The following is a 51,670-nucleotide window of genomic DNA, read 5'->3' on the forward strand; positions in this document are numbered from 1 at the left end:
AACAACATCTTAAAATATATAAACTACATTTGTAAAATACAACTTTAATTCAAATTAGAAACCAAAGATCCAACTCTATTTCAAAATAGAAACATTTGATCATGTTTTCTAACACTTATTTGTAAAAATTATTTTTAAGTTAAAGAAAAAAATAGGTATTTTAGTAGTTTTTAAAAATAAAAGTATTTAGCAAGTTTTTTTAAAAAAGACACTTCTCAAAAAAAAATTATTTGGATAAGTTGCTTTTAAAAATAAACTTTATTTAATTTTTAAAAAAAATTAGATTCAATTTATATTAATTAAATTTAATTAAAATCTTATTAAAAATAATATATATATATATATACTAATGTAAACCAATTCTGCAAAAATCTTAGTGAATTTTAATATACAAATATAGATATAGATGGTGAAAAACAAGCCTTTTGGGAAATGATTGTTTTCAAGAATAACAAAGCAAATTTCGCATAACAAGAAAATAAAGAAATACATTCATGCACTTGTTTCAACCGCTTCATGTACTTTGTGTAACTTTAGTTTTATATTATAATAATATCATATATTATATTTTTTATTAAAAAATATACTATTTTAGTATATGTTATAAAAGTATATATATTAACATTTCCATAAAAGTATAGTTAATTTAAATAATAATAATAATAATATCTGAAAAATAGTAATTGTTAATAATATTTTATTTAAAATGAATTTTAGGTAGTTTAACTTTTTAAATCTATAAATGAGTAAAATTTTCATTATATATATATATATTTAATACTCAACCGCAGATAAAGTATTCTAAATAGTTTTGATTTAATCATTAATTAATTGGATCGATTTTTAAAATTCTAAATTAAAAATGAGAAGATTTATTCAAGAATTTAAAGTATTAATTATATTTCACTTAATTTATTTATTTGCTTAATGAGAAAATCAAAAAAAATAAAAAATAAAAAGACTACTGTAAAATTATAAAGTGAAAGGAGAAGAAAACAAGAAAGATAAATTAGAATGTAGGAAGAGAATAGAATGCATGGCAAAAAACTCTCTATTATTTCATTAAGGGTTTCTCCCTTTTATAGGGAGTTACAAAGATATTTATGGATGATCATCCACAAGTTACCATAGTGGTACAGAATCTTATATTTTATAACACTCCCCTTGGATGATCATAAGAATATGCCTCATTAAAACCTTACTAGGAAAAACCCTATGGGAAAAACCCTAGTGAAGGAAAAAGAGTACAATATTCTTTTGAATTACTATAACTATCTCGTTAAAAACCTTGCCAGTAAAACCCAATGGGACAAAACCTGGACGAAGGAAAAAAGAATGCAGTATATCCATATTATCATTCTCCCCCTCATGTAAACATGATTATGATTTCTTCAACATTTCAAATGGTAGATCTCTCAATCTTCACATTCCAAAGTCATACCTTAACTTTTTCAATGTGGTCGAAGGTAACACCTTTATGAATAGATCTGCTAGATTATTACATGACCAAATATGTTGAACATCGATCTCACCTTTCTTTCGGAGCTCATGAGTATAGAAGAATTTTGGGAGATATGCTTAGTTCTATCACCTTTTATGAATCCTCCTTCAATTTGTGCAATACAAGCAGCATTATCTTCATGTAACTTGGTTGCATTACCTCTGATAGAAGATAGTCCACATGTTTCTTGAATATGTTGGATCATTGACCTTAGCCATATACATTCATGACTTGCTTCATGAGTTGCTAGTATTTCTATATGATTTGATGATATGACCATCATTGTTTGTTTGACAGATCTCCATGAAATAACAGTACCATTGTAATTAAACACATACCCTATTTGTGACCTACCTTTATGTGGGTCTCAAAGATATTTTGCATATGCATATCCAAGTAATTGTTGCTTTGATTCTCTTGAGTAAAATAGACCCATATTAGTAGTTCTGCGAAGATAATGCAATATATGTTTGATACTATTCCAATGTCTTCGAGTTGGATCAGAATTGTATCTTGCTAATAAATTGACAGAAAGAGCAATGTTTGAATATGTACAATTGGCAAGATATATAAGTGCACCAATAGCACTAAGATATGGTACTTCAGGACATAGTAATTCTTTATCTTTTTTGCAAGGACGAAATGGGTCATTTTTCACATCAAGTGATCCGACAACCATTGGAGAACTTAAAGAATGCCCTTTATCCATATAAAAACGCTTCAAAACTTTCTTAATGTATGTTGATTGATGTACTAAAACTCCATTTTGAAAATGCTCTATCTATAGGCCGAGATAAAATTTTGTTTTTCCAAGATCTTTCATTTCAAATTCCTTTTTCAAGTAATTTGTTGTTCTTGTGAGCTCTTCAGGAGTTCTAATAAGATTTAAGTCATCAACATATACTATAATAATTGTAAATCCGATTTCTAATTTCTTAATGAAGATGCATGGGCATATATGGTTATTCACATACCCTTCTTTTAGAAAGTATTCGCTAAGGCAATTGTACCACATGAGTCCAGATTGCTTTAATCCATACAAGGATCATTGTAACTTGATTGAGTACATGCTATGAGGCTTTTTACAATTTGCTTCAGGCAATTTAAAGCCTTCAGGGATTTTCATGTATATATCATTATCCATTGATTCATATAAATATGTTGTAATAACATTCATGAGATGCATATCTAGTCCTTCTAGGACTACCAAATTAATTAAGAAACGAAATGTGATTGCGTCCATGACAGGAGAGAATGTTTCCTCGTAGTCAATACTAGGTTTATGCCAAAAACCTTGTGCTACTAATCGCACTTTATATCTTATGATCTCATTATTCTCATTGCGTTTTTCGTACAAATACCCATTTGTACCCAACAGGCTTTACATCTTTAGGTGTTTGGACTACAAGTCCAAAAACTTCTCATTTTGTTAATGAGTTTAACTTTGCCTGTATATCTTCTTTCCATTTTGGTCAATCATTTTTATGTCGGCATTCTTCCACATTTCGTGGTTCAGGATCTTCATCATTTCTTATGATATCGAAGGCCACTTGGAAAGTGAAAATATTGTTAATAATAATATTATTTTGATCTCATTTTTCTCCCGTGTATACATAACTTATTGATATCTCACAATTTTCAGGTACCTGTGCCTCTTTAAGGGCTTTTTGTTCAATATGTGCCTCTTCAGGGGCTTCTTGTTCGATATGTGCCTCTTCAGGGGCTTCTTGTTTAATATGTGCCTCTTTAGGGGCTTTCTACATTATTTGTGCCTCTTCTAAGGCTATAGATTTATCAATTTTAAACTGATCAATTATTTTTCATGGCCTCTTTTAGAGTGCCAAGTTTTTCTTGGGTACTCTTTTTTCGGGGAGTGACATCATTTGAGTCGACAGGTCTACCACACTTCAGGCGTATCTTAGATTAATTTTTTAACTGTCCTACAGGGACATCAATCAATGCTAGAGTAGTTGCAGCCGGAATATATGACTTTGTCATTTTCTTTGTATCAATGAATGCATTTTGTAATTGATTTGCAAGATTTTGCAAATGAATGACCCTTTGAACTTCTAGTTCATATTGATTTGTATGAGAATCAAGATGAGTCAAAGTCAATGCATTCCAAATAATTTCACATCATTCTTCTGGAATTGACTCTTCTCCCCCTAACGGCGAGAAAATTGTCTCATTATGATAATATGCACAACATGTCATTCTACCTTTTAAGTGATAGGTAGACTAGTCATTAAATATAAACTTCTGGTTTTATAATGTACATCCATACGATATTTTACCCCGGGGGACCAAGTTGGTCTTACAAGATTCTTCTGGATCTAGTATCGTATAAAGTGTCATTCACATGGAATCAAATACTACTAGTGATATAGTATAAGCTCTTATGGAGCCTTTAATTAGGTTTCTATCACCTGATATAGTATTAACATTGTTTGTCATCAATGTTGTGCAATTAATGAGACAAGAGTTTCATCAAAGTAACAAGTCATAAAACATTGTCATAAAGACTTCGTCTTTATAGAGTTGAATAAATATTATCATAGAGAAAAAGTTAAAATCAATGGAAAAATATTAGTCATCGATGATAACTTAACTTAATAAGTTGTGTAAAAACAATGATAGCATATATAACACAATAAAACAAATATGAAAAGACAATTTAAAGTTATATATTTCGTAAGTATCTCACACATTTGATTTTGTAAGTGTGGAGCAATTTATACATGAAATAACTAGGAAGTATTTCAATAATCAAATTAATTGTAGTGATGGATCAAGGTATGAGAGATATCCACGTATCTTCAAGTATAAATAAAGAAAATAATTTAAATGATAAATAATAAAATGTGAAATAAACTATAAAAGATGAACAATAAACAATGTGTTTAAAGATGATAACAAAATAAACCTATTTGCAAAGAACTAAATAAAAACATAACATTTAATCATAACAAACATTTCCATCACCAATTAGATGGTCAATTTTCCCATTAGGATTCTCAAAAAAATCTAAAACATCTAAATGGGTTAGATCCACTTGGTCATCACTATCAATGAAGTTCATTTCAACTTTCTTTCCTTTTATTGATGCTTGGTAAAGGTCGACCAAATGTTTGGGCATACGATAGGTACGCGACCAATGCCCCTTCATAGCACATCTATAACAATTATTCTCATGAGCATGTTTACTTTGTGGTTCTATCCCCTTTTCAGGTTGTACCTCTGAATTATTCCACTTCTGGTGGTTTGAGTTGTTCTTTTTACTTTGAGAACCACTACAATGAGAAGAATTGTGTTTACCACGATCTCGACCGCGACCATGTCCTCAACCTCGTCCACATTCATGTCCTTGTCCATGTCCAAGGGTTTGAACAGATGTGGCATTGGCTTCAGGCAATGACATAGACCCAGTAGGACGAGATTGATGGTTTTTCAATAATAGCTCATTATTTTGTTCAACCACCAGAAGACATGATCAATTCTAAATATTTAGTGAAACGACGCTCTCGATATTGCTTCTGTAGGAGCACATTCGAGGCATGAAAAGTCGTGAATGTTTTTTCAAGCATATCTTCTTTAGTGACCTTTTCTCCACACAATTTTAATTGTGAGCTAATTTTGAATAGGGCCGAGTTGTAGTCACTAACAGACTTGAAATCTTGTAATCTCAAGTGCATCCAATCATAGCGTGCTTTTGGAAGGATTACGGTCTTTTGGTGGTCATATCGTTCCCTTAGATTATTCCAAATGATGAAAGGATCTTTAACCGTAAGGTATTCACCTTTTAATCCTTCATCAATGTGATGGCGAAGGAATATCAAAGCTTTGGTGCAATCCTGCAAGGATGCGTCATTTCCTTCTTTAATGGTATTTCCAAGATTCATCGCATCTAGATGAATTTCAACATCTAGAACCCAAGATAAGTAGTTCTTGCCCGAAATATTGAGGGCAACAAATTCAAGCTTTGCAAGGTTTGACATTATCTAAAAGCTATATATAATATTAATCAAATAAATATTTCAATTATTATAATAAACTATTAATAAAATGCTTTAACAATATTTCAAGTAAACAATATCTAAAAATATAATGACCTAAAATTTATCAATTATAAATATGGTAAAAATGTATAAATATGAAATAAGAATTAAAATTTAATATATATATATATATATATATATATATATATATATATATATATATATGTGTGTGTGTGTGTGTGTGTGTGTGTGTGTGTGTGTGTGTGTGTGTGTATTTTTCTATTTCATAGCTTCGGGCTATGATTATTTTATGTAAATTTGTATATCGCTTCAGACTATGAACATTTATTTATTTTATAGCTTCTAGCGATATGATATTGTTTGGTATAACATCCTATTATACCGTATAATTAAAAATAAATAATTAGGGATCATATACATAACTTTTGGTCATGTATCTGTAATTCTATAATTTTTCCCCATAAATTGTAGTTATAGGAATTGCACATATTTGTCATAACTTCTGGTTATGAATTTACCCCATAATTTGTAATTTATCTCATAACTTCTGGTTATAGAGATTGTACATATTTTTCATAACTTCTGGTTATGAATTTACCATATTTATAATTTATCACATAACTTCTTATTATAGGGATTGTAATATTTATGTATTCGAATAAAATAAATGAAAAAAAAAATCAAAGAGTAATAAAATAGAAAATCATGATATAAGTTTATCACATACCTTTTTGTGAGAGAGAAGAAAGAAGAGTATTTCTATTTCTTTTAAAAATGATAACGTCTTTCTATTTCTCTAAAGAGAAGAACATTTTTCTTATTTCTTTGAATAAAGAAAAATCTTTATATTTCTCTTGTAGGGACTATTCGTGCTGATAACGTATTGTAAAATTATAAAGTGAAAGGAGAAGAAAACAAGAAAGAGAAATTAGAATGTAGGAAGAGAACAGAATGCATGGCAAAAAAACTTTTTATTATTCATTAGGAGTCTCTCCCTTTTATAATGAGTTACAAAAGATATTTATAGATGATCATCCACAAGTTACCATAGTGGTATAGAATCTTATATTTTATAACAAAGACAATTATATTGGAGGGATAGATTAATGTAATAATATACATGCCTTACATAATTTTTGCCAAGTCTATGAAAATTTATGGATAAAATTCTCCTTTACCAAGCTTGATTGTGAAGATTGGCCCATACTCATCCGCTAGGGCCCCTAAGGTTACATGGGGCAGCTTAGAGCCTTGTAGAAGATGAAGGTGACCAATGACAGGCCATGCCCCGACTGCTTCTGGGGCTGTTCTTTTTAGCTCGGAACTCTTTGAAATCTTTAACAAATAGTAGAGAAAGAGTAGGAAGGTAAACATGGCGGCCATGGCAATTGTTGAAAATGGGAATTGGAACTCCATTCCTGTCAATTCAAGTCCCAGATCGGTATGGATTTTTTAGATTTTTGACTATATGATACAAGGATATACTCAACACACTGAAATGTTTTTGCTTTCTTACACGTTTTAATATTTCATTTTCACAAATATCGCCTTACCAATAGGCTCTTTTTGCCTTGGTCGAAAAGGAAAACATACAACAAGTGAAATATTTAAAGTAATTATGACTCCTCGAACTTAAAGGCCAAGAGTACCACTGTCATTTCACATGTTGAACCTTATAGCCCAATGTGTAAATGACACCAGAATAGAGGAAATTGTTGCTAGTCATTTAACTGTGATTCAGCTTTCGATCCAAAATCAACATGAAAATCATAAGGTGATCAAGGTCAATCTCTAAAAGATGATGTGAGCCAAAACATGACTTATCACAGTTTTTTAAGAAAATGTGACAAGATTTGGTTTGAAAATTGCATTAAATGTGTACATCGAAGCGTGAGGCATTAGGTCTTTGATAGTGCTACATAACATAGGTCCATATGGGGAAAGAAATATCTAATCTAAAAAAATGCATGATTGACTCAAACACAAGATGATGGTCGATCGATAAAGAGATGGCAACGATATTGATCCATGCTACTAAAGCTTAGATGTTGATATTGTACTTAAGTTTTTGTTGTTGTGATCATGTACACAAATTCACGTCCATGTGGGTAGGTATCCTAATTCATGGATATAGTCTTCATCCTAATAGGGTAAAGGAGGCTTTAACTAGCAACTTAAAAGGTACCCTAATAAAAAAAAATTATACCCACCTGCAGTATGCATCCTTTGTATGCCTCTGAAGAGACGAAATGTTTCACAGGAGCATGAACCATCACCTCTATAGCAAGTATTAATCATTGCCTAGGGGTTTCAAAATGGTTAAGACTTCATGTTGGTTTACACATTTTATGACTCTCACATTTATCATTAGTGATCTATGGGAGCAAAATGTGTGGTGTAGGTACATTCAACTATCTTACCAAGCCATAAAGCCAGGAAAAGAAACACTTAACACATGCATATCCTTGTCGAGATTTGAGCTCTAAGTCTTCAATGATTGGGCTTCATATGGTGCTATGAACTAGGTATATCTCTATGTACTTGGTCGTCTTCCAAGAACAATGCAATGATTTGATCAATCAAACTTTCCAAGATGATAAAGAATGAGAGTGGTGGTACATATCCCGTGAAGTGATATGATGATCACTAGAAAATGATGTTCCTCTCAAACTATAGTTGTATTGCCCAAATCACAACTCCTTTCCAAATTAGTTAGCTTGATCGCAAAGGCAAACGATGTACAAACAAAGTCCCTAGCCCAACTAAATAATAATATACAACCCATGAATGAAGTAATGCAATAAATCTCGACTAAAATGAAATTAGGGCTAACTAGAATTTCACATTTTGTAAATCATTTAAGATTAGTTCAAAAACTATTTTCAAGGTTGGAATATATAGAAATAGGTCTTAAAAGATAGGGTTGAGGCTAATCAGAACATAGATGACATACATTAGCGTAGTTTAAGACCTAATCCTAAGGTGTCAAATTTTGATATTGGAGGAGCTCAAATGATGCCATGGAGCGGAGTATTGAGTTCTCCACTAGCATAATTTGATACCTCACCATGGTATTGAACCATGGGTCTTTTGCATCATTTCCATTTTGTTATTGAAACTGAGGTTGCAATACTAAACGCTCCTAAATAGGTGTAAGTAAAATTGTGGTTCCCTAACTATAAGGATGCAGTTGTAGTTTTGAAAACTCGGTGAGTTGGGTGTCAAATACTAGAGAGGTGATGTTGTAATGTAGGTGTAGTGGATACATCCAAAGAATGAAAGTTATATTCTAGTCGAAAACTCTTTCTTTTCCACTAGTGGTACTATGTCCATATTTCTTTTTCAATCCACAAAACTTGGTCTTGTCAATTTATAAGTAGTGAGAATCAAATTAATCGAATTATAAGACATGATATCTATAATATGAATAAAAACTATACATTATTAAAATGAGCATACACGACAAGGATAAATTTAGCAAAAATGTAGAGCTCTCAAGAGTACATATCCATTTGCAAGGTATCCTATTATTATAAGAATCAAGCCTACGATGGGCAAGTCATGATCTTATTACTAGTTGAGACGCTCTCAAATTGACCTTCCTACCTTAACTATAAAGGTACTTGGCTTATGGACTATGCAAGTGGGACCTGGTGCATGATTTGACCACTTCATATCCAATGTTAAGTGTATAACCATTGTCCTTGAACTATTAATATCACCAAGTAAGGAACCCCACCATTGGGATGGTTATTCCTACTACAAACATGTCTAATCTTGTCCATAAGGAGAGTCCATGTCTCTTTATTCTTAGGGCCCAACCCATTGGTGGGGTGGTGTGACAACGGATATTCTTAAGATAGGCATCATGATATTTCATAGGTTTGAGATAGTGTGTCTCTTTGGGTGATCTTAAGAACATGTGATCATGAAATCTTTGTTCGTAATAATTCCTTAAGTAAAACTTGACATATGCTCTTAGAGTGCTAGGTATGTCAATTGATCACATAAGAGGAGGATCTAAGACCTAAGGATGATAGAGGTAATCTTAAGAGATTAATAATATCTACCTCATTATATTACCTACACTAATTTATAGGGAGCTTGCATGTAGTCGTTATTAAGTAACGGACTCGAGTTTTACATCTTACTTTAATATCATAGAATATTATAGTGCAGTTAATTCTCTGTAGTGGGATGTTGAATTAATTTTAGAATTGGGTTCTGATTGAGCTAATATTTTTACTCAAGCTCTTATTCCTCAATAGCATATTATTTGAGAAATATTTGAATTCCTTATTCATATATGTGCATAAGTGCATTTTTGTAAATATACAATGTTACATAAGAGCTTATGAATGGTCATTGTTGATTAGGTTAATTAATTAATTGGAGCTTAATAAAGTTAATTAATTATTTAGGACCCAATGGACTAAATTAAGTGACCCAAGTTCAAGTTGGGCTCAAGTCACTTAAACCTACAAGTAAGTCTATATAAACTCCTTGGGGATTTAGAGTTAAACACTTCATTTATTCTGCCTTCTTGAGAGAGAGATCCTTAGCTTTCATCCCAAAGTGAGAATTCCACCATTCTTAAGTGTCATTATCCAAGAAAGAACCATCAGGTAGAAAATTGTGAGGTTTCTAAGGTCCACACCATCTTTTTTATCGACTAAGGCTTATTTAGGAACATTTAGACCATAGGTAAAGTTTTTTTAGCACCTAGATCTAGAGTTTTATTTTATTATTGCTTCCATTGTCTATATTTAGCATCCCTAGGAAGATAGTTGTGCACCCCAACAATCCAAGGCTTAGAATGGGCTTTTCCAAGAATTCCAATGGTAATATTATACCTAATATTGTTTTTGTGATCTTGAAACCCAAAGCTCATTCTTCAATCTTCAAATAGGAAAAATCTCCCTCATCTTACAGCAAACCACCCCCCCCTCCCCACCCCCCACTCCCCACTCTAAACGAGTAATTTTCTCGAGGAAAATAATAGAACACATGATTGCTTAAGAGGTATCAAATTGCATGAGAGATTGGAAATGTTATCAAACCATAGGATTTCCCAAAGGCATCAAAATTGCAAAATGTTATCAAACCATAGGATTTCCCAAAGGCATAAAAATTGCAATACAGTCATTAAGGTGTTGAATTTGGTATCAAAAATGGTATCAAAATTTTGATACCAGGTATTCTCAATATCGAAATTTTGATACCTCCCTATAAATACTACTAACTACTTCCCTCTGTACTATCTTTCCTCTGTAATTCCTCATAATATGCATATAGGCTCCAAAGCTTACCAAGATAAGGAAAAATAACCTGCAAAACATGGTCAAAGACTTAAAGATCTAATGCAAGATAGAAACATATATGAGTGCATGTGCATTGTGCTACCAAGGACAAAATACAGGTTTATAGGCAGCGAAGCATGAAAATGGAATTTTACTATTTAAACATGGGGTCTTTTTTAAAACATATATTTATCAGGCACAAAAGCTAAGCATGACTAGCTACTTTCTTTTCTCTCTTAAATCTACACAACTACACAACATCTTGCCAAATCTTTGGCTTTGAAGATCTAATTGACTAACATTTTAGTAAATCCTACATGCCCCAATTTATAAAAATTTTATATATACTTCAAATAAACAACTTTTACTAAGAACTAAAATATTCATTAACATAAAACAAATTATGATCGAGTTAAACAAAAAAAACAATGAAATGCAGAATGAGAACTAACATGAAAATGATCACAATTTCAATGGTAATCAAGCAAACATGCTAAACGAAAAGCATAAATGATATAAAAGTTAATGATTATTTATGAGTAAGAAAAAACATATATAAACTCTAAATAAAACAAAAACTTATCAAAAGTCATAGCCTATTTTTAGTTGGCGAGACAGGATAAGATATGTATATTCTCAAATATCATATTTCATTAGATATCTTAGGATATGATTTCTAATGGGATATAATATCCTTGAATATTAAATTCAATGAACATAAGGTAGCATATCAAATGAGATACATAATGTTATGTTTATATTTAATTTGTAAAATGAATAAAAAAAAATACAATGAAATATATATTATTTTCAATGTTTAAAATAAAGTATATATTTCATTCCAATATGTTCTATTTAAAAAAATATGAAAATTTTCTTATCATTTAACAATATTCATGATTAAAATATTTAAATTTTATAAATAATTTTATATTATATTATTTAATATATAAAAATAATATATAGGTATATTAAATAATAATATATTAACATTATTTTATAATATATATATTTTATAAATTTTTTTTTTAGTTCTTTTTTAACCACAAATTTAATTTTATAATAAAAAAACTTAATTATTCTATCAAATAAGTAATATAAAAAAAGTAAAATTTTGATTAAAAAAATAAATTTATAATACACGAGATATATACATCTGATCTCTTATCTTACGATTAACATATCCTATCGATAAATGATAAAAAATAAAAATAAAAAGTAAAAAAATGGATAATATATCTCTCTGTTTATCTTATATATAAAACAACTAATGGAATCACTTATCATGCCTTATTACCAACCAATCATGAGATAAGATATGTTATCATATTTCCTATCTCATCCTATATTATATCCCGCTAACCAAACATAGTGGTAATGAAACCAACACCTTATCAAAAAACTCAACAAATTTGTGTTAATGAAACCAACACCATATAAAAAACCCAACACATTTGATAAGTAACATAAACACGCAATAACCTTAAGAGGTGAAAGTACTACCAAATTGGAAGACTAGTGGTTATGACAACGATTGGTGATGGTTGTTGCGACTCTCAGCAGAGTCTTTAATGTTTGGTGACTGAGTTTCTCGTAGCTAATGGCCAACAATAGAGTTTCCAATGGTTAAATGGTCGGCAGTGGAACTTTCGATGGATTTTCTACAGAGGAATCTGAGTGCAATTTCATAGAGGAATTCAGTACACTGGAAATTGAAGTGTTGAATGGACTTTCATGGTGGAAGATTGGTGTGAATCTTAAACTGTTTCCAATGAAGAAATCTACAAGGGAGATTGAAAAATTCAAATCCTGATATGGTAGGGAGAAATTCAAACCTTAAACATTGGAAAGTGCAAAGTGTTGGATCAACTATGCAATCTTTATTGGCAAGAGAACTATAGGAGATTTATGCTAGGGCTAGATAAGACAACCTTGGAAACCTAAAAAATGGCAGCTGTCGAAAATCATTTGGCTTTTGAATAATGGTTGATGTTGTAGAACAGTTTTAAAGATTACCAAATATTTTATCAACCCAAAACCAAAAATCTCATGTTAAATCATAAAGAAAACATGCCGATTAGATTAGAGAATGTAGACAAACCTGAATCCGTTGTTGATCTTGAAAAAATATGGTTCTTCTAAGGCAATAGATGGGGAGACCACCTTTCTGTTTTCTCTCTTGTGATGGAGGCAAGAGAAGGAACGTTTTTTGTATTTTCAGAAAAGAAAACTAAAAAATGCCAAACTTCAATTTCCTTTTCCCTTTTATTAACTTTCTCTATGCCTTAGGGATCATACCCATTGGGCTGTTGGGCCACATGTGTCTTAGGCCCATCATGTAAGACACATGTGACTTGGGCTCTACACACAATGTGACCCATACTTAATAAATATAAATTGAATATATATATAGATAGCTTAATCATAAATAATTATTAATATATGTGAGTCCATAATTATTTTAACAGTTGAGTCATTAGAGGACTTGTTGATGGGAGTTGAATGTGGGCATTAGGTATAACTGTCGTGGTGTTGTGTGTATTAATCATTATAGGCTGTTTTTTAGTGATTTGAGGAAGTATTTTTAACCTTTTAATATTGGAAAATTTTTATCACTCAAATGTTAAAAGGACTAAAAATAATTATTAAAATTATTGTCAAACACATTGAGAAAAGAAATGATGCAAAACATGATGCTTCTAACCATCACCACTATTTAAAATGATTTAAATCACGAGGGAACATAAGTGCAAATAATAAAAAAAATTATTAAGAAAGGTTATTTGAGTAAAGGATTACTATAACTCAATTTTGGAAATTTAATTCTTTATCATTTTTTTATCCTCATTTTGACAAAAATGTCTTCATTCTTTTTGTATAAAAATAACATTTTATTTTAAAATCTATGTGTAAATATTTAAAATAGTAAAGGGCATTTATAGTAAAAGTGAGTTATTCTTAAAACATAAACATAAGAAGGGTTAGATCTACGAATATAAAAATTATTTAATCCATTTTAACTAATTAATTCTTTTAAGAATAAAAAAGGACGGTTTTTAAGCATAAAAAAATGAAGTGATTAACTTAATTTTTTGTAGCAGTAAAAATATGTTAAATAGACAAAAGAGAAGCCAATAAGAAAAAGGTTGAGGTTCAAAGCCAAGACTTCTTGGGAAATGATCAAGATATTGGGTAATGGACTAATAATCTATATCATATTAGTAAGTGTGGTGGTTTAAGGCTTGAGCTCCATGAATGATTTTGAATAAACAACAGGACTATATATTAGGTTATATTTTGAATAACTTTATTGCATAGCCTTTGGTTTTCCCTATAGTCTCTTTTGTTTGAAAGAATTGAAACACATCCAAATGGCACTGACCATACTTAATAATAGAAGAATTTGCTAAAAATATGAAAAAATTTCCCCCCAAAAAGATCATAAGGGCTTTTCTTAATATCACACTAATGCAAGTGTTTCAAAGGATTTGTATTATTGTACTTCAGCTATGTTTGGTTTTGAAAAGAAATAAAAAAATATTAGAAAAATGATTTTCCCAAGACTTAAAGAAAGAAAATCAATTATTATTAATATTAATTAATATTTTATGTATTTTTGAATTATGTTAATCTTTACATAAAAAGGAAAAATAAATCAAATGAGTTTGAAGTAGCATATAAAAATAATTTATTAATTTCTTTCCTCCCCCACATGTTCTCTTAAATTTTTCCAGAGCCTAGAAAATAGTAAAAAAAAATGTTAAGGAAAATTATTCTCTCATATCTTATTGTATTATGAAAATATCAAAAATAAATAAAAATAGTTAAAATTTATATATTGTCAAATCATTTCATTTTTATATCAAATAATTAAAATAAATGAAATAAGTTTGAAATAGTATATATAAAAATAATTTATTAACTTTATATCTATTTTTTATTTTCATTCACTTTTTCTTTCTACTTTTCCCTCTTATTTTTTTCCCCTCCCATCTCCTCTCAAATTTTCCCAAACCAAACATAAGGTCAGTTGTGTTTCCTTTTTTGTTGTCACTTATACTTATATATAATCCAATATAATTAGTTAAAGAGAACAATAATTGATTGCCAAAAGGGAAAACGAAATGCCGAGAAAGACCACCGAGAGTATGGGACTTGCATACATATACTTGTATTTGAAAGTTGGAATTGTAGTCTATTGTAATCTAGCCATTGCAATAGTAGGGATGGCAATGGGGTGGGTTTGGGATGGCCTAGCCCAACCCCACTCTATTTAACTTTTTTTTTTTAAAGAAAAAAATTAATTGTTTTTAAAAAAAATATTTTTAAAGAATTTTAATTACATTAAAATAAATATATTTTATACATAATTAAAATATTATACTTTTTATAACTTATTTTATTGAAAAATATTTTATTATTATTGTTATTATTATTATTATACATTAAAAAGAGGAAAATAAAAATTAAATTAAATTAATTTTATATAGAATCGAACAAGACAAAGTAACATTCAAACTCATCCCAAATTAAAAAAAAAAAAAAAAATCTCAAACCTACCCTTAACCCATTGATTTAAATTTCAAATTTGTCTCATTAGAAGCAGGGTGGGTACTTGAAAAAACTCATTGTATTGTCATCCCTAGGTCAGCACACATACCAACTAATTAAAAATTTAGTTATTGTGAAAGAGATTATGTAAGGATTGTATATTTCTATATCTATATGTAGACTATATATAAAAGCTGAAATACAGATAGTTTTGTTTTTATTGTTTTTTAGCCCTATTTCCTTCAAATATTTACTCGGTTGCCATCTTTTCCAAATGTGCTTGCTCTTTTGCCCCTACATTATTTTGTTCAAATATATTCATTGAATTATTATTCCATTCATTTACACCACAAGAATTCATGATTTCTTTTTCCTATTAAGCTACATTTAGTTGGCAGGATATAATAAGATATGTATGTATATCTTAGAATACTATATATAATTGGATAGGATATGTATATCCTATAATATGATTTTCAATGGGATATGATGTCATTGAATATATATATATATATATATCTTATAACCATGATATTTTAAAGTAACATATCAAATGAAATATGCTATATTATATTATATTTATATTTAATTTATGAAATAAATAAAAAATGATATGAAATATATATTATTTTCAATATTTAAAATAAAAACTATATCACATTTAAATATTTTATATTTTAAAAAATGAAAATTTTATTATATTTAACTATATTCATGATTAAAATATTTAAACTTTAGAAATATTTTTTTTATATTATATTATTTAATATATAAAATTAATTTATATATTATATATTAATATTATTTTATAAATATTATTTTTAATTTTTTTAATCATAAATTTAATTTATAATAAAAATATTATTTTGTAAAATTAGTATATTAAAAAAATAAAAAATTGTTAAATATACATATATGTTATACCTGGCAACCCAGCATTAGGGTTTTTCTTTTTTCCATGTTAGAAGGCTCGATATCAGGGGTCTTCTTATTTCGTTCAAAATCGTATTACATTGCGATTCAGTGTGTTCAATCCCACTTCAGCACCAGGCAAAACACACCCAAATTGTACGAGGAAAGTCAAATTTAACTCAAAAGTCAAAACTCAATCCACCCTGCCGACAAGCCTCCTCTGTTGAAGCCAAAGACCGTCTTCTTTCTTCTAGGCCTGCTCAATATTGAGGGTGCACTACTTCTCCCTGGGCTCTATTTCAATATTGGCAGAAAAAGAAAATCAAATCATGGCTTCATCAAGCACCCAAAGATTCTCTTCTTCCTCGATTTATGATGTTTTCTTAAGTTTTAGGGGAGAAGACACCCGCTGCCACTTCACTGATCACCTCTACTCCGCACTGATTGGTAATGGCGTCCACACCTTTAGAGATCACGAAGAGCTTGAGAGAGGAGGTGCGATTGCTCCAGGACTCCTTAAAGCTATTGAACAATCAAGGATTTCTATTGTGGTTTTCTCAGAAAACTATGCCCAATCTAGATGGTGTTTGGACGAACTGGTCAAAATCATCGAGTGTAGGACAGAAAGGGAACAATTAGTTCTTCCAGTTTTCTACCATGTCGATCCTTCCCATGTGCGGAAGCAAATGGGGAGTTATGGAGAGGCATTTGCATATCATGAAAAGGATGCTGATCTGAAGAGAAGGGAGAAGATACAGAAGTAGAGGACTGCCTTGACAGAAACAAGCAATCTATCTGGCTGGCACCTACTTGATAATCAGTAACTATAATTTCCCCTCATCGCTTTCCTTTTAATTAGTTTATTTTTTACTTGTATCAATAAGGAGAATGTCTGAAGTTATAATTTTAGAGGTATATAGAAGGGTCCATGGACTACTACTGCCAGCCACATATCCTTCTAAAATAGGCCCTTTTCTTTTCTCTCTAATGGTTCTCATAATGGATGAAGTGATTAATAACCAGTCTCAATTATCCTGTGTTTCCTGGAAATAAAAGCACCAAAGCCTGATCTTTTTCCTTTAACTAAAAGCATTCTTTTCAATTCGATTGTTTTCCACCTAGGTCTGATTCTGGGTTTTTCATCAACGAGTGAAAGAACACAGAGACAGACAGAATTGGCAAGGTGAAAGAACACAGAGACAGACAGAATTCAAAAGGGAAACCATAAAGCAACTTGTTTGTGAATTAAATGGTAAAAGAAAGATGTGATCATGGAAGACATTCATAATTTATGCTCTAACCAAGAAATACATTATTCAATTGGGAAGCTTGGATGGGGGTACTTGACACTAGGAAAACCTGTAGTAGTCTACCAAAGCTCATTAATTAACACTATAATAGATTTAGTTACAAGGAAATGGTAGATATCCTACATAGGCTAACTTCAGTTTGAACCTTCCAAACAATTGAGAAGCATAATTAAGATAAGATAAATCATGCAAACACTCGTTACTTCTCTTGCATTTTTGTGTCAAGTGCACTTACATATATGTAATAAATGCGGATTAATCCCTTTTAGTAACTTATATTCTGATTAATGGGGATTAATCACTTTTAGTAACTTATATTCTGTTTGCTTCTAATTCGGTTGTGATGACACCAAGCATCATAGAATTTACTTCACAGATTTTTTTTTTATCTCGTCGCTGATTCTAATTCAAGCCATGTTTTTTTGTACTTTATCATTGGCAGGTCTGAGTCTGTTGTTATTGAAGAAATTACTAATAACATCATTACAAGATTGAATCCTAAGAGTTTATATGTCGGCGAAAACATAGTTGGAATGAATATTCGTTTGGAAAAACTCAAATCTTTGATAAATATTTATTTGAATAAAGTTCGCATGGTTGGGATTTGTGGAATTGGTGGAATCGGTAAGACTACCATCACCAAAGCTCTCTATAATCAGATCTCAAATCAATTTCAGGGTGTTTCATTTCTTGCAAATGTTAGGGAGAAATCCGAATATGATTTTGGTCTACTTCAGTTACAACAACAACTCCTTAATGACATCCTAAAGAGAAAAAATCGGGAAATAAGTAATGTTCACGAAGGAATGAATGTGATAAAGAATGAGCTCTCCCTAAGAAGAGTTCTTGTTGTTCTCGATGACGTAGATAATTTGAGACAATTAGTACATTTGGTGGGGAAGCATGATTGGTTTGGCCAAGGAAGTAGAATCCTCATAACAACTAGAGACAGGCATCTACTGGATGCGCATGGAGTGGATAAGCCATATCATGAGATTGAAGAACTGAATTCTAAAGAAGCTCTTCAACTCTTCAGCCTGTATACCTTTAAACAAAATTTTCCTCAAGAAGATTATAAAGATCTCTCGGACCATATAGTAAAGTATGCTACAGGCCTCCCATTAGCTCTTCAACTTTTGGGTTCTCACTTATGTGAATGGGAAAGTGAATTATGTAAGTTGGAAAGAGAACCAGTCCCAGAAATTCAGAATGTGCTGAAAATAAGTTTTCATGGATTAGATCCTACACAAAGAGAGATATTCCTAGATATTGCATGCTTCTTTAAAGGGAAAGACAAAGATTTTGTTTCAAGAATATTAGATGGTTGTGATTTCTATGCAGAGAGTGGATTCAGAGTTCTACGTGATAGGTGTCTTATGACTATTTTAGACAATAAGATACATATGCATGATTTGATACAACAAATGGGTTGGCAAATTGTTCGTGAACAATATCATAAAAAGCCTGGAAAATGGAGTAGATTGTGGGAGCCTAATGATGTCTCTCATGTATTAACAAGAAATACAGTACGTAAGAGCCAAATACATGAACTCACTTGGATTTTATTGGAATATCTGTAATCTTTAGTGAATTTTTTTTTCTTTGTTGGGAAGTTACATATTTGTATTATATTTGTAAGCTTTTATAAGTTTTTAGTTTTGCTTATTATTGGCTTTTATTTTTTAGGGGACAGAAGCAATAGAAGGGATATTTCTAGATATGTCAACATCAAAACAGATGCAATTTACTACTGAAGCTTTCAAAATGATGAATAAGCTTAGATTACTCAAAGTCCATCAAGATGCTAAGTATGATTCTATTGTATACTCTTGGATGCCTGTGGAACCTTCTAAAGTGCTCCTTTCTCAAGTACACTTTTGTAGGGACTTTGAGTTTCCTTCTCAGGAGTTAAGATGTCTCCATTGGGATGGATACCCTTTGGAATCTTTACCATCAAATTTTTGTGCAAAGAACCTGGTAGAACTCAACTTGCGGTGTAGCAACATAAAGCAACTTTGGAAAACAGAGGTATTATTATTATTTAGTTATGTTTTTACTTTGCATGAATTTTAAAGCTCATTTCATTTAAATTAATTTATTGAGAAAATTTCTCTTTGTTGCAGCTTCATAAAAACTTAAAGGTCATCAATCTTAGTTATTCTGAGCATCTCAACAAGATTCCAAACCCCTTGGGTGTACCAAATTTGGAGATACTAACTCTTGAAGGTTGTAGGTTTACTTTTGATTCACCCATGAAATATTAGAGTTATTAACTAACTTCTTTTTCTTGATTTTGATAGGGTGCGTGAACCTTGAGAGTCTTCCAAGGAGTATTTATAAATTGAGATGCCTTAAAACTCTCTGTTGTAGTGGCTGTGTAAGTCTAAGTAGCTTTCCGGAAATCATGGGTAATATGGAAAATCTAAGAGAGCTTTATTTAGATGATACAGCTATAGTAAAGTTACCATCATCAATCAAACACCTGAAAGGACTTGAGTACTTGACTTTAGTAAAGTGTGATGACCTCAAAACTGTCCCTCAAAGCATTTGTAATTTGACGTCTCTTAAACTTCTCGATTTTAGTTCCTGTTCGAAACTTGAAAAGTTGCCAGAGGATTTGAAGAGCTTGAAATGTCTAGAGACGCTTTCTTTACATGCTGTCAATTGTCAACTGCCTTCTTTGTCAGGTTTATGCTCCTTAAGAAAATTATATCTAGGTAGGTCAAATCTAACACAAGGAGTAATCCAGAGCAATAATTTGTTGAACTCATTGAAAGTATTAGATTTGAGCAGAAACAATGTAATTGACAAAGGGATCCTCATTCGTATTTGTCACTTATCATCATTGGAAGAACTGAACCTAAAAAATTGCAATCTAATGGACGGAGAAATTCCCAGTGAAGTTTGCCAACTATCATCATTGGAAATATTAGATCTGAGCTGGAATCATTTTAATAGCATCCCTGCTAGCATCAGTCAACTTTCTAAGCTGAAAGCCCTTGGGTTAAGTCACTGCAAGATGCTTCAACAAATTCCAGAGCTTCCATCAACTCTACGACTTTTAGATGCACACAATTCACATTGTGCTTTATCAAGTCCATCATCATTTTTATCATCATCATTTTCAAAGTTTCAGGTATGATTTTCATGGCACAGGTCCTTTTTATGCAGGCATTAATGGATTTACATGCTACTTCCTTTTTTCTTTTGTTTTTTCTTCATTTTTTTTTTTTTTGGCAGGATTTTGAATGCAGTAGTTCATCTCAAGTATATTTATGTGATTCTCCCTACTATTTTGGTGAGGGAGTCTGTATTGTTATTCCTGGAATTAGTGGAATTCCAGAGTGGATAATGGATCAGAATATGGGAAATCATGTAACTATAGATCTTCCTCAGGATTGGTATGCGGACAAGGACTTCTTGGGATTTGCTTTATGCTCGGCTTATGTTCCTCTTGATAACAAATCTGAGGATGATTTTGAACATGGATTAGAGGATAAATCAGAGATTCAATCTGAAAATGAACCAGATCATGATGAATGGGCTCATAAATCTGAGGATGAATCTGAGAATGGATCTACCTATAAATCTGATAACAAATCTGAGGATACATCTGAGGATGAAAATCTAGCTCCTTGTAGTTTACAATGTGAATTGACTTTCCATGGTGATCAACTTGCATTCTTGGATTATCTGTCCTCAGAATCCCGGTGTGAATGCTACAAAAATGATGGTGCATCAGGTCAATTGTGGGTGTTGTATTATCCAAAGGTTGCCATTGAGGAAAAGTATCACTCCAATAAGTGGAGGCGCTTGAAGGCTTCATTTTATGGTTTCTTCAATGGTGTGCCAGTGAAGGTGATGAAGTGTGGGATGCAGCTCATATATGCCAAAAATGATGAGTATAACCGTCTTACACTGAGACAACACAATGATTCTCAAGAGAATTTGGGTGACCAAAGATCAACAGTAGAGGATGTGAATGTTAATGATCGGAGAAGCTGTGATGGTGCACAAAATACTACACAGAAGAACCATTCGCCGATAATGCAATACACGAATGGTAATGATCCTGGCGTGCAAGATGATGAACAGAACCATATGCCTCCGTGGTTGAATCTTCTTTTGACTATTGTTGAATGGATATGCTGTAGAAGACACTAATGCCAATTACTGATCTCAAGCTTTCAACTCTATCTTTGTTGGTAAGCCTCCTTTTTCTCAATTTAGTTTATATGGAAAAGTGATTCATAATGGATTAAGATATTTATCATTTTTATCATTCGTTTCTTTTTAGTTTATTTTTTCCAAGATAAAAGATATCTAAAAAGACTTTCTATATATCTTTTTGTCTAAAAGTGTTTTATCATTCATTGTGAATCACTTTCATGAGTCATATTCACTAAAAATTATGACCCTTCAAATCGTATAACTCATATGGTATTACAGGTTTTTCAATATCACTTTTGTACAAAAATGAGCAAATCTACCTTTTTGTTTCTCGTGTATACTTAATGGACGTATTACTGCCCAAAAAGTATGACAAATCTTAGGGTGCTGATGAGCCACTCTTGGGATTGTTTTTCATCCTCTGATCTATCGGCTTTCCAATTTGTATTTTTACTTACAAGTTATAAAGCCATTTGAATTTAGTTTCGAGAAAACTAGGATAAGTAAACACACACACAAAATAAAAAAATTCAGAGGCAACATGAAGTTTGAAAACCATAAATCGGAAACTGCTCTGTTTTGGCTGCAAGAACTACAATACTGATTTAACCTTGTGAATCAAATTCACTTACAGGAGTGGCCTAACATTTTTCTTCTTGTTTTAAAATGTCTATCTCTAGTCCAAAGACAATTGAACCTCATTGGATGAAGATACTAATTTTATTTCATTCTAACCATAACTCAAAATTTAGCCATAACACTACTGCTGTTGAAAGTATGGGAAGTGATCCAAGCTAACAAGACTTTGAATTATACAGAGCTATGTTTATTTCATCTCTTTCCGTTCCTCACACTGAATTTGGAATCATGGTTCAAACCTCTATATATATATTAGATAGTGCCATGTTTTGTAATGTGAGGGTGCAATAGCTTGGTACCAATCTTAATGGTTTAGGTCAGAAGGGAGTTTGTGGTCCATGTTTCCAAGTCTTGATGTTGTTTTCATTGCGATTCTACATTGTGTGCTTGGTGACCATTTGCTATTTTGTCAAATTCTGCGGTGACTCATATATGCGTGACTAGATGGTTAATGTTAGAGGTAAAATTAATTAGTGAAATTATGAATATATTCTGTAACTTAGACTATTGAAGAATATGATGTCATAAAAAAAATTTAAATGCTTTTAGTTATGTCTCATTATTTATGGTTCTTCTAAAATGTTTCATCTTCAGAACAACTTACAGAAGACTTAATGGTGACAATGAAAGGTATTGGAGATATAGAAGCAATAATGTTTCATGAAGAAGAGAATATATATAATTATTATGATATATCTTAATCTTAAAGAGGGTAATTTCATAGAAGAAGTCATAGATTATCTGAAGAAGTTGCATAAAATGAAGCCATCTGCATTTATAGGAGTGTGAGATCCAAATGAGGCTGATACATGACTTAATTGAGTTAAAGAATATATAGATTGGCTGTTCATACTGGCTGCTTATCATTTTGGTGGTAACTTGACTTGCCTAGCTAGCACTTTCAATGGTTTGTTGCCTTTGTTGATGTTCATACAGGACTTAAGTAACAGGTTCGCTTATTTATATGTAATGTATGGGCATTAGGTGGCATCTCTTGTTTGTGCCATTACCTAATCTTTGTTCTCTTAACAGCCCTAAATTTAGTATCGGAGCTTCATATTTCAGTTATTAAATTTAGTTGGTCCAATTTTTTAGTGTAGGAGCTTGATATTTCTGAGTATGTGGGAGCCTACCTTCCTTACTACAAAATGAGTGGGAGGTGATCATGTCTAGGCTTGACATCCCTCAATACACATTTTTATTTGCAATATGTGAGGCCTGATTGATGATGTGGAGCAGGTAATGTTATTGATACAAATGAGTCAACTGGTGAACTTACTCTCACTGGATTTTCACCTTGATAAACATGTTTTGTTATAGGGTTCATCCGTCTCTAGATTGGATTCGGTCTCAGATCCCTGATGATCAAAAATGGTGTCAAAGGTGTTGGTGATGAGATTGGTGATACTGATGAAATAGATGCAGAAGCATTTGATAAAGCATATGTCACTGGAGCTTTCATTTCCCTTGGTAAATATCTTCTGTGTTTCTCATGTCTTCCTGCTTGAAGTATAAGTCACCAACTGTCCTTATTATGCCTTCCATTAATTACTGATTTAATTTTGCTATATGTTTAATTGATTCCTAGGATTTGGACTTTCCTGTAGCAAATCAGCAGGGTGATGTAGTGAGATCCCATATTAAGACGAATTGCCAGTGCTTCATGCTTCTACTATTATATTTTAAGACATAAACCTTACTGATGGGCTTGCTTAAAATTTTCTTTATTCTCCTTAAAAATGCCAGACACAGAAACTTTCATGGGCTTTGCTTAAATCTCAACTCTGTAATTGTCACTCATTACTGGATGTTCACCGGCCCAAACTGAAGAGAAAATGAACAAGTAAATTGGGAAGTGGAAAGGATGAGGGAAGAAGGAAAACGGTGGTTTGCAGTGGAGTCCAAGTCCTTTGAGATCTCTATTGAGGGGCTTGGAGGGAATCTGAGAGGGGTCATAGTGGAGCGTGGAAGAGGTTATTCCAGGTGGGTCAGATTCGGGGAGTGCAGTCTAAGATGCCTTCTGGCAGGAGTGGAAGCTTGTTGCAGAGATGTTGAGATGCCGAGGTGGAGCAAAGGATGGAAGGAGAATGGAAGGTTTCTTAGGCTGGAATGCCGGGAGAATGGGGCTGGAAGGTTCATCTTCTGCAAAGTGGTCACGGCAGAAAAAAAGAGTTTCTCCCTGGTGTTCCCAGAAGGAGAAGGAATCCATGGGGGATGGCTCATATTGGCTGAGAATTTAAGGGCGCTCGGGGTGGTCCCTTTTTCTGAGGAAAAGGTGGAGCCAAAGGCTGTGTTCGGGAACGGCCGGAAGGCTGAAAGTGGGATGAATGGAGGTGAGAGGATGTCATATGCAAGTGTAGTAAAAAAGAATGAATGTTTGGAGGAGGAGGCTATTTGGTTGCAGATTGGAGAAGGAGCTGTGCAGGGCAGAGAAGAGAAGCTTAGGAGGTGCTTGGTTGGGAAGTTTGAGGAGGGACCTTTGTTAGGTTCAGAGGTTCAGGTGTTGAAGGTGTGGGCTAGGAGCACTTGGCAGCTGAGAGGTGGCTTGCAGGTGCATATTTTTGGGGGGTCTTTAATCCTCTTTGAGTTTGAGGATGTCTTGGAGGCAAAAAGGGTGTTGACGAGAGGATCTAGAAGATTCAGGGAGAGACTCATCAGTTTGGAAAGATGGTATCATGAGACGGGGTGCTTGGTACAGGAGGAGGCTTACAAGGAGGCGTGGGTGAGAGTATTGGGTCTCCCTTTACATTTGTGGAGCCGTGAAGTGCTCATTAAAATCGGGGACTGCTGTGGGGGATTCTTAGAAGTGGATGAAGGTGCGGAGAATGCGGTCCAAATGCAGTGGGCTAGGATCCTAGTGAGATCGAGCGGGAGAAGACTTCCCGGTTCCTTGCAGCTAGTGATCGGGTCTATATGCTACTCAATCCAGTTGTGGTGGGAAATACTCCCGAAATTTTCAGTGGTTGTTCCGAGAAGCTACAGTGAAGGGTCGCCTGAGTCGAAGGTTAGAGGTGACATCGGTGGTGATCCACGCGCGAGCAAGGGGGTGGAGAAAGACCTTGGTCAGGAGCAGACTGGCAAAGAAGACGTGTCAAGCTCTAGAGGGAAGAGTGGCTGTTTAGGGGAAGGAGTGGACAGCCATCTCCAAAAGGTAGTTGCAGGCGGGGACGTTTTTGGAGGCGGTGGCAGGAGGGCCTGTTTGGAGATGACAGGGGACTCTAAGGGAGCAAGCGGGCCGGTGGGGGAAAGTCCAATTGGGAGGCAATAGGATAAGAGGGGAGTTGGGCCTGTGTTTGAGTTGAGGGAAGGATTGGGTTGGGCCCATTTCGGAGGCCCTTCTATTTTAAGTGAGGGGGACAGCTTGGGGGTGGAGAACCCGTTAGGGCTCATCGCGGGGGATGATCGCGCAGCAGCGACTGTCCCGATGGAGTGGATCGAGCCGCCGGAAGCTTGGAACTCAGGCGCCGATGAAGTTCTCTAGGCTGAAGCGGCAAGGTATTCCTTTTTTCCCTGTCCTTTGATGCCTCGGGGGGCGCGGGCTTTCTCTTCTTCTTCTATTTCTTGTCGGAAAAGAGCGGCGAAAGGGTATCGGGGGGTGCGGGCCTCCTATTCTTCTCCTCTTTCATGCCGGAAAAGAACGGCGAGTGGGTCTCGAAGACGCGGCTGTGGATCGGCGACGGAAATGGAGGGTGTGGATGGGGACATTAGCCCCTTGAATATGGTATTGGCTGACGGAAGGGGTGAGGAGGGCTGTTCCGGGGAGGAAATGGCCATGGTTTTGGTCGGAGAGACAAGTACTGATGAAAAATACTCCTTGAGGCAGACTGTGGGTGGTACGGAGTCAGTGGAAGACTGGAAATCCTCTTGTCTTGCTCAGTTTAGTGATTTTCTGGGCATGCCAACCACGGGATGTGAAGAGGAAATTTTAAATATGCTCAAGAGATGGATCATGAGGAAAGATCAGAAGAACCAGAGGATTGGGGCTAAAAGGGCCAAGGTAGAAACCTCAAAGTCAGTAAGGGAACTTAAAAGGTTGGAGTGCTCCATTAATTTTAAAAGCTCAGGGCATGGAAGAGCTCTATTTAGAGAGAGTGGGGGGTCAGTCTCTGAGGGCAAATGAAGTTAAGAATTATATCCTGGAATGTGAGAGGGGCAAATGATAAAGATAAAAGAAGGATCATCAAATCTCTAATCAAGACTCAGAAAACGGATTTGGTTTGTCTACAAGAGACCAAAATCCAAAGAATGTCGTCTAGTATAGTTCGGTCCTTGGGGGTGGGAAGATCATTGGAGTGGGGTGCTCTTGATTCTCAGGGTATGGCAGGGGGGGTGTTAGTTTTTTGGGATACTAGAGTTCTAGAGCTGTTGGAAATGGAAATTGGGAATTTTTCAGTCTCTTGTCGATTTAAAAACGTGGAGGATGGTTTCTGTTGGGTTTTTACAGGGGTATATGGCCCTGCTGTTGGGAGGTTGAGGGAGGATTTCTGGGAGGAATTGGGGACAATCAGGGGATTGTGGCAGGACCCGTGGTGTTTAGGGGGAGATTTTAATGTTATTAGATTGTTGGGAGAAAGGAACAGGATCTCAAGACTGTCATCAGCAATGAGAAGATTTTCGGAGATCATTGATGATTTGGAATTAAGGGATTTCCCTTTGCAAGGGGGGTCTTTCACGTGGAGGGGTGGGTTGAACAATCAGACTCAGTCAAGGCTGGACAGATTTTTAGTTTCAGAGGATTGGGAAGGTTATTTCAATGGGGCAATTCAAAGTCTTTTACCGAGAATTGTTTCTGACCACTGCCCAATTCTGCTGGACTGTGGGGGAACGAGGAAGGGGCCTTCCCTTTTTAGGTTTGAGAATATGTGGCTGAAGGAAGAAGGTTTTAGGGATTTACTTAGGAATTGGTGGGTGGGATTCAATTTCAGAGGTTCCTATAGTTTCATGCTGTCTGAAAAGTTGAAAGCGCTTAAGGCCTGCTTGAAGGTGTGGAATAGAGAAGTGTTTGAGAATGTGAATGCTAGAAAAGAATCAGCTTTGAAGCAGATGATGCTGTGGGATGCAATAGAAGGGGATAGGGTGCTGAATACTGAAGAGCAAAATTCCAGAAAGAAGGCTTTGGAGGAGTATGAGAAGTGGGTGATAATGGAAGAGACAGCTTGGAGGCAAAAGTCGAGAGAGTTATGGCTGAGGGAGGGAGACAAAAACACTGGATACTTTCATAAAATGGCCAATGCTCATAGGAGGGTCAATTCCATGGTGAAGATCAAGATAAATGGGACGTGGGTTTCTGAAGAAAGTGACATCAAGGAGGGTGTGGTTCAGGCTTTCCACTTTCTGTTGTCAGAAACAGCTGAGTGGAGGCCTAGATGCAATGGGCTGCAGGTTGGGGTCTTGGAAGGGGAAAATGCGACTATGTTAGAAGTTCCTTTCTCTGAGGAAGAGGTTTTTGGAGCTCTTTCGGATCTCAATGGGGATAAAGCTCCTGGTCCTGATGGTTTCACAATGGCATTTTGGCAATTCAGTTGGAGTTTTTTGAAGGAGGAAGTGATGGGGTTCTTCAAGGAATTTCATGATCAGGGCAAGTTCGTCAAGAGCATAAATGCATCATTTCTAGTGTTAATTCCTAAGAAAGGAGGAGCCGAAGACCTCAAGGATTTTAGACCTATAAGCTTGGTGGGAAGTCTTTATAAGCTGTTAGCAAAGGTGTTAGCTAATAGGCTTAAAAAGGTGATGGGTAAGTTAGTGTCCAAGTCCCAAAATGCTTTTGTGGAGGGAAGGCAAATATTGGATGCCTCGTTGATTGCGAATGAGGCGATTCATTCAATGCAGAATAGTGGGGGAGGGGGCATCCTTTGCAAGCTAGATATTGAAAAAGCATACGACCATGTGAATTGGAGTTTTCTCTTTTGGTTGATGGAAATGATGGGCTTTGGAGCTAAGTGGATCAGCTGGATTCAGTGGTGTATTGGGACTGTCAGCTTCTCTGTTCTGATTAATGGTACTTCCTCAGGTTTTTTCAAAATTTCTAGGGGTTTGAGACAGGGGGATCCCCTTTCCCCCTACTTGTTCGTGATTGTCATGGAGGCTCTTAGTTGCTTGCTGAAGAGAGCAAAGGAGGGGGGGTTTTTGTCGGGGTGGCAACTCAGTGGTAGAGGAGGGGGGGGAGTGGAGATCACTCATTTGCTGTTTGCGGATGACACCTTAGTTTTTTGTGAGCCTTCCACTGATCAGGTGTCCTATTTGAGTTGGCTCCTTATGTGGTTTGAAGCAATGTCAGGGTTGAAGGTGAATTTAGACAAAAGTGAAATCATCGCGGTGGGAAGAGTGGAGAATGTAGAGGAGGTGGCCCTTGAGTTTGGATGCAAGGTTAGCAGGCTTCCTTCTACTTATTTGGGTCTTCCCTTGGGGGCTCGTTTCAAGGAGGTGGCTACTTGGGACGAAGTTGAGGAAAGGTTGAGGAAGAGGCTTTCTATTTGGAAAAGGCAGTATATCTCCAAGGGGGGCAGAATGACCTTGATCAGGAGCACTCTGTCCAGCATGCCTATCTATTGTATGTCCCTGTTTCAGATGCCAAGAAGCGTGAGTTTGAGATTGGAGCGTATCCAAAGGGATTTTCTTTGGGGTGGTGGGGCATTGGAAAGGAAGCCTCATTTAGTGGAATGGTCTATTATATGTTCAGATAAACGAAAGGGCGGTTTGGGTGTGAGGAGCTTGGCGTTGCTAAATAAGGCTCTCCTTTGTAAGTGGAGTTGGCGTTTTGCGGTGGAAAGGGAAGCTTTATGGAGGCAAGTCATAAGTGCAAAGTATGGGGAAGAAGAGGGTGGTTGGAGGTCTTGTGTTGTGAGAGGAAGTTTTGGGGTTGGGTTATGGAAAGCGATTAGGAGAGGGTGGGAAGCGGTAGGCAACAATTTGGCTTATGCTGTGGGAAATGGTAGGAGGATTAGATTTTGGGAGGATAAGTGGTGTGGTGATGATAAGTTGTGTTCCCTTTTTCCTTCTCTATATGCTATATCCTTGGATAAGGAGGCTTGGGTAGCGGATGTATGGAGTCATTCTAGAGGGGGAGTGTGGGCTCCTAGGTTCTCTAGGAGTATTAATGATTGGGAGGTAATTGAGGTGGAACGCCTTCTTTTGAGGTTGCAAGGGAGGAGGGTTTACAGTGATGTGGAAGATGAAGTAATTTGGACTAAGGCAAAGGACAAAAGATTCTCAGTTAAGTCTCTTTACAAGGACTTGGACCCGGAAAGACGTGAAGAATTTCCTGCAAATATCATTTGGAATTCTTTGGTGCCGCCGAGGGTAAGTTTTTTTGTTTGGGAGGCCACGTGGAAAAAGTCCATAACATTGGATTGTCTTCAAAGAAGAGGGTTCTCCTTGGCTAATAGATGCTATTTGTGTTTGGTAGAGGAAGAATCCATTGATCACATACTCTTACATTGTGGGCTGGCCAGAAGTTTATGGAGCTTACTTTTCTCTCTATTTGGAGTTTCATGGGTGCTCCCCTCTTCAATAAGAGAAGCGTTATTGGGGTGGGTAGGGCCTTGTGTGGGAAAGGAAAGGAGGAAAGTGTGGCGTTCAGCACCCTTGTGCCTCTTTTGGATTGTTTGGAAGGAAAGAAACAGTAGGGCTTTTGAGAATGTAGAGCATACGTTTCAGGGGTGTAAATCGGTTTTACTTTGTAATCTGTGGGCGTGGTCCAGGGGTCTTTTTGTTTCTGGTCCCACTTCAGTTGTAGATTTTGTTGATTGGATAGGCCATGGGTAAAGGTTTTTTTGTATACCTCCTGTATACTTAGGGGTGCTTCCTTGAAGTGCCTCTTTTCATTAATATATTGTCTCTTTATTCATCAAAAAAAAAAAATTGTCACTCATTTATGTGCATCTCAAGAAATATTTCAAATCTTTAACATTGATTGGCTTGTACAGAGAGCATTCAGAAGAAATGCAAACGATAATATTTTGGCTAGAATTTATTCAGTTTGTCATATGTGTGAGTTCATTAAGGATGATTCACAATTTTCATCCTCATATTGATAAATTTCTTGCTAACACTAACATGACTCTAGAATTCAGTTGCATATTCTATAATTTATGCTTGGAAGAGTACAATTTTTTAACTAGCAATATTAAACCTCAGGGTATCGCAGACAGCATATTGTAGATTTTTTACCAGAAAGTAAATCTGATAACATCATAATGTTGTTTTGAGATATTCTTTGAGATAAATATTAGCAAGTCTGCACAACTGCATGAAATTCTGATGGATGCTAGATTTCTTGATTCCCTGATTTTTTTATTTCCTCCCTTAAAACTAACATGAAAAATTATCTCAGGCAATGGTCTATAACATACATCAGTCTAGAATGGTATGCATTCAGATTCTTTATCTCCGCCCCAAGCTACTTCCCCAGAAGATTGACAAAGATAATATCCTATCTGCTCATTTGCTACTTAGATTGACCTTGAAAAGACCCTATCTCCTTATTTGCTCTGTTGAGTGAGTAAGATGGCAACTTCACCATTTACTACTTCATATGTTTCTTGCAGTTGAAAAGTGTATGTGTATGTGGCCCTCGGTATTGGCCTTAAGTAATAGAGATTGTTTATGAAGGTAGAGTAGGTGCTACTTCTCATGTTTTCTTATATTTTACATTTATTCGTTAAAGTTCCTACGAAACCCAAGTGTTAATTCTTCTACAGATAAACCATGGTGGAGTTCTGGAGACGGGAATAACCCTTTTAATTCTGGTATGCTGTATATCAAGTGGAAGGTTGGAGCTTGTTCACATGTGGATGGCCCCATAGGATGTCAATCATTACTGTCATGAGCAATGCACAACGTTGTGGTGAGAATTTATTTGACTATGGTTGGTCAGTTGTTCACCACCTTTCTGTCTGATCCAAGCTTAATTGCTTTTGCACAACTTTGTTGTGACCCTTCTTGGAATGGGTTTTGAAACTTGTATGGTTTCTGTTAACAGCTTTTGAAGCTCCCTAGTCGGTTTATTGTTTGTTTCAGAGAAAATTTATTTCAAATATACTATGGAGTGTTAAGAGGACAAACCGAGCATCTTGTAATGAGAATGGCTAAGACCCCACTAGGCCATTACCTTAGCAAACCTGAATTGGTTTATAGCATCATTTCTTCAACTATGTGCGCTCAATAAGCATATTTCTGATGGTCAGATCAATTATAATGTCAACCATTACTGCAAAATTCTTATCATTCCTTTCTCATAAACCATATTATTGTAAATTCTATTGATCCTAAATCACTGATGATGCTTAGAATAGGAAAAGCAATAGGGGATGCTTTTCTTTTGTCATAGCCATTGCCCATTGTTCTCTCTAAAAGGATTTCCTTTTTTCTTTTTTCTTTTTTTATTTTTTATCTATCTGCAGTAATTAGTCATCAAATACACTTGCAGATCTGATGTTGGTTTCCAGGCAGTTTGCTTGCAAGTATCAGTTGAGTGTGTGAGCAAGGCAGACCAGCTCTTTTACAGGTAATGTTGTAACTTAAGAGAAGCCAGTTTCCTTGCTGCTGCCTAATTAATAGAAATTTCAGTGCAATGTACCCTATGAATGAAATTAATACACTCCATAATGATTAGATTAGCAATAGTAGTATCTTCACCATTTTTTAGTGTGTATAAAGGTTGATTCAAAGCTTATTAATGATCCAAAAGTTTAGATATCCTTGTTAAATGGTTTCTTGTGGTTTTTGAAAATTTAGAAGAGAGCTGCTTTGATTTTTTTTTTTTTTTTTGATAGGTAAATTTTTTGTCCCCATTGGGACTTGAACCTAGAACGTCCCACAAACCCTCCCATCCCTTTATCACTTGATCCAGACCTCAAGGGCAAGATTACCTTGAATTTCTAGTTTTTTAATCCTCTGTTTGGTTGTTGAGAAATTGGAGGAAATTACACAAGCAATTAGGGCTATATTGAAATGCTTTTAATAGGGGTTGGAAAAGGCCGCAAGTAAATACAATATATAGGTCTTGGGAAAGTATATAAGTGCAATCATTGGATGGACCGCATCTTGTTTAGCTGCAAAGTATATAAGAATTTTGTGCTCATATAGCTGCAATAGTTTATCAACCGCTACCATAGACATCCTATAGACGTAGTTTTGTTTAGCTCGCAGATATAGGATTTGAAGGCCACATGTATTTGACCGCTACCACATAGACTCATTAGAGTTGGCCTAAAACCTACTCTTACTACCCTAATAGATGAACGTGTGAGATTCAAAGCCCCTTCTTCACCATCGAAACCCTTTTCACCTTCAATATCAACTTTTACTCTATCCTATGGAACGTTGTTGGCTTCCCTCAATTGCTGTTCAGGTCAGAGTCGAGCTTGTTGTAGATTGCCATTACAGCTTAGATTGTTCCTTGGGACCTGGAGATTGCATTTCAACCATCACACGTTCTTGCCGTGCAGAGATGAATCTAGGGCTTTTCCAGAGTAAAGAAGATCGAGTCAGAGTGGCATGCCCAACTGTAGCTTGATCTCACTGATCTGTATATCAGGTTTGTGGTGGTTTTTTGAACTGGTTTGGATGATTTCATTGAGTAGATTCATGGTTATGGTTTTGAAATTGCTACAGTTGAATTTGGAAATTTTTTAATTTTTATTTAAAATAATTCGGCCAAAGCAAAATAATTTCTAAAATTAAATTCTTGAATAATCTTATCAGTTTTTATTTATAGATATAAAACTTGGAATTTGGCTAGATATTATCAATTAGTCAGAATATTTTGTTTTTCTTATTTAAATGTTCTTGCTCAATTGCAACTTGCATGATAACAAACTGGAGTTATAAGTGATTTTTAATCAAAATAAGCTTAAAATAAGGCTTGAAATCAAGCTACTCTGTATTTGGAATTTTTTTTGCAAATAAATAAGTCTAAGTATGTTGGTTGTTAAGAAAATAATTTTAATTGAATAGGTTTAAGCATAAAAGAGTAAATAAGAATGTTGTAGGTGTTTTGAAATAGAATGTTACAGAACTATGTTCTTTTGTTATAAAATGATAAGATTGAGGAATTTAGAAAAAAAAAAAAAAGCCTCTAGGTAAGCTATTCTCTATTGCTAATTCTCGACTGAAAGTTGGTATCATTTTTACCATTGAAAGGCATGTATAAACTAAATAGTACTGTGCTGAATTACTCCAATGAGCCCTCCTTTACTCCAATTGCAGTCATAAGACAATGTATCTTAAGATAGTGAGCTGGAGCTAGCCTAATCTCGATGCAAAGGCATTTCTCCTGCCAACGTCAAAGTAAATTAGAATGGCCAGTACCCAGTAGAGCTAGGAATGAATAGGGGCTAGACATCTTATAGAAGAAAAAAATAGAACCAGGAATGGTGTACTTACAGTTTCAGACAGTAAATCTGCCTCAGGACATCCCATTACAGAAAATTTTATTATCTAATGATTAAGAAAGGAGTACCTATTTTTTAGCCATTGGTTTCATCACTATATTTAATAGATTAGCGACTCCATTGTGAAATGACAAGGGTTTTATGAGAGCTAATTTGTGTGCTTTTTGGGGTTTCTTGGGTGCTTTCTTCGTCGGTTAGAGATACTTTATTGGATTGGTGTGATTCTTTTGTGGGCAACAAGCGCAAAAAGGTTTGACAAGCAACCCCTTTGTGCTTGTTTTGGACAGTGTGGAAGGCAAAGAATAATATTGCTTTTGATGATGAGGTTTTTTCAACCCGAAAATTGAAAAGGGATTTTGTATGCTTTTTGTGGGTTGATTCCAAGTTGTTTTTAGATGATTGTCCCGTCTTTAGTTGGTTTTCTTGAATGGTTGGGTACTTCTTGAGGTTTTTATTCTATGCTCTTTTGCTTGAGCCTTGGTGGTGAGGGGAGGTTTGTTTTCTTGTACACTTTGAGCTGCTTATTTCGGCAGCTCTTTTATTTTAATTTAAATCTTTACTTACATAAAATAAAAATGTGTTATAACTAAATGGAGTCTAGGGCAGTTAATGTTTAGCATCCATGCCTAAGTGATGGAAAAGGCAAAGTTGAAGCAACAGGTTTGCTTTATGAGAATAAAGCCTTACCTTCTTTTAGGGTGCTATTAGGATGAAGAAAATATTAAGGTTACGATACCCTTGTAGGCAGAACCTCTATGGGAACTGGGAAGGACATGGGAGGTTGGTCCTATTATCCAAAATCTTCTCTGATAAATAAGATGCTCTGTAGCATCTTATGATCCTGAAAAAATGGTCTTTATTTGAAGCAAGCCAAGAAGATGTAAGGAATTTATTTTCCATTTCCTCTCCAAGGCATGTGTTGCAAGTTTACAATGACATTTATTTTAAGGGTTGTTGCATAAATGCTGAAGCCTTTAAGGTACTAAACTAAGAGAATCCTCCCATTTGTAGAAATTAGGAAAGCATGTATGAGAGAGAGACACAAGGAAAATGGATAATGTTTAGGGTAAGGGAGAGATAACATTGTGGATTTCACCAAAAGCAACTGATAGAACCTTGAAACCACCATGAATTTGAGGTTCAAGGTTGGGTCGATGGGCCGTGTCTTTAAGGAAGGTAAAATAATGGGGCATTTGGTTAGCTGATTGAAGCAACAACAGTCAGTGACATGATCAAGTTAGGCAACAAAATAACTCATAATGTTTTGTTTCTGAAAGCAGCACCATGACAATAATGAAAGCTGTTAAACAAGCAATATGCCAATATCTGACCTCATACTAAGGCTTTGGGTTCAGAAATTCATTACACTTGACATGGGAATCTGATAAAAATCAGAAAATGGTAAAATTCAATGATTGTAGTCCTAAATTTTCTATTTAGCAGTAACCTCACTCATGGAAATAACAAAATCAGTCACAAGAAGCAGAGCCCTTAAAAGCTTTGAGGAAAAGCAGTTAGGTTCCAGTACCCAACTATATTAGAAGTAGCTGCCAATTTAGGTACTTCTTGGGCATGGTTGAGGAGAAACATACAGTATTTTAACAGGTTAAGCAGGAAGTTAAGTGCATGAAATTATCTAGGTGTGACTTTTACGCTAAAATATTAAGAGCAACTAAGAAAAGAAATGCAATTTAGCATGGAAAACGAGGAACTTTTATTTTATTTTTTATTGATGGTTTTTTCTCTTCTCCTTGGTGTTCCATTGTCACTCCCTTGAAACACAGATAGGATATGCAGGTCTTGTTCTTGACATGATGGTTTTGTGATGTTAGAAAACATCTCAAACATTACAATTATGGCTAAAACCATGGTTTCTGCTGTTTATCATGCTGCTGAGATTGTAGCATCTATACCAAATTTGTCTTACCAGAACAGGGCAAGTGCTCATAGCTATGGTGTGTGAACATTATCACAATATTTTTAGGTGTGCATCTGAAGAATTTAATATTCTGTAGGCTCTCCCTGAGGCATTATTCCATCAATTGCTCATAGCTATAGTGTGTGAAGATCAGGAAACCTGCAGCAGGATTTTGGCCTGCCATGCTTGCCACTTATGGGTTGATTTCAGCCATACCTGAACCCATCAGGACAGGCCTCATTTCTGAAAGGTCAGTGATATTTCATATTATTCAACCATGATCTCATCTCTACATACTTTTTTATTGCTCCATTTTATAATACCAAAAGGCCTATTTTATAATACCAATGCTTTCCTTACAAGCATGAATTATACTTATATATTCACACAGAAAGTCAAAACAAGCATGATAAACTATTGCAAAACTTTTAGTCAAGTTGGATTCTCAGTATTATATAAAAGATTGAGTAGAAAATTTTATAGAATGATCAGCATTTCTTGAAACAAGTGTTAAGGTCTCTGTTTCTGGTTTTAGGAACTGCCAGGGAAAGGAGGCAAGTGAAAATAGAAAGAAAAAGAGAGTGGGAAACACATAGTCGAAGTCTGAACCAAATAAATCCTTATTTCCTTCATTGTCCCTGATGTACTTGGCCTTCTATAGCATTGGTCTTCTCCATTACCTTTGTCTTCCTTTATATTTTTCATCCCATGTTTTTTCATTACAACATGCATGATATTAAAGAAACCGATATTTCTCTTTCCTAGTTTTTTTTTTTTTTTTTTAAGATCTCAACATAGCCTAATATACGTAACTACCAATTCTATTTAATTAACTCGTGTCGTGTGTTTGATTTAAACTATGGGTTTTAATACAATTAATTTTTTAGTCTCAAGTACCACATAGGAAGGTTGACCATGACAAAGGGCTTATAGGGTAGTCCAAACTTGATGAGTTGTGTTAAATCTAATGACATGAACATGGAGATTTAGTATCAACTAAAATCATTTGTTTCCTGTAGTCTCTCCATGGTTGTATGTTTTGATTAGCTCTTAATCACCCATGTAATTGTTTAGTTTTAAACCTAGAATAGGCTTTAAAATTATGGTTTTTGGGCCTATTTTGAACCATGGATGATGACTTTTTCTCATTCCATGCTTTTATGGGAGTTTTGTTCCATGTTGCCTAAGTTCAACATTTGTTAATCAAATCTATTGCTGCATTGGAACGATGAACATGACATAGGCCTAGATCGAGAAAGATGCTATCCTCATAAAAGCTAATCCACAATGGTATTCTCATATCTGAACCATCCAACTGCATCACTAGGTTATATTTAGCTACAATATTTATCTTTAAAAGCTACACCAATTTTCAATCCACGCTTTAAATCACCAAACCCTAGAATTCTAAGACTTTTTTTTTTAACAGGTGACAATTTCTTTTAAGCAAGAAAATGAACTTGGAATAATTCTGATTAAAACACTTTTTGAGGGGAGGGGGGAGAGGGTGTGTGAGGATAAAACTTTCATGGTCAAATCATTCATCACGTTGTGTTTAAATTGTCGACTCAAAGATTGAAAAACTCGTTTGTTTGTAATCTCTTATCCTGGGCTAATTCTTCTATAGCTGTAGGCCCTTTATCTTTGTTTAACTTTGTGGATTGGTTGGGTTCTTGTCGAGGGTCGGTGAGTGCTTGTGTTTTTGTTGCTTGTTTTAGGTGTCTTTTGTATACTCCCTATATGCTCTGGGTTGCCTTTCAAGCTCCCTTTCTCTAATATATCTTTGTGTTTTTGCTTATCAAAAAAAAAAAAAAAAGCATTCGGCAAAGCTTTTCATGAGTTTTGAGGAGGTAATAGGTTTGCTGGAGGTGAATTCATGAACCACAAAGGCTAAATCCTCATCTGGCTACTTCAGTATAGGCCACACACTGCTAGTTATAACAACAAATTGCTCATTTCTATCGGGCTAATTTTGGTTAGAGCTATATAGGCCAATGGAGTGGGGAAGATGATGAGACATGAACCAATCTTATCACATCATGGATCCTTCCCTCCTTTCTTCTACATTTTCAAGTTGCTTTCATCATAAGTAATCGGAAAAGATAGTATTATTTTTAGAATATTACTTCAAACAATTTTACCTCACAACACACATCATGATTCCTTTGAGGAATGGAAGGAGTAGAAGAAAAAGAGACTAAAAAAGAGCTTGTGGAAGCCATTGTGGTTTCTATCTCAAAAGTCAAAACTACAAGACATAGCTCGAGGCTCGATGGAAATGCAGGTGGCTTCTCTGATCCTCTAGAAAGTGATGAGGAAAGTAATTGAATTTTGGCTCCACCAAGTTTTTTTATTTTATTTAACATTTTATTTTTTTCCTTCACTTAATTTATTCATGTTCTCCTATTTTATTATTATCTTTTATATATTTTTTCTAATATATATAAGGACATCAACAAGAAATAATTAAAAATTTAAAGTAAATAAAAAAAGAAAAATTTTGATTGAGAAGTGAAAAATAAATATAAAAACTAAAAAATAGAAAATAAAAATAAAAGAAAAAATTAAAATATAAATATGAAAAAAAAAGTGAAAATAAAAATAATTTAAAGAATAGGGGAATGTATCAATATATTTAAAATTAGTGATATATTTATTTTTTAATATTTTATGGACATATTTCAAGTTTTGACCTATCAAAGGGGAAAATAGATTAAAAAAGTTAAATTAAATATGACTTTGAGATACTTCTCTCTACTAATATTGAGGGTTTTGAATTTGACAATAGTAGTAAATGAGGCATAATTACAACACCTCTTTAATATTATTATCTTATTGGTGGTAGAAACACAAATATTAAAGAAAAAACTTTTTTTTCACTAAATATCAATTTCACCTAATCTTTGTAGGTCTTGATTCATAAATTTCATTTGTGGTATTTATTTTTAAATAATTCAATAACAAAGAAAAAAAACTTTATAGATAGTAAATATAATAAGAAAATTTTCTTTTCATTCGTTTTATGACATATGCACTCATTTTCAATTTAGTTTATTAAAAGACAAAGATTGGAAACAACGAGGTTCTCATTTTCAGATTTTATTTTTTAGCAATTTTTTATGATGAGAATTACGGTATCAGTCTCTTCATCTTATCACTTAAAAAATCGATTAAGTTGTCCTCTTATTTATATTTATATTCAAAATAATTTATGATAAAATGATATTAATAATATGATTAAGAATTAAAACATCAACAAAAAAATAATAATACTATGAAAAACTCTTTCACTAAAAAACAATGAAACCTATCTATAATATAACTTAAAATCAATGTTTTCAGAACCGGACCGGTGATCGAACCGGAAAAGTTACCGGTTCACGGTTCACTGGTCGGACCGGCGGTCGAACCGCTATCGAACCGGTGACGTCATAAATATATAATTTATATATTATTAAAATTAAAAATAATTATAAAAATTTTAAAATATATATGAATAAATTAAAAATCAATAATATTATCAAATTAAATCATATTAATATTTTTAATTTTATTAAATGGAATATGTAAAATATTTAAATGTGAATATATTCAAAATGAAAATTTAAACTAATTTTATCATTTTTAAAAATATTATTTTATTTTTATTTAATATTATAAAAAAATTTAAAATCCAATATATATTATTTTGTTTGCATATAAGAAAACAAAAGCTGTGTAGCCGAGTGGTATCTTGGGATGCTTATGGACCTTGGGGTCCAAGGTTCAAGTCTTCACGGGTGGGAATTGCTATTTTTTTTTTATATTGAATAGGTTGGTTAGCAATCCCACATCGGATTGCAAGTGAAATGAGGAGGCAAAGGATGCCTATAAAAGCTATCCACATTGAAGGGCAATGCCTTACCTCATCTGTTGGGCTCAAGACTAAGCCCATAATATGATAAAGTGGGGTGTGGGCTTTGTCATTAGAAGACAAGGCCCAGCATGGGCTTTTGCCCAAGCCTTTTATATAAGAAAGCTTTTAAAATGGTGGTTAACTGGAACTGTTCGGTTCGATTAGAACCGTCCAGTTCCACCGGGTCATCGGTCCGACCGCCGGTTTAGGCGATTCGTGACCGGTTTGATCGTTGAGCGGTTCAATAGGGCTAACCGGACCGGAATTGTGACCGGTAGACGGTTGAACCGGTACGACCGGCCGGTCCGGTCCGGTTTTTAAAACATTGCTTAAAATAAAGAATAATTTTTCACCAAACCTCATACAAAATGCACAAAGGAAAAATCTAAGAAATGGGTCATCTATGATGATCAATAAAAGACACTTTTTTTTTTGTGTGAAGTCTTGTTTTCTAGGCATTAAAGATCTTAAAATTCTTCAAGATAACAAAAATTTAACTCAACTCTCATTTTTTCTTTGTAATAAAAAAATGGCTCAAATATTATCTTCAACCTTCCCGTGATAATGGTACATTATCAATTGTTAAACATAACGTATTCAAATGAACCCATTTACTAATGGACCATAAAAAGGAATAATGGTCGGAAACAAATGTGCTTTTGAATTTTGCGGTGGGTGTATCCCCTTCTTTACATTCTTTTAAAAGCTACGCACCTCCCTTTTATCATTGTGAATAAATGACTCTTGGTACATCTCACAAAAGGATGAATATTTAATTTTAAATAAACAACTCGTTATATAAATAAATAATAAATATTGTTTTAGTTTAAATATTTTTTTGCTAAGAGCCACATAAATGACCAAACAAAACTTAATGATATGATTCAATTGTTTTTAGAGGCATACTTTACTCTTTCAAACAAATGCATAATTAAGAAAACATTACAAATTAATTAATATGTAATTTGTATAGAAATTACATATTAATTTTTCACCAAACCTCATAAAAAATGCACAAAGGAAAAAGCTAAGAAATGGCTCATCTATGTTGATCAATAAAGGACTTTTTTCTTTTTGTGAAGTCTTGTTTTCTAGGCATTAAAGATCTTGAAAATTTTTAAGATAACAAAAATTTAACTCAACTTTCACTTTTTCTTTTTAGTAAAGAAATGGCTCAAATATTATCTTCAACCTTCCCGTAACAATGGTAAATTGTCAATTGTTCAACATAACGTGTTCAAATGAACCCATCTACTAATGGACCATGAAAAGGAATAAAGAGAAAAAAATGAAATTGTTTGGTATGCAAATGGTCGGAAACTAATGTGCTTTTGAATTTTGTGGTGGGTGTATCCCTTCTTTACATTCTTTTAAAAGCCACACACCTCTCTTTTATCATTGTGAATAAATAACTCTTGGTACATCTCATAAAAGGATGAATATTTAATTTTAAATAAAAAAACCGTTATATAAATAAATAATAAATATTGTTTTAGTTTAAATATTTTTTTGCTAAATTGGAATACGATATACCTCGAGCCACATAAATGACCAAACAAAACTTAATGATATGATTCAATTGTTTTTAGAGGCATACTTTACTCTTTCAAACAAATAAATAATTAAGAAAACATTACAAATTAATTAATATGTAATTTGTATAGAAATTACATATTAATTTTTCAACAAACCTCATAAAAAATGCACAAAGGAAAAAGCTAAGAAATTGGTCATCTATGTTGATCAATAAAGGACTCTTTTCTTTTTGTGAAGTCTTGTTTTCTAGGCATTAAAGATCTTGAAAATTTTCAAGATAACAAAAATTTAACTCAACTCTCACTTTTTCCTTTTACTAAAGAAATGGCTCAAATATTATCTTCAACCTTCCCGTAACAATGGTAAATTGTCAATTGTTCAACCTAACGTATTCAAATGAACCCATCTACTAATGGACCATGAAAAGGAATAAAGAGAAAAAGATGAAGTTGTTTGGTATGCAAATGGTCGGAAACTAATGTGCTTTTGAATTTTGTGGTGGGTGTATCCCCTTCTTTACATTCTTTTAAAAGCCACACACCTCTCTTTTATCATTGTGAATAAATGACTCTTGGTACATCTCATAAAAGGATGAATGTTTAATTTTAAATAAAAAAAATCGTTATATAAATAAATAATAAATATTGTTTTAGTTTAAATATTTTTTTGCTAAATTGGAATACGGTATACCTCGAGCCACATAAACGACCAAACAAAACTTAATGATATGATTCAATTGTTTTTAGAGGCATACTTTACTCTTTCAAACAAATGCATAATTAAGAAAACATTACAAATTAATTAATATGTAATTTGTATAGAAATTACATATTAATTTTTCACCAAACCTCATAAAAAATGCACAAAGGAAAAAGCTAAGAAATGGATCATCTATGTTGATCAATAAAGGAATCTTTTCTTTTTGTGAAGTCTTGTTTTATAGGCATTAAAGATCTTGAAAATTTTCAAGATAACAAAAATTTAACTCAACTTTCACTTTTTCTTTTTAGTAAAGAAATGACTCAAATATTATCTTCAACCTTCCCGTAACAAGGGTAAATTGTCAATTGTTCAACATAACGTATTAAAATGAACCCACCTACTAATGGACCATGAAAAGGAATAAAGAGAAAAAGATGAAGTTGTTTGGTATGCAAATGGTCGGAAACTAATGTGCTTTTGAATTTTGTGGTGGGTGTATCCCCTTCTTTACATTCTTAAAAAAACCCACACACCTCTCTTTTATCATTGTGAATAAATGACTCTTGGTACATCTCATAAAAGCATGAATATTTAATTTTAAATAAAAAAATCGTTATATAAATAAATAATAAATATTGTTTTAGTTTAAATACTTTTTTGCTAAGAGCCACATAAATGACCAAACAAAACTTAATGATATGATTCAATTGTTTTTACAGGCATACTTTACTCTTTCAAACAAATGCATAATTAAGAAAACATTACAAATTAATTAATATGTAATTTGTACAGAAATTACATATTAATTTTTCACCAAACCTCATAAAAAATGCACAAAGAAAAAAGCTAAGAAATGAGTCATCTATGTTGATAAATAAAGGACTCTTTTCTTTTTGTGAAGTTTTGTTTTCTAGGCATTAAAGACTTGAAAATTTTCAAAATAACAAAAATTTAACTCAACTCTCACTTTTTTTTTTCGGTAAAGAAATGGCTCAAATATTATCTTCAACCTTCCCGTAACAATGGTAAATTGTCAATTGTTCAACATAACCTATTCAAATGAACCCATCTACTAATGGACCATGAAAAGGAATAAAGAGAAAAAGATGAAGTTGTTTGGTATGCAAATGGTCGGAAACTAATGTGCTTTTGAATTTTGTGGTGGGTGTATCCCATTCTTTATATTCTTTTAAAAGCCAGACACCTCTCTTTTATCATTGTGAATAAATGACTCTTGGTACATCTCATAAAAGGATGAATATTTAATTTTAAATAAAAAAATCGTTATATAAACAAATAATAAATATTGTTTTAGTTTAAATATTTTTTTGCTAAATTGGAATACGGTATACCTCGAGCCACATAAATGACCAAACAAAACTTAATGATATGATTCAATTGTTTTTAGAGGCATACTTTACTCTTTCAAACAAATGCATAATTAAGAAAACATTACAAATTAATTAATATGTAATTTGTATAGAAATTACATATTAATTTTTCACCAAACCTCATAAAAAATGCACAAAGGAAAAAGCTAAGAAATGGGTCATCTATGTTGATCAATAAAGGACTCTTTTCTTTTTATGAAGTCTTGTTTTCTAGGCATTAAAGATCTTGAAAAATTTCAAGATAACAAAAATTTAACTTAACTCTCACTTTTTCTTTTTGGTAAAGAAATGGCTCAAATATTATCTTCAACCTTCCCGTAACAATGGTAAATTGTCAATTGTTCAACATAACGTATTCAAATGAACCCATCTACTAATGGACCATGAAAAGGAATAAAGAGAAAAAGATGAAGTTGTTTGGTATGCAAATGGTCGGAAACTAATGTGCTTTTGAATTTTGTGGTGGGTGTATCCCCTTCTTTACATTCTTTTAAAAGCCACACAGCTCTCTTTTATCATTGTGAATAAATGACTCTTGGTATATCTCCTAAAAGGATGAATATTTAATTTTAAATAAAAAAATCGTTATATAAATAAATAATAAATATTGTTTTAGTTTAAATATTTTTTTGCTAAATTGGAATACGGTATACCTCGAGCCACATAAATGACCAAACAAAACTTAATGATATGATTCAATTGTTTTTAGAGGCATACTTTACTCTTTCAAACAAATGCATAATTAAGAAAACATTACAAATTAATTAATATGTAATTTGTATAGAAATTACATATTAATTTTTCACCAAACCTCATAAAAAATGCACAAAGGAAAAAGCTAAGAAATGGGTCATCTATGTTGATCAATAAAGGACTCTTTTCTTTTTATGAAGTCTTGTTTTCTAGGCATTAAAGATCTTGAAAATTTTCAAGATAACAAAAATTTAACTCAACTCTCACTTTTTCTTTTTGGTAAAGAAATGGCTCAAATATTATCTTCAACCTTCCCGTAACAATGGTAAATTGTCAATTGTTCAACATAACGTATTCAAATGAACCCATCTACTAATGGACCATGAAAAGGAATAAAGAGAAAAAGATGAAGTTGTTTGGTATGCAAATGGTCGGAAACTAATGTGCTTTTGAATTTTGTGGTGGGTGTATCCCCTTCTTTACATTCTTTTAAAAGCCACACACCTCTCTTTTATCATTGTGAATAAATGACTCTTGGTACATCTCATAAAAGAATGAATATTTAATTTTAAATAAAAAAATCATTATATAAATAAATAATAAATATTGTTTTAGTTTAAATATTTTTTTGCTAAATTGGAATACGATATACCTCGAGCCACATAAATGACTAAACAAAACTTAATGATATGATTCAATTGTTTTTAGAGGCATACTTTACTCTTTCAAACAAATGCATAATTAAGAAAACATTACAAATTAATTAATATGTAATTTGTATAAAAATTACATATTAATTTTTCACCAAACCTCATAAAAAATGCACAAAGGAAAAAGCTAAGAAATGGGTCATCTATGTTGATGAATAAAGGACTCTTTTCTTTTTGTGAAGTCTTGTTTTCTAGGCATTAAAGACTTGAAAATTTTCAAGATAACAAAAATTTAACTCAACTCTCACTTTTTCTTTTTGGTAAAGAAATGGCTCAAATATTATCTTCAACCTTCCCGTAACAATGGTAAATTGTCAATTGTTCAACATAACGTATTCAAATGAACCCATCTACTAATGGACCATGAAAAGGAATAAAGAGAAAAAGATGAAGTTGTTTGGTATGCAAATGGTCGGAAACTAATGTGCTTTTGAATTTTGTGGTGGGTGTATCCCCTTCTTTACATTCTTTTAAAAGCCACACACCTCTCTTTTATCATTGTGAATAAATGACTCTTGGTACATCTCATAAAAGAATGAATATTTAATTTTAAATAAAAAAATCGTTATATAAATAAATAATAAATATTGTTTTAGTTTAAATATTTTTTTGCTAAATTGGAATACGATATACCTCGAGCCACATAAATGACCAAACAAAACTTAATGATATGATTCAATTGTTTTTAGAGGCATACTTTACTCTTTCAAACAAATGCATAATTAAGAAAACATTACAAATTAATTAATATGTAATTTGTATAGAAATTACATATTAATTTTTCACCAAACCTCATAAAAAATGCACAAAGGAAAAAGCTAAGAAATGGGTCATCTATGTTGATAAATAAAGGACTCTTTTCTTTTTGTGAAGTCTTGTTTTCTAGGCATTAAAGACTTGAAAATTTTCAAAATAACAAAAATTTAACTCAACTCTCACTTTTTCTCTTTAGTAAAGAAATGACTCAAATATTATCTTCAACCTTCCCGTAACAATGGTAAATTGTCAATTGTTCAACATAACGTGTTCAAATGAACCCATCTACTAATGGACCATGAAAAGGAATAAAGAGACAAAGATGAAGTTGTTTGGTATGCAAATGGTCGGAAACTAATGTGCTTTTGAATTTTGTGGTGGGTGTATCCCCTTCTTTACATTCTTTTAAAAGTCACACACCTCTGTTTTATCATTGTGAATAAATGACTCTTGGTACATCTCATAAAAGGATGAATATTTAATTTTAATTAAAAAATCGTTATATAGAAAAAATAATAAATATTGTTTTAGTTTAAATATTTTTTTGCTAAATTGGCATACGATATACCTCGAGCCACATAAATAACCAAATAAAACTGAATGATATGATTCAATTGTTTTTAGAGGCTCAATTTACTCTTTCAAACAAATGCATAATTAAGAAAATATTACAAATTAATTAATATGTAGTTTGTATAGAAATTACATATTAATTTTTCACCAAACCTCATAAAAAATGCACAAAGGAAAAAGCTAAGAAATGGGTCATCTATATTGATCAATAAAAGACTATTTTATTTTTGTGAAGTCTTGTTTTCTAGGCATTAAAGATCTTGAAAATTTTCAAGATAACAAAAGTTTAACTCAACTCTCACTTTTTCTTTTTAGTAAAAAAATGGCTCAAATATTATCTTCAACCTTCCCGTAACAATGGTAAATTGTCAATTGTTCAACATAACGTATTAAAATGAACCCACCTACTAATGGACCATGAAAAGGAATAAAGAGAAAAAGATGACGTTGTTTGGTATGCAAATGGTCGGAAACTAATGTGCTTTTGAATTTTGTGGTGGGTGTATCCCCTTCTTTACATTCTTAAAAAAACCCACACACCTCTCTTTTATCATTGTGAATAAATGACTCTTGGTACATCTCATAAAAGCATGAATATTTAATTTTAAATAAAAAAATCGTTATATAAATAAATAATAAATATTGTTTTAGTTTAAATATTTTTTTGCTAAGAGCCACATAAATGACAAAACAAAACTTAATGATATGATTCAATTGTTTTTACAGGCATACTTTACTCTTTCAAACAAATGCATAATTAAGAAAACATTACAAATTAATTAATATGTAATTTGTACAGAAATTACATATTAATTTTTCACCAAACCTCATAAAAAATGCACAAAGGAAAAAGCTAAGAAATGAGTCATCTATGTTGATAAATAAAGGACTCTTTTCTTTTTGTGAAGTTTTGTTTTCTAGGCATTAAAGACTTGAAAATTTTCAAAATAACAAAAATTTAACTCAACTCTCACTTTTTTTTTTCGGTAAAGAAATGGCTCAAATATTATCTTCAACCTTCCCGTAACAATGGTAAATTTTCAATTGTTCAACATAACGTATTCAAATGAACCCATCTACTAATGGACCATGAAAAGGAATAAAGAGAAAAAGATGAAGTTGTTTGGTATGCAAATGGTCGGAAACTAATGTGCTTTTGAATTTTGTGGTGGGTGTATCCCCTTCTTTACATTCTTTTAAAAGCCAGACACCTCTCTTTTATCATTGTGAATAAATGACTCTTGGTACATCTCATAAAAGGATGAATATTTAATTTTAAATAAAAAAATCGTTATATAAACAAATAATAAATATTGTTTTAGTTTAAATATTTTTTTGCTAAATTGGAATACGGTATACCTCGAGCCACATAAATGACCAAACAAAACTTAATGATATGATTCAATTGTTTTTAGAGGCATACTTTACTCTTTCAAACAAATGCATAATTAAGAAAACATTACAAATTAATTAATATGTAATTTGTATAGAAATTACATATTAATTTTTCACCAAACCTCATAAAAAATGCACAAAGGAAAAAGCTAAGAAATGGGTCATCTATGTTGATCAATAAAGGACTCTTTTCTTTTTATGAAGTCTTGTTTTCTAGGCATTAAAGATCTTGAAAATTTTCAAGATAACAAAAATTTAACTTAACTCTCACTTTTTCTTTTTGGTAAAGAAATGGCTCAAATATTATCTTCAACCTTCCCGTAACAATGGTAAATTGTCAATTGTTCAACATAACGTATTCAAATGAACCCATCTACTAATGGACCATGAAAAGGAATAAAGAGAAAAAGATGAAGTTGTTTGGTATGCAAATGGTCGGAAACTAATGTGCTTTTGAATTTTGTGGTGGGTGTATCCCCTTCTTTACATTCTTTTAAAAGCCACACAGCTCTCTTTTATCATTGTGAATAAATGACTCTTGGTATATCTCCTAAAAGGATGAATATTTAATTTTAAATAAAAAAATCGTTATATAAATAAATAATAAATATTGTTTTAGTTTAAATATTTTTTTGCTAAATTGGAATACGATATACCTCGAGCCACATAAATGACCAAACAAAACTTAATGATATGATTCAATTGTTTTTAGAGGCATACTTTACTCTTTCAAACAAATGCATAATTAAGAAAACATTACAAATTAATTAATATGTAATTTGTATAGAAATTACATATTAATTTTTCACCAAACCTCATAAAAAATGCACAAAGGAAAAAGCTAAGAAATGGGTCATCTATGTTGATAAATAAAGGACTCTTTTCTTTTTGTGAAGTCTTGTTTTCTAGGCATTAAAGACTTGAAAATTTTCAAAATAACAAAAATTTAACTCAACTCTCACTTTTTCTCTTTAGTAAAGAAATGACTCAAATATTATCTTCAACCTTCCCGTAACAATGGTAAATTGTCAATTGTTCAACATAACGTGTTCAAATGAACCCATCTACTAATGGACCATGAAAAGGAATAAAGAGACAAAGATGAAGTTGTTTGGTATGCAAATGGTCGGAAACTAATGTGCTTTTGAATTTTGTGGTGGGTGTATCCCCTTCTTTACATTCTTTTAAAAGTCACACACCTCTGTTTTATCATTGTGAATAAATGACTCTTGGTACATCTCATAAAAGGATGAATATTTAATTTTAATTAAAAAATCGTTATATAGAAAAAATAATAAATATTGTTTTAGTTTAAATATTTTTTTGCTAAATTGGCATACGATATACCTCGAGCCACATAAATAACCAAATAAAACTGAATGATATGATTCAATTGTTTTTAGAGGCTCAATTTACTCTTTCAAACAAATGCATAATTAAGAAAATATTACAAATTAATTAATATGTAGTTTGTATAGAAATTACATATTAATTTTTCACCAAACCTCATAAAAAATGCACAAAGGAAAAAGCTAAGAAATGGGTCATCTATATTGATCAATAAAAGACTATTTTATTTTTGTGAAGTCTTGTTTTCTAGGCATTAAAGATCTTGAAAATTTTCAAGATAACAAAAGTTTAACTCAACTCTCACTTTTTCTTTTTAGTAAAAAAATGGCTCAAATATTATCTTCAACCTTCCCGTAACAATGGTAAATTGTCAATTGTTCAACATAACGTATTAAAATGAACCCACCTACTAATGGACCATGAAAAGGAATAAAGAGAAAAAGATGACGTTGTTTGGTATGCAAATGGTCGGAAACTAATGTGCTTTTGAATTTTGTGGTGGGTGTATCCCCTTCTTTACATTCTTAAAAAAACCCACACACCTCTCTTTTATCATTGTGAATAAATGACTCTTGGTACATCTCATAAAAGCATGAATATTTAATTTTAAATAAAAAAATCGTTATATAAATAAATAATAAATATTGTTTTAGTTTAAATATTTTTTTGCTAAGAGCCACATAAATGACAAAACAAAACTTAATGATATGATTCAATTGTTTTTACAGGCATACTTTACTCTTTCAAACAAATGCATAATTAAGAAAACATTACAAATTAATTAATATGTAATTTGTACAGAAATTACATATTAATTTTTCACCAAACCTCATAAAAAATGCACAAAGGAAAAAGCTAAGAAATGAGTCATCTATGTTGATAAATAAAGGACTCTTTTCTTTTTGTGAAGTTTTGTTTTCTAGGCATTAAAGACTTGAAAATTTTCAAAATAACAAAAATTTAACTCAACTCTCACTTTTTTTTTTCGGTAAAGAAATGGCTCAAATATTATCTTCAACCTTCCCGTAACAATGGTAAATTTTCAATTGTTCAACATAACGTATTCAAATGAACCCATCTACTAATGGACCATGAAAAGGAATAAAGAGAAAAAGATGAAGTTGTTTGGTATGCAAATGGTCGGAAACTAATGTGCTTTTGAATTTTGTGGTGGGTGTATCCCCTTCTTTACATTCTTTTAAAAGCCAGACACCTCTCTTTTATCATTGTGAATAAATGACTCTTGGTACATCTCATAAAAGGATGAATATTTAATTTTAAATAAAAAAATCGTTATATAAACAAATAATAAATATTGTTTTAGTTTAAATATTTTTTTGCTAAATTGGAATACGGTATACCTCGAGCCACATAAATGACCAAACAAAACTTAATGATATGATTCAATTGTTTTTAGAGGCATACTTTACTCTTTCAAACAAATGCATAATTAAGAAAACATTACAAATTAATTAATATGTAATTTGTATAGAAATTACATATTAATTTTTCACCAAACCTCATAAAAAATGCACAAAGGAAAAAGCTAAGAAATGGGTCATCTATGTTGATCAATAAAGGACTCTTTTCTTTTTATGAAGTCTTGTTTTCTAGGCATTAAAGATCTTGAAAATTTTCAAGATAACAAAAATTTAACTTAACTCTCACTTTTTCTTTTTGGTAAAGAAATGGCTCAAATATTATCTTCAACCTTCCCGTAACAATGGTAAATTGTCAATTGTTCAACATAACGTATTCAAATGAACCCATCTACTAATGGACCATGAAAAGGAATAAAGAGAAAAAGATGAAGTTGTTTGGTATGCAAATGGTCGGAAACTAATGTGCTTTTGAATTTTGTGGTGGGTGTATCCCCTTCTTTACATTCTTTTAAAAGCCACACAGCTCTCTTTTATCATTGTGAATAAATGACTCTTGGTATATCTCCTAAAAGGATGAATATTTAATTTTAAATAAAAAAATCGTTATATAAATAAATAATAAATATTGTTTTAGTTTAAATATTTTTTTGCTAAATTGGAATACGGTATACCTCGAGCCACATAAATGACCAAACAAAACTTAATGATATGATTCAATTGTTTTTAGAGGCATACTTTACTCTTTCAAACAAATGCATAATTAAGAAAACATTACAAATTAATTAATATGTAATTTGTATAGAAATTACATATTAATTTTTCACCAAACCTCATAAAAAATGTACAAAGGAAAAAGCTAAGAAATGGGTCATCTATGTTGATCAATAAAGGACTCTTTTCTTTTTATGAAGTCTTATTTTCTAGGCATTAAAGATCTTGAAAATTTTCAAGATAACAAAAATTTAACTCAACTCTCACTTTTTCTTTTTGGTAAAGAAATGGCTCAAATATTATCTTCAACCTTCCCGTAAAAATGGTAAATTGTCAATTGTTCAACATAACGTATTCAAATGAACCCATCTACTAATGGACCATGAAAAGGAATAAAGAGAAAAAGATGAAGTTGTTTGGTATGCAAATGGTCGGAAACTAATGTGCTTTTGAATTTTGTGGTGGGTGTATCCCCTTCTTTACATTCTTTTAAAAGCCACACACCTCTCTTTTATCATTGTGAATAAATGACTCTTGGTACATCTCATAAAAGAATGAATATTTAATTTTAAATAAAAAAATCGTTATATAAATAAATAATAAATATTGTTTTAGTTTAAATATTTTTTTGCTAAATTGGAATACGATATACCTCGAGCCACATAAATGACTAAACAAAACTTAATGATATGATTCAATTGTTTTTAGAGGCATACTTTACTCTTTCAAACAAATGCATAATTAAGAAAACATTACAAATTAATTAATATGTAATTTGTATAAAAATTACATATTAATTTTTCACCAAACCTCATAAAAAATGCACAAAGGAAAAAGCTAAGAAATGGGTCATCTATGTTGATGAA

The 51,670-nt window shown here is 32.7% G+C and overlaps 2 protein-coding genes across 2 annotated transcripts; both read left to right on the forward strand.

Moving 5' to 3' along the window:
- Positions 1 to 16,315: 16,315 nt before the first annotated feature.
- On the forward strand, positions 16,316 to 38,136 carry LOC109121525 (disease resistance protein RUN1-like). The gene is made up of 11 exons (XM_059734334.1): positions 16,316 to 17,100; positions 18,033 to 19,116; positions 19,277 to 19,618; positions 19,714 to 19,816; positions 19,891 to 20,726; positions 20,831 to 21,795; positions 23,495 to 23,638; positions 23,720 to 23,869; positions 30,732 to 31,244; positions 31,827 to 31,904; positions 32,848 to 38,136. The coding sequence occupies exons 2-6, from the start codon at positions 18,124 to 18,126 to the stop codon at positions 21,752 to 21,754; spliced, it is 3,198 nt and encodes a 1,065-aa protein (XP_059590317.1). The 5' UTR covers positions 16,316 to 17,100; positions 18,033 to 18,123; the 3' UTR covers positions 21,755 to 21,795; positions 23,495 to 23,638; positions 23,720 to 23,869; positions 30,732 to 31,244; positions 31,827 to 31,904; positions 32,848 to 38,136.
- Positions 16,610 to 17,044, forward strand: LOC132253143 (disease resistance protein RPV1-like). Its single transcript, XM_059734551.1, has one exon. The coding sequence runs from the start codon at positions 16,610 to 16,612 to the stop codon at positions 17,042 to 17,044; it is 435 nt and encodes a 144-aa protein (XP_059590534.1).
- Positions 38,137 to 51,670: the final 13,534 nt, after the last annotated feature.

The sequence above is a fragment of the Vitis vinifera genome, chromosome 18, assembly GCF_030704535.1.
Source record: "Vitis vinifera cultivar Pinot Noir 40024 chromosome 18, ASM3070453v1".
Classification (NCBI taxonomy): Eukaryota; Viridiplantae; Streptophyta; class Magnoliopsida; order Vitales; family Vitaceae; genus Vitis; species Vitis vinifera.

Excerpts from the sequence above, each read along its gene's own strand:
- LOC132253143 (XM_059734551.1), top strand. The coding sequence starts at position 16,610 with ATGGCTTCATCAAGCACCCAAAGATTCTCTTCTTCCTCGATTTATGAT.
- LOC109121525 (XM_059734334.1), top strand. The coding sequence starts at position 18,124 with ATGAATATTCGTTTGGAAAAACTCAAATCTTTGATAAATATTTATTTG. Across the intron at positions 19,619-19,713 it reads AGCAACTTTGGAAAACAGAG|CTTCATAAAAACTTAAAGGT; the intron begins GTATTATTATTA and ends TCTTTGTTGCAG. Across the intron at positions 19,817-19,890 it reads GGAGATACTAACTCTTGAAG|GGTGCGTGAACCTTGAGAGT; the intron begins GTTGTAGGTTTA and ends TGATTTTGATAG.